General features: G+C 50.4%; 2 protein-coding genes and 1 pseudogene across 2 annotated transcripts; all 3 read left to right on the top strand.

Moving 5' to 3' along the window:
* Positions 1 to 25,375: 25,375 nt before the first annotated feature.
* Positions 25,376 to 26,277, top strand: LOC147096059 (uncharacterized). Its single transcript, XM_085974070.1, has one exon. The coding sequence runs from the start codon at positions 25,490 to 25,492 to the stop codon at positions 26,174 to 26,176; it is 687 nt and encodes a 228-aa protein (XP_085830196.1). The 5' UTR covers positions 25,376 to 25,489; the 3' UTR covers positions 26,177 to 26,277.
* A 16,332-nt stretch (positions 26,278 to 42,609) lies between these two features.
* LOC147096058 (histone H2B type 1-A-like) lies at positions 42,610 to 43,104 on the top strand. Its single transcript, XM_085975008.1, has one exon. It carries the CDS (start codon positions 42,648 to 42,650, stop codon positions 43,041 to 43,043), a length of 396 nt encoding a protein of 131 aa, XP_085831134.1. The 5' UTR covers positions 42,610 to 42,647; the 3' UTR covers positions 43,044 to 43,104.
* Positions 43,105 to 45,985: 2,881 nt separating this feature from the next.
* Positions 45,986 to 46,631, top strand: LOC147096057 (uncharacterized; annotated as a pseudogene).
* The last annotated feature ends 24,915 nt before the right edge of the window (positions 46,632 to 71,546 follow it).

Genomic DNA, 71,546 nt, shown 5'->3' with positions numbered 1-71,546 from the left:
TGATTACTGGGTGTACTGCTGAAACAAAACGGTTACATATCCTTTCATTCAGAAATAAACATTTGAATTTAAATATATAAGAAAACATTTAACATTTCAATAAAATGAAAAATATAACAATGTAACGATTTGGCCACTGGCGTCTTTGAGTTAGGGTTGAGGGAGGCGGAGTGAGCTGAAGGTGACACCCTAACGTTTCCTGCGCCTTTTCAATCCCCGTGACTGGAGCCCTCCGGAGCAACTTGCAAGGCCCCTGTGAGACTTTTCCTGCTCTTCAGCAGCTGCCTCATGAAAGGGTTGTTGCTGATGCAAGTCTACGTTTCCCTGCATCATGACTGGCGCAGCTGCTGGCTCCTGGGACCAAAGTGGCTCTGCACTGTGACCTGGGAACGGCCCTTCTGCTGGAGTCAGCGTAATGGCAGTAGTTACAGATTCATGCGAATGAACTAGTGCAACCATATTCTCATTAAGCGCCGCCAACTGCAATGTCACCTGATTAAGAGAATTCTCATTAAGCACCACCAACTGCGATGATATCTGATTTAGTGTAATGCCAAGATTATCGATTCCCTGCCTGATAGAGTCTCTAGAGTCTACATCCTTCTCAGTAAGAGAGCTCAGCAATTGACTGAAACCTGCAATATGTAGCTCCTCATCTTGTAGGTGCTGTTGTACTGAATGTCTTTCTGCTCCTCCCACCTGCACTGAAGTGTCAATTTGGTGTCTGTCTGTGGAGCTACAGTCAGCAGTGACTGGCACAGAGCCACAGGGGCCAGGAGATGGTGAGATAGTGGCCAGCGACACAGGGTCCATACACTCCTGCTGCACTTGCTGACATAGGACAAGTTGTTCCTGTTCCTCAACCACCTCAGTAACTGCTGCCACTGCATCAGAAACACCTTCCCCAATGCCCTCTGCGGCCGCAGACTCCACGCACTGCTCATCCCGTGTGTGAGAGGCACTCTGTCCAGCTGTGGGAAGGAAGCAGAAAACATTTGCAAAGGTAAAGCACGATCTGCCACATCACAGATATTCAGCACACACCTAACCTTCTTTAACATATAGCTGGCAAGGCCAACTCATGTTGAGGGTCAGCAATGTCTATTTGAGATTCTTCCGCGGGGCGATTGCTAGCAAATCCGTACATCTGCTGCACCCGTTCCTCATGTTCGGTCAAAACCTTCAGCATGGCAACACCACCGCCTGTGTGTGTGCGTTCCCTCGAGTTGTGAGCACTTTTACTCTGAAATTACAGCAGAAAAAAGAGAATCACACAGCTGCATTTCTGACATGGACAGCGAAGACTTTGAAGACTGGGTGGGATGTTTCTTTACATCTTTGATTGAAGTTTTACAGCTCCAACCACTGGAATCACGATAGGAGAACAGTAGGTAACCCTAAGCTGGCCCCAAAGCCATAAAGTTTTATTGCTACCTCAGGTGACTATACCAAGAAGTAACTTGACTGAAGTAAATGCATGGAAAGCCTTTTGAAATCTGGTTAACTTAAATTCTAAGCAATGATACAGTACACTTTAGTAATAACTGTACAAACCCTGACAGATCACAGCAAGTCACTGAATTTCTTGCGACATTGTTCCGCTGTACATGGAATGGTGGAGGTCGCGCTGACAGCTTGTGCAACTTCCGACCACGCTGCCATCTGACCTTTTCGTGGTGCCCTCGACTGCTCATTCCCCATGATGCGCAGGCGCTTTGCCTCCACCTCGTTGAGGAGATTGCTGAGGTAATTCTCAGTGAAGTTCTGAGTTCTTTTAATCACGTGAAATGTGCTCATTCCAGCCATTTCACTTTGCTAATTAACTGAAAAGAATTAAAAGAATGTTTTCAAGGCTTTAAAAACTGCTTAAATAGCTTCAATTCTCTTTAAAACTATCTAAGAGTCATCAAAATCATTTAAACGTTTTTAAAATGTTATAAAAGTTAACAAAACATTCATAAAAATACAGAAAACCTACCTGAACTGCTGCTCTGTGAGTACCAGTCCTCTCCAGCTGCTTGGAAAGATTGGGGGCGTGTCCTATGGAAATTAGACCTTAAGGGGCGTGTCTCAGTTGCACTCCGTGCTCGAGGCTTCGCGCTGGCTGCACTCCCGGGCGGCGTGACGTCAGACGCTGCCCGGGAGCCATCATCTGAGAAGAGGAAATCCACGCATCCCGGGAGCTGGAAGGCAGGCGCGCCGGGTAAGTGCACATTGGAGACTTGCACGCGCGGCAAGCCTCCGATCCTAATATCTGGCCCAAGGTTTTCAGATCGATAGTCAAGTCATCTTTATTACACCGGTGGGGAGACATTCTGCTCTGTCTTAGCCAGGCTTCTCCAAATTGTTACAGAAAGCATTACATTTTTATAGATTCAAATAAGCATGGTGGCCTCATGCACAATTCATTCCCGCAACCTGATTGGATCTTGGCCCACATGCACCTTCACGGATTGGGTTACATATCCTAAGGTAAACATGTGCAAGCTGCATACTCAATCAATCACTCAAACTGCTGAACGCTGATTAAAAAATAACTTGGAAGCATTGTGACCCAGATAACAAAACCATAAGGCCAGCTGAATTGCTAGACATCATGTCTCAACTGAGTTGTTTTTAGTCTCAAAGGTCGGTTTTCTTGACCACACCTTATGGATGTGGTCTTTCATGTCAGCAACTGCCTCTCTTACACCATTCTGAGAGTTGCCAGTGATGTTATTTTAAATCTTTCCCCACTTCACACTCAATCAGGACAACAGCCGTGGTGCTACAATTTGCCCGAGAGCGTCGCAAGGGTCCTACTTGAAATGTATTTTGGGGAGAATCAATCCAATTCCTAATGCCTATAAATTGACACAAAAGCACAAAAGTTTACATTTTCCTAGTTGCTAGTGGTGACGAAACTCAACCATTACATGTACATATTGGAAAATTGCAAGCGATATGCATTGGCGATGGGTGAGTATTCCGCGCTACTAGAATATACTCGGAAGATTACCCTAAATTGGCAGTCTCACTATCTCCGACTCCACTAGCTCAGCAGCTTTATCTAGTGAGTAGTGGAATCATATGGGCAAGAAGAGTCCAAAGGTTTAATCCCAGGTCTATGCTGACTTAATGGATCTCAACTGGTATTGTGGCTACAATTGACCTCACTACTACGGGGTTTGGGGGGCTGGAAATTGCTTCTGATCACTATTCAGCATATCCTACTGGAAAGTGCGTGTGTGTAGATGATGAGTAAACAGGATCAAGCTTAGTCGTGAGATACTCATGAGATGCCTCCACCCTCATCAGACAGCCAACCAACATTCATTATCAGGACGTGGATGATAAGCTGGATGACAACAAGTTTAACAAAAATTGTCACCCTCAAGTCATGAGGTTGGCAGTAGGGGTGGGGGGGGGGCGGTTCTCTTGTGATTCTGGGGTGCCCAGTGTAAAATGGGTTGCCAGGCAAACGCCAGCTAAATCCATTGAATCAAATGGATTTTCATGAATATTTGACAAGGTAAGAAAGAGCGTTAGTGCTGGGAAAATCCAACATTTTCCACTTGTGGTACCCAGCATTGGCATCAAGCATTGGGTGTATAGTATGATTAGATACAGAATAAAGCTCTGCTCCAAGAAGGTGCCTCAGCCTCGGTGCCAGGGGAAAACCCCCTATGGAACCAATGTGGTATTTTCTATTTCCCACATCAACCTCCAGTGGTCTCTCTGAGTGAGATAGCCAATTCAGCACCGAATTATGAGGCCGTTTTGTGCTGGGGTTGGCGGTGGAAGGGTGTCGTGGCGGGGGAGGTGTCGGGGAGGGGGGGGGGGACATGACCACATAGAATTGGGCCCAAACTCATTTCACAAGCAACAGAGGTGACGTCTTGGTTTTGAACTCCAGTCCCAGAGCTGAAAGGCCAACGTCTTCTGGGTGAGGTCCACTGTACCACCTAGTTCTGTTAGTCATTGAAACACTTTACAATACTAATACCACTCACAGAGAATCCTTCAAGCCCTCTCCCTTGCCCAAGCTGTCCTGGATAATAAGTTCCTCAAGGAACCTTCTTTCTAACTTGCCTCCTATTATCTCAAATGGACATTATAGCTATAGATATAAATATATAGATATAAAATATATATATTATATATATATAATATATATATTTCTAGGTATGTATTTTACCAAAGCAGAATAAACAGCTACCTTGTTTGCTTACTAGGAATATGCACAAAGTAAATGTAAATGTAAAATTTAATTTACCATCCTCATTTACTGAGCACCAGTTACAACAAGAGTTCACATTTATCTGAAGTAATTCATTTTTCTTAAAAAACATTTAATTTCCTCCTTTTTCATTGAAATCTAGATGATTTCATAAGAGGAGGCACATGGGAATTGTGTGGAATGACAGCATTGTCACTATGGTTAGCATGATCAGTCCATTGTGATCTTATTAATGGTGAAGTGCAATGTTCGCTCCGTGATCCTTCTCCCACTAATAGCCTTTAATCTCTCTCTCTCTCTCTCTTTGTTGTAACCTCTCTGATCGCTCTCTGCTTTATCGATACTATTGAATATGCGAAAAATGATGGGCAGGAAAAGACCAGCTGGTCCATTTTAGCCTGCCCCACAGACCATGGTGGAGCATCATGACTAAACTCTTCCCCTCGCCCTACCCTGTTCAGGACCGCAAAACCTGAAAACAAGAGTGCCTGTCTTTATTTTATATGATTTTAATTCGGGTACAAAAAGGAGACTGCTCTCTCTTAATTAGGTTTCAAAGTGGAAGACTGGAGACAGTCACTCATGGATCAGGTCAAAATGGCTTTTGTTCAGAAATCGATTAAGATAAAGATACTTTGATGCCTTACGCACGAGGATTTAACGTCTTAATGTATGCAACTTTAACAGAGAAGATGTAGGGTGGATCGTTTTCCTCCTGCAGGTGAGGCACTCAATTGCCTGGGCCCAACGAATACAGAAAAATCGGGTGGGGGACGAGCGTACTGTCATAACGGAACCTGCCCTATTTTCTATTCATCTGTTTCTAAGGAGTTGCCTAGGTGAAGATTGTTAAATAGTCAATCCAGTTTGTATATACGGCAAGATTGGTTATTGTATTGTTGGTATTTGCTTATCTCTGTGCTTCTGCATATTATTATATCTGTAAATAAATCTGATCAAGTAGTTGAGCCTGTATACCCACGGTCAAGTGGTGTGAAATTTTCTGCCTTCTGATGTGATAGATGGTGGGCATCCACAGATCCTCCGATACCCGAGTTACTGAAGTCTGGGTTCATTATTCGACCTGGGCTATGGGTAATTTAACACAGGGGAAAATCTAGATGCAAGTTTTAGTTAATAGATGCTTTGTCTGCTTATGAAAACTGTCTTCCAGCTCTTTTCATGAGTAGAGGTTTTGGGAAAAAATCCAATCTACGACACTCCTTGCCAGCTGTTACAAATTTTTGGGATATTCTCTTGTGCTCAGTAACAGCAGTCTCTCCCATAAGCAGACCCTGCATCACGTGTGATTAGGAGTTTAACTTAACTGCCCAATATCTAGCCATACAATAAAATAGCCTGGGGTGGAGAGGGGTCATAACAATGAAACCCCTCGTTGTATATACTTGATACTGTAACCTATCCTCATGTGCAATTCTCCTATCTTTTGGAAGGCCGATTAATTTCCCCTCCCACACCATCAACATCATGGGGTGGGAGGGTCAGCATTGAGCAGAAGCTCAACTGGACCAGCCATATGAACAATGTGGTTGCAAGAGAAGGACAGAGACTGCACATTCTGTGATGAGTAGCTCACGTCTTGCCTCCTCAAAGCTCCTCCGCCATCTATCTGCAAGTCTCATGTCAGGAGAGTAATGGAATACTTGTCACTAGCCTGGATGGGCACAGCTGCAACAACACGAAGGAACTCAAAACTGTATGGAAGAGGACAATTCTGCTTGATCAGTGCCCCTGTCACTGATTCAGTATCTGCACCAGGGCACTTTGGCTGCGATTTGTACTATCGACAGGATGCAAATCATCAACGCACCAAGCTTATTTCTACAGCACCTCCCATCCCCGTGACCTATCAGAGGATAAAGCAGTAATATGGGAACATCATCACCTCCCTCTTCACTTTGAAGTCACACAACATCCTGACTCAGACATATACCACCGTTACTTCATCATCACTGGTCCAAAGTCATGGAATTCCATAACCAACACCATCAAGGGAACAACATCATCAGAAGGACTGCTGTAGTTCAAGGAGAAGGTTCATCGCCACAACTTCGGGTTAACTAGGGATGGGCAATAAAATATGGCTTTGCTGGCATCACCCTCATTCTGAGAAAATAAAAAATAATGTTGTGGAAGCCAAACCTGGAAGTAACAAGAAAGAAAGAAAGAACTTGCATTTATATAGCCTCTTCCAGAACATTCCACAGCCAATTAATTGAAGTGTAGTCACTGCCATTTCGTAGGCAAGCACGACAGCCAATCTGCACACAGTAGGGTCCTACAAACAATAATAAGATAAACTGTTTTACTAATGTTAGCTGAGGGAGAAATGTTGGCCAGGGCACCAGGAGAACTCCTCTGCTCTTCTTCAAATAGTGCCATGGGATCTTTTGCATTCACCTGAACAATTAATTTTATTCTCAGGATGCGGGCGTCATCGGCAAGGCTGGCATTTATTGCCCATCCCTAATTGCCCTCGAGAAGGTGGTGGTGAGCCGCTGATATACCTATCAATTCATCCAATGAAAAGCGACGAGTTAAGAAAGTAACTATAGGTGTTTATTGGCTAAATAACAGAGCCCACCCTCGTGGGTGATCGGATCCAACAAGGAGGAATACCAGCCAGTCGACCACCTTTATACCTGGGCAGGTAGGTGGAGCCATGGGCGGAGTCAGCAGTGTTCAGCCCAGGTATAACAGCGTGACAAGAGGTGACCTCGTATAGTGATACAACAGTGTGAACAGTGATAACGATATAACAGTGATAACTATAGTGTAACGATAGTGAACGACAAAAGTGGTTTACCACATTCACCCCTTGTTTAGATTTGAGTCCGGCGTGGTGAAGTGTACTACCAGTTCTGGTAAGTCAGTCTGTCCGGAGGCCTCGTAAGCCTTTCTGATCGTCGCAGCGGCGGTGTTGCATTCTCCGGTGTTGATGCTGGTGTCTGCGTGGTCGGCGAAGGCTCGTGGGGTTCCGGCGTGCCGTCTACCTGAGCTGGAATTGGGGGGGGGGGGGTGGGGGGGGGTAAAGGTGGTGTCTCCGGAATGCCCGAGGGTGCGAGGTCCCGTAAGGAGACTGTGTCCTCCCGCCCGTCTGGGTAAGCCACATAGGCGTACTGGGGGTTGGCGTGCAGGAGGTTCACCTTCTCGACCAGGGGGTCCGTTTTATGGGCCCTCACGTGCTTTCGCAGCAGGACGGGCCCCGGGGAGGTCAGCCAGGTTGGTAGTGTGGTTCCCGTAGTCGACTTCCTGGGGAAAACCAACATTCGTTCATGGGGGGTGGCGTTAATGGCAGTGCAAAGCAGTGACCAGATGGAATGCAGCGCTGCCGGGAGGACTTCCTGCCAGCGGGAGGTTGGGAGGCCCTTAGACTTTAAGGCTAAGAGGACGGCCTTCCATACCGTCGTGTTCTCTCTTTCCACCTGGCCATTCCCTCGGGGGATGTAGCTGGTGGTCCTGCTTGCAGCAATACCTCTCGCTAGTAGGAACTGACGGAGTTCCTCGCTCATGAAGGAGGAGCCCCGGTCACTATGTATGTAGTTTGGGAACCCGAACAAGGCGAAGAGGTCGTTCAGGCATTTAATGACCGTGGTACTGGTCATGTCTGGGCAGGGGAAGGCAAAGGGGAAACGGGAGTACTCATCAACGATGTTGAGGAAGTACACATTACGGTCAGAGGACGGGAGGGGCCCCTTAAAGTCGATGCTCAGGCGCTCGAAGGGGCGGGTGGCCTTGATCAGGCTTGCTCTGTCTGGCCTAAAGAAGTGCGGTTGGCACTCGGCACAGGTCTGGCAGTTCCTGGTCATGGTCCTGACCTCCTCGATGGAGTATGGCAGGTTGCGGGCCTTAATGAAGTGGTAAAGTCTGGTGACCCCGGGGTGGCAGAGGTCGTTGTGGAGGGTCTGAAGTCTATCACTTTGCGCGCTGGCGCATGTAATTCGTGACAGAGCATCAGGGGGATCGTTCAGCTTACCTGGCCGGTACAAGATATCATAATCATAGGTGGATAGTTCGATTCTCCACCTCAATATCTTGTCATTCTTGACTTTGCCCCTCAGCTTGTTATTAAACATAAAAGCGACCGAACGCTGGTCGGTGAGGAGGGTAAATCGTTTGCCTGCCAGGTAATGCCTCCAGCGTCGTACCGCCTCCACAATCGCTTGGGCCTCCTTCTCGACCGACGAGTGTCGGATCTCAGGGCCCTGTAGGGTCCTTGAGAAGAAGGCCACTGGTCTCCCCTCCTGGTTAAGGGTAGCGGCTAGGGCGAAGTCGGATGCATCGCTCTCCACTTGGAAGGGGATGGACTCGTCCACTGCGTGCATTGTGGCCTTGGCGATGTCTCCCTTAATGAGGGAGAAGGCTGCGCACGCTTCCTCCATAAGGGGGAAGGATGTGGACTTCATGAGGGGTCTGGCTTTGTCTGCATAATTGGGCACCCATTGGGCATAGTAGGCGAAGAGCCCCAGGGTTCTCTTCAGAGCCTTTGGACAGTGGGGGAGGGGTAGCTCCATGAGGGGATGCATTCTTTCGGGGTCGGGGCCGATGACTCCGTTCTCTACTACACAGCCGAGGATGGCAAGGCGCGAGGTGTTAAACACACATTTATCCTTATTGTAGGTGAGGTTCAGCCGTTGGGCCGTATGGAGGAATCTCTCCAGATTAACGTCATGGTCCTGCCGGTCGCGGCCGCAGATGGTGACGTTATCTAGGTAGGGGAACGTGGCGTGCAGCCCGTTCTGGTCAACCATCCGGTCCATCTCCCTTTGGAAGACCGAAACCCCATTGGTGATGCCGAAGGGAACCCTAAGGAAGTGGTAGAGGCGGCCATTCGCCTCGAAGGCGGTATACTGGCGGTCCTCAGGGCGGATAGGGAGTTGGTGGTAGGCCGACTTAAGGTCGATGGTAGAGAGTACTCGGTATTGTGCGATCTGATTGACCATATCAGATATGCGGGGAAGGGGGTATGCGTCCAGCTGGGTGTACCTGTTTATGGTCTGGCTGTAGTCGATGACCAGGTGGTTCTTATTGCCCGTCTTAACTACCACGACCTGGGCACGCCAGGGGCTGGTGCTCCCTTCGATGATGCCCTCCTTCAGGAGACGCTGCACCTCAGAGCTAATGAAAGCTCTGTCCCCGGCGCTGTACCGCCTGCTCTTGGTCGCGACGGGTTTGCAGTCGGGGGTGAGGTTAGCGAACAGGGAAGGTGGCGGGACTTTGAGGGTGGATAGGCCGCAGGTGTTACGCGGTGGGCGGTTTAAAATCTGTTGGTTGTCGACTGTGAGTGGGGGGAGGGGTCCGCCGTATGCTAGCGTGACGCTTTGGAGGTGGGATTGGAAGTCTAGCCCTAGTAGGATGGCGGCGCATAGCTGGGGGAGGACGAGGAGTTTAAAATTTTTATACTCTGTACCCTTAACCGATAGGGTCACAACACAGTAGCCGCTGATGTCTGTGGTGTGGGATCTCGATGCCATCGAGATCCGGTTGCGCGTTGGCAGTACAGGGAGGGAGTAGTGGCTCACCGTGTCTGGGTGGATGAAACTCTCCGTGCTTCCGCTGTCGAACAGGCAGGTCGTGGCGTGGCCGTTTACTCTGATGTCCATCATTGACTTGGACAGGTGATGCGGGCGGGCTTGGTCCAGTGAGACGGAGGCTAGTGTATAGCTGAGCGAGTTGCTGTAGTCTGCGGGTGAGGCGGTAGTCGGGTCTAGAGGCACGGTGGCGGTCGAGCGTGGTGGGTAAAATGGCATCTCCCACGAGGTTGGACAAAATGGCGGAGAAGATGGCTGCCCCCGTAACTCACATGAGGCACTGCTGGTGTCGGTTGCCTGTATCAAAGATGGCCACCCCCATGACTCACATGTGGGGATGCTGGCCTCTGTTGCCTTGAAGGAAGATGGCCGCCCCCACAGCTCGCATGAGGCACTGCTGGCCTCTGATGATCCACCTCTGCAGGCCTTAGCGAAGTGGCCTTTCTTCATGCAGTTTGAGCAGGTAGAGTTCCTGGCTGGGCAGCACGACCTCGGGTGTTTCGCCTGGCCGCAGAAGAAGCAGCCGGCGGCCCGATCGTGGGGGTCCGATGTCGGAGCCGGTACCGGGGGTGGCGGTCTCGATCGGGTCCGGGACGCCGACGCTGAGGTAGGTCCCAGGGGGGTTGCTGCGGGGGGTATCGCGGTCGGGGTCGGTCCCAAGTCCCAGGGTCGCGAGTTACAGTACCTTGAGTATGCCTCGAGGTCCCGATGGGCCACTTCTAGAGAGAGAGCGAGGGCTGCAGCTTTGTCCAGGTCGAGGTCCCTTGCTTCCAGTAGTCTTTGCCGTGAGTAGTCGGACTGCAGGCCTTTCACGAAGGCATCGCGGACATTGTCTTCAGTATTTTCTGCCGCCGTTACCGCTTTAAAGTTACAGTCTCTGCCGAGTGCTTGTAGCACCCGTAAAAATTCCTCCACGGGCTCTCCTGGCTGTTGCGGGCGGGATCTTAGGAGGTGTCTGGCATACATGGAATTTACCGGGGTTTGGTACTGTCTTTTCAGCCGGTTGATGGCGTCCTCGTATGTTTTAAGGTCCCGGATGAGTGCGAATACTTTGGGGCTCACTTGGGCGTTCAGAACTCTTAGCATGGATTTCTGAGGCATGCTGGATTCTCCCAGGTAGGCTTCGAAGCAGCTCAGCCAGTGTTCGAAGTCGAGGGCTGAGTTTGCTGCCTGTGGGTTTAGGTCCAGGTACGGTGGTCTGAGGGCTCGCAGCCAGGCCGGCTGCTGTGGCTGTTGTAGCTGGGCGTCTGGCTGGTCGCTTGGCTGGTCGTTTGGCTGGTCAAGTGTCGACATTTTAAAATTTAGCCAATAAAATTGATATACCTATCAATTCATCCAATGAAAAGCGACGAGTTAAGAAAGTAACTATAGGTTTTTATTGGCTAAATAACAGAGCCCACCCTCGTGGGTGATCGGATCCAACAAGGAGGAATACCAGCCAGTCGACCACCTTTATACCTGGGCAGGTAGGTGGAGCCATGGGCGGAGTCAGCAGTGTTCAGCCCAGGTATAACAGCGTGACAAGAGGCGACCTCGTATAGTGATACAACAGTGTGAACAGTGATAACGATATAACAGTGATAACTATAGTGTAACGATAGTGAACGACAAAAGTGGTTTACCACAGTCGCCTTCTTGAATACAATGGAGTGGCTTGCTAGGCCATTTCAGAGGCCAGTTAAGAGTCAATCACATTGCTGTGGGTCTGGAGTCACATGTAGGCCACACCAGGTAAGGACGGCAGATTTCCTTCCCTAAAGGACATTAGTGAACCAGATGGGTTTTTACAACAATCTGGTAGTTTCATGGTCACCATTACTGGTACTAGCTTTTTATTCCAGATCTTTATTTAATTTTATTGTATTTAAATTCCCCAGCTGCCGTGGTGGGATTTCAACTCATATCTCCAGATCATTAGTTCTCAGTTAAAAATCTCACCTGTAATACAACACCTCCAACAGTGCAGCGCTCCCTCAGTACTACACAGAAGCCTTGGTCTAGATTGTATGCTTATGTCCCGGGAGTGTAGCTTGAACCTTTTGATTCAGAGGTGAGAGTGCGACCAATGAGCCAAGTTGGCCAAAGTGTGGATGAGAGTTTCAACAGCAGTAGTGGAAAGGAAGAAACTGAAACAGATGATGTTGTGGAGGTGGAATTAGATACTCCGGGTGATGCATATAAAATGGGGTTTGAAGTACAGCTCAGGGTTAAACATGGCATCATATTTAGGCTGAATAAACAACCCAGGGTGGGGATGGTATGGGCGCTAAGGAACAGTTCTTAATGGGAGCCAAACAGAATTGGATTTGGTGTTAAGCTGCAGAAAGTTCTACTTTATTCATGACTAAATGTCGAGTGAGCAGTCAAACAGCACAGTGGTGGTTGAAGAGCTAAAGGTGGTACAGCTTACTGTCACCAATATACACATGGAAGTTGACCCACACGTCGAAGGATGATGCCACTGAGAAGAAGCATGCGGTCACGAACCTTGAGTTAGCCACGCCGGCCAGAAGGTATCTGGCTATGTGCTGGGACAGATTGGACTGCAGTGGAACCAAGTGAGGGTGGACCAGACAGGAGATGGTAGAGGAGGAGGGAGTGATTAATCGTGTGGTGCCTTGCAAGAGGTCAAGGAGTGGTTGTGCGCCACAGTTAGAAAGAACGTCATTGGTAACCTTGTCCAGGGACATCACTGCTGTGAGGACTGAAAGCACTTAAATAAGAAATAACCATGGAGTTGGGCAGTGACAATACATTTGAAGACCTTGGAGATGAAAAGAAAGCTAGGGAAGAATCAGATCTTCAAAGTGTTCACCATTGTAGACAACCTCAGGATATGGAGCAAAAGGGCTAATACTAAATATATGTATTTATACTAAATTGTCATGGGAGAAGACAATCCCTCCTAAAGTCTAATAATATAAAGGTACATTGTTGAAAAATGGTTCTTCAGAAATTACATATTTCATAGGATATACAGCACAGAAACAGGCCGCAATAAACAGGCTTGGAGGAATATTATGAGCATAATTTGAGGCCATTGAGATTAATGAGAACTTTTGACGGTTAAACTCGTTCCCGCGGCCAGTTTTTGAAAATTCAAATCTCCCAACGGCAAACCGTTTGTGATGCAACAGGGAACCTCATTTGCATAAGCGGATTCAAAAAGCGCCAAAAAATTGCCCGGCCACAGCCAATCAGAAATTAGCATAAGGGTGACCGCCTTTTAACCAATGGCGTCAAAGCACGCCTGACTGAGGCATGTGTCGTAGTTTCAACCGGGCAGCGACCCAGCGATTTCACAAACTTGAGTCACATTAAAGATATCAGCGGGGAAATCACTGGGAGATAGGCCAGGATATCACAAAAAACATGCAGGAATAAACAATAGAACGAAACATGTTTTTTCTTTCAATTCTCTTGATCACATTTGAATTTATTGCCAGGCGCCTTTCTTGCCCTTGCACCGTGCGGTCCCGTTAGCGTCGTATTCCTTTTTTTGAAATTTACTAAACTCGATGCCAACATTTCAGTCCACGTTTCCCAAACAGTTTTATTGTGTCACTACTGGATTTATTAAAATATAAACATTCCAGCTGGAGTAGCAGTGCCCGCAGAGCGATTTCACTTTAAAAGGTCTTTATTTTCTGATCACCAATTTCCGAACAGCCTAAAGTGCCCTTCGGGGAATGAATTCCGCGATGTTGCAGAAAAATCTGTTGGATCCTACAGCATTGGTCTGGGAAGCTTAGCTTTGATCATTTCAAAGACCAAAAATGTTGGCAACTCCGAAGAATTCTTATTCCATCCTCAGTAAAGGAAACCTACTCATCCCGTGGCGAGGTTAATCTAATTTCGCCAGACACTGACTAAACTATCCCGAAACTGTTGGGAGAATTTGAGACCATGGTCTCGAATCACAGCAACATCCACTGTTATAATGCTGCCCTGGCGGTCTTTTTCTTTGCAATGAGGAGAAACTGAACATCAACTTTAAGGTCAGGCACTTGGCACTTTCATTCTTAACCAAATAAGCATTGCACTAAAACACTTTGGCTGCATTAAATTAAGTTCAGGTACATGGACTAATATTTCCTCTCCATTCTCAGTCAAATAACAGTTGGTTTAAATGTGTCCGCGTTCTCATTTATTTGTTGGAGGCATCTAGTGACAACAATGTTGTTAATGGCTGTTTCTAACCCAAACCCTAAACCCAACCATTAACCCCTATCCTTAACCCTAATCCTAACACCCTATAACCCCAAGCACTAACACTTACCCTAACACCCAAGCCTTAACACCTTAGCCCCACTTCCGAACCATAAGCACTAACCTCTAACACTTACCCTAACCCCTAATCATTGACCCTAACACTAATTCTTAAATCCCACTGCGTCAATAGTGCAATGCAGGGCCAGCTGTGGTAACACTTACACTTGTATTTTGTCTTTTCTTTCACAGCTATGTATATGTCAAATCGAGCATCTTTATCTTTTAAGCATACAAGTGCGCATATTTAAAACTTTCTTGCCGATTCCTTGATGTTTCTAACTGACCTAAGATCCACGTCCATAGGTCCCTGGGTGTTCGCTTTATGTGTAATCTGGGCAAAGAGCCAAGTCCCAAAACAGCACGGTTGAAGAGATGAGGTGAATCAAGAATAGTGGTTGGGTGACACCATGTTGGAGATTTAAAAATCTGTAGAATATAAGAGGAAAGAAAGGCCGCAGAGTACGAAATTCCACAAAGTCTAGGTCTTGCATAAGAATTAAAGAGACTAGGAGACGGTGCAATGAATCTTGAGTCAATCACTGAGGATGCAGGAAGAGGAAGGTGTCTAAGATGGTCCATTTGGAACTTAGGAGGAACAAGACAGGGAAGATCAGCGGGACAATTACTACAATAGTTTCAGCAAAACAGAGAAAGCTCCAAAAGGTTATATATAGAGAGGGAGTTGAAGATGTAAGAATGAATGCCTAAATAATGTCAAACATTGTTTCCTTATATCCTCTTCAGGATTATGATAATTGAAGACCACTGCGGAGTTGGAAGCTGTATTCAGGTTTTAGATGGAATTGGTCCTGATGGAGTTAAGAGGTTGAACTGTACAAAGACTCAAAAGAGGAGGTCAGGCTTCTTGGAGGCAGCTTTAGCTTTTGAAAGTTTGTGAGATTTTCTTGAAAATGAGGGAGATGGTGTGGCCAAGAATGAAAATGTAATCACTAATAATCAGTTCTCGAGCGGTATAATAAGGCAAGAAAACTGCCAGTAAACCGGCCGTGCTAAAAAAAAACACGTTGGTAATAATAGATTTGTCCAGTTACTTTCACTTTAACCGTTAACTTGAGAGTTAACAGTTTCTTCTTTTAGAAAGTAAGGGCGGGAGGGTGGTTGTTGGAAGGGAGGTGGAAATTGCCGTTCTTCGAGAGAAAGTGAACACCAGGAAAAGGAAAGATAATTTGTGAGATGAACACATTACTGAGCCTTGAAGAATCAGAACCATGATTTGATTTGTTGTTGCACCTCTAAAATTTACAATTGGAGTTGAGTCTCAAGTTTCATTCGTTACTGAATGAGGGTCTCAGATTCGCTTTAAAATGTGCATTTATGTTGTTGTTAATGCGCCAGAATAAATGTAATCCGTTTCGTTCTCACGTTATTGGAGGGTTTTTTTAAAGTCTGCTATAGATCAACAGATTACTGCTTGCTTAACTATGGATATTTGATCAGCAATTTCGAAACATGAAGTTGAGTGACAATTTCTTGACGGCAAGAAAGAAGGCGAGTTGTCGCGGTGTCCGCGGACTCCGCCCCTCTTTGGTTCTTCAACCAGGTCCGCAGCACCAGTACAAAAGGAGGTCGGCTGGTGCCTTCACTTGTTATTAGAGAATTACTGATTCTGCTGGAAGTATGTCTGGAAGAGGCAAAGGTGGGACGGGTTTGGTTAAAGGTGGGGCTAAGCGTCACAGCAAAGTCCTCCCAGATAATATCCAGGGAATCACCAAGCCCACCATCCGCCGCCTGGCTCGCCGAGTGGGTGTGAAACGCATCTCTGGCCTCATCTATGAAGAGACTCGCGGGGTCCTGAAGGTTTTCCTGGAGAACATCATCAGGGACTCTGTCACCTACACCGAACACGCCAAGCGCAAGACGGTCACTGCCATGGATGTGGTTTATGCCCTGAAGCGCCAAGGACGGACTCTATGGGTTCGGTGGTTGAAAACGGGACAAGAAAAATCCTCGGCAGAAAGGCTCTTTTAAGAGCCAGTAATTGTTTCTTGGAAAATATGCATGCCTTGTGGATTGGAGGGATACATTACTATTTTGAGGCTTTCGATACCAATGGGAAAAAATGCTGTTATCCTAACACTAATAACCCTGAACACTCCTAGTTTTAGCATTTTAACCCCAATCAATAACTTCACAATCATTGTGGAGACGGAAGTCCTGTACACACTGAGGACACCCTCCATCGTGTTATGTGGCACTACCACTGCTAAATGGGATAGATTCAGAACAGATCCAGCAGCTCAAAACTGGGCATCCATGAGGTGCTGTGGGCCTTCAGCAGCAGCAGAATTGTATTCAACCACAATCTAACCTCATGGCCCGGCATATCCCTTACTTTACCATTACCATCAAGCCAGGGGACCAACTCTGGTTCAATAAGGAGTGTAGAAGAGCATGCCAGGAGGAGCATCAGGTGTACCTAAAAATGAGGTGCCAACCTGGGGAAGCTGCAACACAGGAGTACATACATGCTAAAAAGCAGAAGACAGGGCTAAGAGATCCTACAATCAACGGATCAGATCAAAGCTCTGCAGTCTTGCCACATCCAGTCGTGAATGGTGGTGGACCATTAAACAACTAACGGGAGGAGGAGGCTCCATCAATATCCCCATTCTCAATGATGGTGAAGCCCAGTACGTGAGTGCAAAAGACAAGGCTGAAGAGTTTGCAACCATCCCATCTTCAGCTAGAAGTGCCGAGTGGATGATCCATATCGGCCTCCTCCTGAGGTCCCACCATCACAGAAGCCAGTCTTGAGCCAAATCGATTCACTCCACGTGATATCAAGAAACGCACTGGATACAGCAAAGGCTATGGGCCCCGACAACATCCCGGCTATCATGCTGCAGACTTGTGCTCCAGAACTAGCTGCGCCTCCAGCCAAGCTGTTCCAGTACAGCCACAACACTGGCATCTGCCCTCCCATGCATGCCAGAGAGCACGCAATCCCAGGCTGGCCAAGCAGCAGTGAAAGAGCTACACAAGTCCTTTGGAGAATTCGGCTGCCAGGCGGTACATCTGCAGATTGCTGTATGTCATAGAATCACAGAAAGGATGGAGTGTGAAGAAGAAGCAGCCTGCGGCGGTTCAGCCACGCCAGGCGCCGCCCCGGCGACGGATTGTACCGCCTGGGGTAGGAGCGGAGCCGGCGCTCGATTTTACCCGCGGCCCGACGTCATCCTCTTTTGGTAAAACCATAAATTTAGACAGATAAAAACTGTAAATAAACCATTAAAACTGTAAATAAACCAATAAAACTGTAATAAACCAATAAAACTTCAAATAAACCTTAATAATCAAATTAAAATTCGGTTCTCCAGCCCAATTATGCACTCCAGTCCCCGCGGCGCCCACCGGTCACGAAAGTGATCTAGCGCGCCGGCGGACACCGCGTGCTCCAGCTCTAGGGCCACCCGGGCGCGAACATGGCCACGGAAGAGAGGGAGGCAATCCGGCCGGACGACCCCCTCGACCGCCCGCTGCCTGGACCAATTAATGGCCTTCTTCGCCAGGCCCAGGAGCAGACCCACGAGGAGGTCCTCCGACCTGCCCGCTCCCCTCCGCACCGGGTGACCGTAGATCAAGAGCGTGGGACTGAAGTGCAACCAAAACTTGAGGAGCAGCCCCTTCAAATAATGAAAGAGGGGCTGCAACCTCTCATACTCGATATAAATATGAAACACGGACTCCTCCAGACCGCAGAACAAACATGCGGTCTGGGAGTCCGTGAACCTACTTAAATACCTATTGCACGGGACTGCCCTGTGCAACACCCTCCAGGCCAAGTCCCCAATAGAACAAGGGAGGACTCCCGCATAGAGAGCCCCCCATTGGGGACCTCCGCCTCCGTCGGAAGGTAAAACGGCACGCCACGGCGTGTCCGGACGGCAGGCGAAGATGGCAAAGTGGAAGGTGTGCAGGAGCAGCCCGTACAGGAAACCCCTCCGTGCGGAATGAAAAGGCACGGAGGGTATTTCCTCGAGACGGCTCAAGTTGTGAGGCGCCGGCTCCCGAGGGGGGGGTCGGGGCTGGGCGCCGACAAGGAATTCCGTCCGAACGGGGGAAAGCTCAGACGGGATCGCCCCACACGCCTGGGCCGCCTCGATACACCTAGTGGTGCCGGGGCGCACTTTCGCCTTTATCGACTCGATGGCATCGGCCGCGAGCCGGACGTTTACCCAAGACATGCGCCTCGCCAACTCCTCCGGCGCCATCCAGCCCACTCCTCCGCCATCGAGCAGGTCCCCGACTCGAGTCACCTTGCCAGCCACAGCTCTGCGCTCCGCCAGCCACCCGAACCTGCGGACGTGGAGGTGCGGATTCCTGAACAGTGGCTCCTGAAGGACAGCCACCATTCCTGTCGGGGGAGAGCTGCGCCTGGAAGCGACCCGGTTCCAAACCCATAGCAGTTCCTGGTAGAAGACAGGCAGCCCCCGCAGGCTGGCACGCGTGCCACCCACTTCCACAAACAGGAGCTGCGTGTCATAATTGAGGCCACGCAGCTGGCGGAAAAAATACGTCGCCAGCGCGCACCATCTTGGAGGAATCTCAACGTACAGGTATCTCTGCAGCGTCTGAAGACGGAAAGTCGCAGCCTGGGTGCGAAGGCACACCAGCGCCTGACCGCCCTCCCTAAGCGGGAGACTCAGAACCGCGGCAGAGACCCAGTGCATCCTGTTGTTCCAGAAGAAGTCGACGAGCTTCTTCTGTATCTTGGCGACAAACGCAGGGGGAGGGATCAGAGTAACCAACCGGTACCACAACATGGCGGCCACCAGTTGGTTTATGACCAACGCCCGACCCCTGTAGGACAACACTCGGAGCAATCCCGTCCAGCGTCCTAAGCGAGTGGCGACTTTGGCCTCCAACTCGTGCCAGTTCGCCGGCCAGGCGTCCTCGGCCGGGCTGAGGTAGACTCCCAAGTAGAGGAGGTGCGTAGTGCTCCAGGCGAAGGGCCTGAATTCCTCCGGCAGGGAGTCCACCTGCCACTGACCCACCAGGAGTCCAGAACATTTCCCCCAGTTGATCCTGGCGGAGGATGCGTCCGAGTAAATCTGCTGGCATTCCCGCATCCACCGCAAGTCAACGGGATCCGTGACCATGAGGAGCACATCATCGGCGTAAGCCGAGAGGACCACCTCCACGCCCGGCCCTTGCAGAGCCAGTCCCGTCAACCTCTTCCGCAAGAGGCGCAGGAAAGGCTCCACGCAAATGGCATATAACTGACCAGACATGGGGCATCCCTGACGCACCCCCCTCCCGAAGCGAAGGGGCGCCGTCAAGGATCCGTTAACTTTAATCAGACACTCCGCGGCAGCGTACAGAAGTCGGATCCGGGTGACAAAATGCGTCCCGAACCCGAATGCGCGCAGAGTCCCGAAAAGATACTCGTGATCCACCCTGTCGAACGCCTTCTCCTGATCTAGGGAAAGGAAGGCGACCGACAGACCAGCCCTCTGGGAATGGTGGAGCAGGTCCCGGACCAGATGGATGTTATCATGAATAGACTGGCCCGGGACCGTGTAGGACTGGTCGGGGTGGATCATGTGGGCCAGCACGGCGCCAAGGCGAGCAGACATGGCCCTGGCAAAAATTTTATAATCCGTGCTGAGGAGGGAGACCGGGCGCCAGTTCTTAAGAAGGCGGAGATCGCCCTTCTTAGGCAGCAGGACAATCACTGCCCTGCGCCACGAGAGGGGCATCTCCCCGGTCACCAAACTTTCCCCCAGGACCCGCGCGTAGTCGCCCCCCAGGACGTCCCAGAACGCCCTGTGGAACTCCACGGTCAGCCCGTCCAGCCCCGGGGACTTCCCCCTAGAGAGCTGGCGGAGGGGCGGCCCGACGTCATCCTCTTTTGGTAAAACCATAAATTTAGACAGATAAAAACTGTAAATAAACCATTAAAACTGTAAATAAACCAATAAAACTGTAATAAACCAATAAAACTTCAAATAAATCTTAATAATCAAATTAAAATGTGGTTCTCCAGCCCAATTATGCACTCCAGTCCCCGCGGCACCCACCGGTCACGAAAGTGATCTAGCGCGCCGGCGGACACCGCGTGCTCCAGCTCTAGGGCCACCCGGGCGCGAACATGGCCACGGAAGAGAGGGAGGCAATCCGGCCGGACGACCCCCTCGACCGCACGCTGCCCGGACCAATTAATGGCCTTCTTCGCCAGGCCCAGGAGCAGACCCACGAGGAGGTCCTCCGACCTGCTCGCTCCCCTCCGCACCGGGTGACCGTAGATCAAGAGCGTGGGACTGAAGTGCAACCAAAACTTGAGGAGCAGCCCCTTCAAATAATGAAAGAGGGGCTGCAACGTCTCACACTCGATATAAATATGAAACACGGACTCCTCCAGACCGCAGAACAAACATGCGGTCTGGGAGTCCGTGAACCTACTTAAATACCTATTGCACGGGACTGCCCTGTGCAACACCCTCCAGGCCAAGTCCCCAATAGAACAAGGGAGGACTCCCGCATAGAGAGCCCCCCATTGGGGACCTCCGCCTCCGTCGGAAGGTAAAACGGCACGCCACGGCGTGTCCGGACGGCAGGCGAAGATGGCAAAGTGGAAGGTGTGCAGGAGCAGCCCGTACAGGAAACCCCTCCGTGCGGAATGAAAAGGCACGGAGGGTATTTCCTCGAGACGGCTCAAGTTGTGAGGCGCCGGCTCCCGAGGGGGGGGTCGGGGCTGGGCGCCGACAAGGAATTCCGTCCGAACGGGGGAAAGCTCAGACGGGATCACCCCACATGCCTGGGCCGCCTCGATACACCTAGTGGTGCCGGGGCGCACTTTCGCCTGTATCGACTCGATGGCATCGGCCGCGAGCCGGACGTTTACCCAAGACATGCGCCTCACCAACTCCTCCGGCGCCATCCAGCCCACTCCTCCGCCATCGAGCAGGTCCCCGACTTGAGTCACCTTGCCAGCCACAGCTCTGCGCTCCGCCAGCCACCCGAACCTGCGGACGTGGAGGTGCGGATTCCTGAACAGTGGCTCCCGAAGGACAGCCACCATTCCTGTCGGGGGAGAGCTGCGCCTGGAAGCGACCCGGTTCCAAACCCATAGCAGTTCCTGGTAGAAGACAGGCAGCCCCCGCAGGCTGGCACGCGTGCCACCCACTTCCACAAACAGGAGCTGCGTGTCATAATTGAGGCCACGCAGCTGGCGGAAAAAAATACGTCGCCAGCGCGCACCATCTTGGAGGAATCTCAACGTACAGGTATCTCTGCAGCGTCTGAAGATGGAAAGTCGCAGCCTGGGTGCGAAGGCACACCAGCGCCTGACCGCCCTCCCTAAGCAGGAGACTCAGAACTGCGGCAGAGGCCCAGTGCATCCTATTGTTCCAGAAGAAGTCGACGAGCTTCTTCTGTATCTTGGCGACAAACGCAGGGGGAGGGATCAGAGTAACCAACCGTTACCACAACATGGCGGCCACCAGTTGGTTTATGACCAACGCCCGACCCCTGTAGGACAACACTCGGAGCAATCCCGTCCAGCGTCCTAAGCGAGTGGCGACTTTGGCCTCCAACTCGTGCCAGTTCGCCGGCCAGGCGTCCTCGGCCGGGCTGAGGTAGACTCCCAAGTAGAGGAGGTGCGTAGTGCTCCAGGCGAAGGGCCTGAACTCCTCCGGCAGGGAGTCCACCTGCCACTGACCCACCAGGAGTCCAGAACATTTCCCCCAGTTGATCCTGGCGGAGGATGCGTCCGAGTAAATCTGCTGGCATTCCCGCATCCTCCGCAAGTCAACGGGATCCGTGACCATGAGGAGCACGTCATCGGCGTAAGCCGAGAGGACCACCTCCACGCCCGGCCCTTGCAGAGCCAGTCCCGTCAACCTCTTCCACAAGAGGCACAGGAAAGGCTCCACGCAAATGGCATATAACTGGCCGGACATGGGGCATCCCTGACGCACCCCCCTCCCGAAGCGAAGGGGCGCCGTCAAGGACACGTTAACTTTAATCAGACACTCCGCGGCAGCATACAGAAGTCGGATCTGGGGGACAAAATGCGTCCTGAACCCGAATGCGCGCAGAGTCCCGAAAAGATACTCGTGATCCACCCTGTCGAACGCCTTCTCCTGATCTAGGGAAAGGAAGGCGACCGACAGACCAGCCCTCTGGGAATGGTGGAGCAGGTCCCGGACCAGATGGATGTTATCATGAATAGACCGGCCCGGGACCGTGTAGGACTGGTCGGGATGGATCATGTGGGCCAGCACGGCGCCAAGGCGAGCAGACATGGCCCTGGCAAAAATTTTATAATCCGTGCTGAGGAGGGAGACCGGGCGCCAGTTCTTAAGAAGGCGGAGATCGCCCTTCTTAGGCAGCAGGACAATCACTGCCCTGCACCCCGAGAGGGGCATCTCCCCGGTCGCCAAACTTTCCCCCAGGACCCGCGCATAGTCGCCCCCCAGGACGTCCCAGAACGCCCTGTGGAACTCCACGGTCAGCCCATCCAGCCCCGGGGACTTCCCCCTAGAGAGCTGGCGGAGGGGCGGCCCGACGTCATCCTCTTTTGGTAAAATCATAAATTTAGACAGATAAAAACTGTAAATAAACCATTAAAACTGTAAATAAACCAATAAAACTGTAATAAACCAATAAAACTTCAAATAAACCTTAATAATCAAATTAAAATGTGGTTCTCCAGCCCAATTATGCACTCCAGTCCCCGCGGCGCCCACCGGTCACGAAAGTGATCTAGCGCGCCGGCGGACACCGCGTGCTCCAGCTCTAGGGCCACCCGGGCGCGAACATGGCCACGGAAGAGAGGGAGGCAATCCGGCCGGACGACCCCCTCGACCGCCCGCTGCCTGGACCAATTAATGGCCTTCTTCGCCAGGCCCAGGAGCAGACCCACGAGGAGGTCCTCCAACCTGCCCGTTCCCCTCCGCACCGGGTGACCGTAGATCAAGAGCGTGGGACTGAAGTGCAACCAAAACTTGAGGAGCAGCCCCTTCAAATAATGAAAGAGGGGCTGCAACCTCTCACACTCGATATAAATATGAAACACGGACTCCTCCAGACCGCAGAACAAACATGCGGTCTGGGAGTCCGTGAACCTACTTAAATACCTATTGCACGGGACTGCCCTGTGCAACACCCTCCAGGCCAAGTCCCCAATAGAACAAGGGAGGACTCCCGCATAGAGAGCCCCCCATTGGGGACCTCCGCCTCCGTCGGAAGGTAAAACGGCACGCCACGGCGTGTCCGGACGGCAGGCGAAGATGGCAAAGTGGAAGGTGTGCAGGAGCAGCCCGTACAGGAAACCCCTCCGTGCGGAATGAAAAGGCACGGAGGGTATTTCCTCGAGACGGCTCAAGTTGTGAGGCGCCGGCTCCCGAGGGGGGGGTCGGGGCTGGGCGCCGACAAGGAATTCCGTCCGAACGGGGGAAAGCTCAGACGGGATCGCCCCACACGCCTGGGCCGCCTCGATACACCTAGTGGTGCCGGGGCGCACTTTCGCCTTTATCGACTCGATGGCATCGGCCGCGAGCCGGACGTTTACCCAAGACATGCGCCTCGCCAACTCCTCCGGCGCCATCCAGCCCACTCCTCCGCCATCGAGCAGGTCCCCGACTCGAGTCACCTTGCCAGCCACAGCTCTGCGCTCCGCCAGCCACCCGAACCTGTGGACGTGGAGGTGCGGATTCCTGAACAGTGGCTCCTGAAGGACAGCCACCATTCCTGTCGGGGGAGAGCTGCGCCTGGAAGCGACCCGGTTCCAAACCCATAGCAGTTCCTGGTAGAAGACAGGCAGCCCCCGCAGGCTGGCACGCGTGCCACCCACTTCCACAAACAGGAGCTGCGTGTCATAATTGAGGCCACGCAGCTGGCGGAAAAAATACGTCGCCAGCACGCACCATCTTGGAGGAATCTCAACGTACAGGTATCTCTGCAGCGTCTGAAGACGGAAAGTCGCAGCCTGGGTGCGAAGGCACACCAGCGCCTGACCGCCCTCCCTAAGCGGGAGACTCAGAACCGCGGCAGAGACCCAGTGCATCCTGTTGTTCCAGAAGAAGTCGACGAGCTTCTTCTGTATCTTGGCGACAAACGCAGGGGGAGGGATCAGAGTAACCAACCGGTACCACAACATGGCGGCCAGCAGTTGGTTTATGACCAACGCCCGACCCCTGTAGGACAACACTCGGAGCAATCCCGTCCAGCGTCCTAAGCGAGTGGCGACTTTGGCCTCCAACTCGTGCCAGTTCGCCGGCCAGGCGTCCTCGGCCGGGCTGAGGTAGACTCCCAAGTAGAGGAGGTGCGTAGTGCTCCAGGCGAAGGGCCTGAATTCCTCCGGCAGGGAGTCCACCTGCCACTGACCCACCAGGAGTCCAGAACATTTCCCCCAGTTTATCCTGGCGGAGGATGCGTCCGAGTAAATCTGCTGGCATTCCCGCATCCTCCGCAAGTCAACGGGATCCGTGACCATGAGGAGCACATCATCAGCGTAAGCCGAGAGGACCACCTCCACGCCCGGCCCTTGCAGAGCCAGTCCCGTCAACCTCTTCCGCAAGAGGCGCAGGAAAGGCTCCACGCAAATGGCATATAACTGGCCAGACATGGGGCATCCCTGACGCACCCCCCTCCCGAAGCGAAGGGGCGCCGTCAAGGACCCGTTAACTTTAATCAGACACTCCGCGGCAGCGTACAGAAGTCGGATCCGGGCGACAAAATGCGTCCCGAACCCGAATGCGCACAGAGTCCCGAAAAGATACTCGTGATCCACCCTGTCGAACGCCTTCTCCTGATCTAGGGAAAGGAAGGCAACCGACAGACCAGCCCTCTGGGAATGGTGGAGCAGGTCCCGGACCAGATGGATGTTATCATGAATAGACCGGCCCGGGACCGTGTAGGACTGGTCGGGGTGGATCATGTGGGCCAGCACGGCGCCAAGGCGAGCAGACATGGCCCTGGCAAAAATTTTATAATCCGTGCTGAGGAGGGAGACCGGGCGCCAGTTCTTAAGAAGGCGGAGATCGCCCTTCTTAGGCAGCAGGACAATCACTGCCCTGCGCCACGAGAGGGGCATCTCCCCGGTCGCCAAACTTTCCCCCAGGACCCGCGCGTAGTCGCCCCCCAGGACGTTCCAGAACGCCCTGTGGAACTCCACGGTCAGCCCGTCCAGCCCCGGGGACTTCCCCCGAGAGAGCTGGCGGAGGGGCGGCCCGACGTCATTTGACGGCGAGAAAAAGCACAAACACGGTGGGCGGGGCCTGGGCGGGACAGGTGGGCGGGGCCTGGGCTGCGGGTTGAGTCTGACGCGTCCGCACCGCGGCTTTAAGAAGCGCCGGTCTGGCGGCCGGAGGCACAGAGCAGCCACCGGCGGGAGAGGAGAAGAGAAGAGAAGAGCAGAACAGAACAGAACAGGCCAGGCAGGCAGGCAGCGAAAAGAGCTATAACTAATCGCGCGGATTAAATGGTGGACAGAGTACTGACCGGGATGGGGATGGACCTACCCGCTCTTGCGGCTTCGCCTGCGCCGGCTCCTCCTCCGCTCCTGCCTCATGCGGACGAGGCGATGGTGCTGGACAGCGCGGTGGCGGCGAAGAAGCGGCGGCCCTACCGCCACAAGAAGTTCAGTTGCACGGTGGCCGAGCACATGAAGGCGGTGCCGGCCACCAAACATCGCCGCGGCCTCCCGGTGGCCGCCATGAAAAAGATGCTGTCGGCCAGCGGCTGCAAGCTGTGCCGCAACGACTCGCGGTTCAACCGGGCCGTCCGGAGGCTGGTGACCAAAGGCTCGCTGGTGCAGACAGCAGGGGCCACCGCCGGCTCGGTTAGGCTCAGTAAGAAACTGGAGATTGCGGTGGGGGAGAAGGAGGCGTCGCCGGGCAAGGAGGTCTCTAGGAGGACGTTGGTAAAGAGACCGGCCAAGAAATCCAAACCGCCGTCGGCGGGCAGGAAGAACCGCATGTCGCTGAAAAAAAAGGACAGGCGCGGCAGAAAGCCCGCCACCGTCTTCCGAAAGGCAGACAGGAGAGCGGCGAGGATGCGGAGGGCGGACAGACGCCCGACTGATGCCACAGCCAGAAAAACCCCACTGGCCAGCGTCAAATCGAAAGACTTGGCAGTTCAAAAGACCGGCTCTTTCCAGAGCCCCTAACTCGGGATAAAGGGGCCGCAACAAGTCTTACGATTGTTAACTTAAAATGTAGCAGGCATATGTGTTGAAAGTTTGATTTAATAAAGACAAATTAAGACGTATGAAGTATGTATTTTTTTGTAAAAACCACCTAATGAGGCAGTGGCTTACCATTTCCCATGTCTTTAATTAATTCTTCCAGCCGTCAATCGGATTTCCAGTTATCGGAAACGTCTTTCTAGTTATAACTTATCGGGAACCACTGCGACACACCTTCGTGGTCATGACAAATGATCCAAATTCATGTTAAATTATCTCCAATCCACAAGCTGTTGAGAAAAGGCTGTGTTGAAAGGGTCTTTTTCTCGATACAGATACCTCTTCGGATTATTCAAACCCATTTTAGTCCATTCACCTAGGAAGAATCTATTGTCCCATCATAGCACGTCACGTTCTTAAATCATTCCCAAGTATTTTCCCCATGCTTGGTTCGCAACAATTTCCTGATCGTTCTAAATTTACCTGTTCCTAGTTTTGACCTGCGTTTGTTTCAGTTCAGTTTGAAGGGATATTCCAGATTTACCCTTTTCTAAAGCTTTTACTATCGTATAGACTCCTTAATGACAGTGATTTCAGACATGCTGATTTTAAACCTTTTCCGGGTAGATATGTAAAATTGTATAGCTTTTTCTTAAATTGTGTAAAAAGTGAGCTAGAGATACAATTAGAATAGGTCTTTATGTCCTATTATAACAACAAGCCAGGAGTAGGAAATGCACACTTATATAAATTAGATCTGCGGATCCTGGATTATATTTATGTAGAAGTAGATCGATGATCTCAATAAAATCAGAAAATATAACGCGAAGATTATACGTAAAAACTGCCACCCCTAAGAATGAGAAAAGCCAACATTTGCCGTAAATTCTATATACACTGAGCCAGGACCGGCTACTGTGCAAACAGGAGAGAGAAATGTAGTGCGAGAACATTTGTCCACGAATAACTTTCAATCTCAGGGCTTTTCTTGTCTCCAATGACTAGGGAACAAGTATCAGTTATAAATGAACGAAGGATGGCGAAACCTCCATCAAAAGGCCGCCCGTGCGAAAGACTGTCTGGACCCAGCCCCCACTTATGATTGTTATGGTAAAAACGTCATCATTGATACAGGGAATGAAAGAAAAGTGGTTGAAATTACAGACTAGTCAAATGGTCCTTTATTTTATCCATGCTCTACATCCGCAGGAGTGACTGCACCGCGGCACAATACAGCAATGGAAAAAACGCAGATGTTTTGTGACGTCGCGGTGCTGCGGGCGACCCGCTGAGCTCACTCCCACATTGTAAAAGCCGAACCCGCCCTGGAGCATCAAATCCCCCCTCTCCCAGCAACAGCATTGTAGCACCATGAGAAACAGAGAGGGATGAACTTCAACTTCAGCTGGGGCGCAAAACGAGCGGGAGCGGATCGGCCGTTTCGCTCCCCCGCCGAAGTCGAATTTCACCCCCACCCCCCGATATTTATCTTCCATTAGTAAATTGTCACAGTTTGTTAGTTGCAATTTGGAGAGGAGCAGTTTTCCATCTCCCTCGTCACAAGAGTATTCATGAATCAAATAGGGAGCATGATCACTTGGCTTTAAGCACTGTTCCAAATCCATTGAAGCGTTTATTGTAAAAAAAAAAGCAAAATATTGCGGCTGCTGGAAATCTGAAATAAAAACAGAAACTGCTGGAAATACTCAACGGGTCAGGCAGCATCTGCAGAGAGAGAAACAGAGTTAACATTTCAGGTCGTCATAACTGGAAAAAGTTTATTGTGATGGATGTCCTTGACCATTATCTTTAAGGTTTATTTTGCAAATGAGATAATGAAGCCTATGATAGTTATCTGGGTCGGTGTTTCTGCCCACACTAAACTAGACCCGAATATGGATAAACACAGCCAGCTTCACTTTTGTCTTCGTTGATATGAGTCAAGTCTATGACCGTACCGTTCAACTGGCATCCCTCTGACATCATTGACATCACCAGCAACTTTGGCCGGCAGTTTTTTAGATGCCAACTGCAGCAGCACCAAACAAACCAAGCTAGAATATTGCCCGCCCTCGCTGTGATTTAAATTACCAGCGAAGTCCTTGGCCAATCAAACATGGCCACAGTGATCAGGGTGACAAGGAAAGCTGCAAATAAGCTCGCAAATCCTGGAAACAGTCACGCCTACTACATGAGAACCCAACTCAGGTCTGATACAGTTTTCTACAGACATGGTCAGCTGAGATCAAGCCCTATGATCGGATCAAGTGCCCAATTTTACAGACCAAGACAAATTAGCTGAGACCTTTCATCTCAGGAAGTAGCACTGGGAGATATCCAGGTATAGGTTGTCATACAGTTTAGGCGCACAATCTCTGTTGTTTCCTAGGGGGAAAATCCTGTATCACACCATTTGGGGCACCATTGTCGGCCGTGCGCAAAGTTTAGTGCCTGGCGCTAATTATCGCCTCCGACAGCAAACTTGGCTTTTATCGCCCCTGGAGGTGATTGGAGCGCTAAATCAGGCGCTTCACACCTCTCTTAAGGCGCAAAGGCTGAGGAGCGAGGCGTTATCTCAGAGCGCTGGCGAAGCAAGGAAGGGCGAATCAAAATAAACCTGCAAAGTGCTGCTCAGTACTCAAAACTCCTTCACAAAAATCGTTGAATCTCTCCAGAAGTCTCTCTCTCTCTCTCTCACAGAATGCATGGTGCAAAAATGTCACCGACAAAAAAGGCAGGAAGCGGTCGCCTTTAAATAGCGCTCCCCTAGTCCCTTTCTGACAGCATAATGCTCCCCTCAACCTGTTGTTGCTAGTTGCAAGCGGTAAGGCAGGGGGTGCCACTCAATATCTGGTCCGGGGCGCTAACAGGGCGTTGCGCACTCGACTGACATCACAATCTGCCGGCGCAGGAGATCGCAGGAAACCGATAAAATTCTGGCAGGTCTGGACAGACTAGATGCAGGAAGGATGTTTCTGATGGCCGGGGAGTCCAGAACCAGGGGTCATAGTCTAACGATAAGGGCTAAGCCATTTAGGACTGAAATGAGGAGGAATTTCTTCACCCAGAGAGTGGTGAATCTGTGGAATTCTCTGCCACAGAGGGCGGTGGAGGCCAGTTCATTAAATATATTCAAGAAAGAGTTGGATATATTTCTTGAGGCTAAAGGGATCAAGGGATATGGGGAGAAGGCAGGGACAGGGTACTGAAATTGGATGATCAGCCATGAGCTCATTGAATGGCGGAGCAGACTCGAAGGGCCGAATGGCCTACTCCTGCTCCTATCTTCTATGAATCTATGAATTTCCCAAATTGGCCTGGGTTTTTATCTGTATTTTTGCCTGGTCCAGGAGATCACATGGCTTCTGGTGGGGTGGGGTGTAAATATTGTGATGCACAAGGTACGACAGTTGTGCGGGCAGGCTGGATGGACTAAAGGGTTTTTTCCTGCCTGTCATTCTTCGTATGCTCATATCAAGGCCCCTCAATCCAGCTACTCCCAAAGACAGAGGAAATAGAGACAGGAGTTCTTGGATTAAAGATTTGGGCCTAGAAATTCAGTTGGGCGCGCCAGCCGTTAGCGCCTTAGGAGGAGTAGATCTCGAGCGCTAGGCGCTTAGCGCCCGGGCGCAGCGCGATCTGCGCCTCGCCCCAACTTCAGTACACATTTAGCGCCGGCGCAAAGTCTTAGCGTGCGCCCTGCTGCGCGCGCAGATCATGACGTCATTTACTAGTGCAACGCCCTTTGTGTGCCCTGAACCGGAACTTCACTCGCGCCGGGCCATTGTGCGCCGGGTGGCCGTAACGACTGTGAAGTGGAACGGTACACAGCCGAGGCGGGCTGCGGGGAGCGCTAATTAAAGGGCACTTACCCTGCACTATAAAGGGCAGCCATTTTGCAGCATTCACTCTTGTGCAACGGTTTTTTGGAGAGAGACCAAGGAGGAGAGCTTACTGGTTTGGACCAACACTAGGACAGGCATTTTTGGCTCAGGCCAGAGCTTAGCAATTATCTTTGCCTTCATTGAGAGCTCAGTGTTTGCCAGCATATAATGGGGGCTGCATTGGGTGCCAACGCTGACTTTCAGCCTTATGCCAGAAGGGCTTACAGACGCCGTGAGAGAGTGGCAGCCCTGGCTAGACGCAGAGGGGGCAACAGGCATCGCCAACTGAGGCCTTACCCACCCAGGGTATACCACCAGCAGTCCTCCTATCTGACCATGTCTGCCGCGATGTGTGTAAGGAGGCTGGGATTCAGAAGGGAGGTTGTTGCAGACATCTGCCAGCTGCTTCAGAGAGATCTGCAGCTACAGCTGATGCGCAGGACGTCTCTGTCGGTGGCAGTGAAGGTGACGGTGGCTCTCAACTTCTATGCCACCGGCTCCTTCCAATCCGCTGCTGGGGACATCGCTGACATCTCCCAGTTCGCCGTGCATTGCTGCATCCGCCAGGTGACCGAAGCCCTTTTCAGAAGGAGACATCAATTCATCTCCTTCCCCATGACCCTGGACAAGCAGCAGCAGCGTGCAGTGGGATTTGCAAGAATAGCGGGCTTCCCCATGGTGCAGGGCGCCATTGACTGCACGCATGTAGCTTTACGGGCACCTCTGGAGCATGCCGAGGATTACCGCAACCGGAAAGGCTACCATTCCCTCAACGTACAGCTGGTGTGTGACCACAGGCAGCGCATCCTAGCTGTCAATACCCGCTTTCCAGGCAGCAGCCACGATGCCTTTATCCTGCGACAGACAACTGTGGCTGACATGTTCCAGGCACAGCCTCCCCCAAGAGAATGGCTTATCGGGGACAAAGGCTATCCTTTGTGTACCTGGCTCATGACACCGCTCCGCGCGCCCACGACCCCTGCTGAAGAGGCATACAACAAGAGCCATCAAACGACTAGGAACATCATAGAACAAACAATCGGCATCCTCAAGCAACAGTTCCGCTGTCTCGATTGCTCCGGGGGAGCCCTCCAGTATTCGCAGGAGCGAGTCTCCCAATTCGTCGTCGTTTGCTGCATGCTACACAACCTGGCTATCCGCAGGACTCAGGCACTGCCACCTCACGTTGGACCCCCACCTCAGGAGGAGGAGCATGAGGAGGAGGAGGACGAGGAGTACCAGCCCAGGAGGGAGGCACAAGGTCCAAGGGCCGCCCGTCGGCGGCTTACTGAACGTCACTTCTAGGCCCCCTGTCAGGGAATGGCTTGTGCCAATGAAAGAACATGATTGCAGCCGCTCCGCAAGCCCTCAGCCGGTTAAGGCAACAAACACTTCAAAGATCAAACATGGACAATGTTAATAAATAAAATGCTTTATTGTACAAACTCAGGGCCCTTCCCACATGAAAACCAAAAACAGACGAAACCCCCAAAAAGCACTCAAACACATTACTCGCTCCCACAACCTGGAGAGGATTAACAAAACAGTGCAACTAAAATGGCCGTCATCCTCGGCCTTCGTAAAAAACAAATATCCAATTCTCGGCCTCAAAAAACAAACATCCAATTCTCGGCCTCAAAAAACAAACATCCAATTCTCGGCCTCAAAAAACAAACATCCATTTCTCGGCCTCAAAAAACAAACACAACTGGCCACACATTCGACTTTTTGGCCCGCTAGGGCGATGCCTTGGCCATCTTTGTGTGGCCCCTGCCCGCCCTGCTGCTCCTCCTCAAAGTAAGGCCATTGGCTGCTGCAAGGCTGGGGGCAGGCTCCAGAGGGGCACATGTCGTGACGGCAGATGCCCTTGGGGGTCGGCCTAGTCGAGGTCTGGCCGTCGAGCGGGCGGCTGTTGAATGCTGCAGCTGTGGCTGGCCAGCATCAGTCACTGCAGCAGCTCCTGGCAGCTCCACTGGGGGAGTGGCAGTGGCGGCTGGAGGAATGGGGGCAAGCTGGTGGATGGCAGGCGCTCGCTGGTCGCCTGAGACACTGGCACTCGCCCGGGCCAGCACTGCAGCATGCGCACCAATCTGCCGAGGGACAGACCGCTGTGCTGCTGCAGCGCGCCGGGTGCCCTGGCGATGCCTGGCTGACACAGCGAGTGTGGCAGCAGTGAGTGCCCGTGTTGACCTGTTCAGTGACCTCATCAGGGCACCCAGTGACTGCACGGCACCACTGATCAGCTGCCCACTCGCTGCCTGAGATGCCCCGAATGCCGCCCGACTCGCTGCCTGATCTGCCCCGAATGCCGCCCGACTCGCTGCCTGCTCTGCCCCGAATTCCGCCAAACTGATGGCCTGTGAGGCCCCGACGTCGGTGACACTCCGAGAGAGGGACTCGATGGCCTCAGGCAACCGTGCCACTACCCCTATGAGCTCCGTGTGCCGGCGCTCCGAGTCCGCGGACAAGTCCTCGAGACGTTCCATCTCCTCGGCGAAGACCATCTCCGGACTGGAGGCCGGACTCTCCCTCTGGGGAGAAGGCCGCCGAGCTGGCCGACCCTTCCTGCATTGCTGGGCACCGCTGGGCCCAGCAATTGGACTCCCCTCCGACCCTTCCCCCCTCTGGGGAGAAGGCCGCCGAGCTGGCACCCCCCTCCCGCGTTTCTGCAGGCCGCAGGTCCCATGAGCTCCCCTCCCCTCTGACACTTCCGCCACGCTCCCCTCACGGGAAGACGTGTCCCCTACATTCGCATGGGTTGCCACGGCTGAGGGTTCCCCTGATGGGCCACCTTCCCCTTGCTCCTCCTCCTCCTCCTCTTCTGAGGGGCTGTCACTGGCAAGTTCAGGGACCTCCTCCTCACCATCTGAAAGCAGGAAGGCACAAGAGTAGCTTTAGAGTGAGGAGAGGGCGTCAGCGAGGGATGCATGAGTGGTGGCATTCAGCGCATTGGTCGGACAGTGGCAAAGGATGTAGATCTGATGCGCAAGTGGGACGAGAGAGGTCCAAACGTTGATGTCCTTACCATTGGTGCCCAGAACAGGGTCGGCATCTCCACATGCAACGGGGCCAATCACCCGGCCACCCATGATGCGCTCCACGCAATGTTGCAGCTTGGTGAGCGGCTGGATTTGGGGTCGGCCTCCCCCGGTTGCAGTCTGGCTCTTCTTGTTATTGGCCAGCTTGGCCTGCAAGAGAAAGGACGGCCTCTAAGTACAGTGTGTAGCCCTGATCTTGTGTGCACTGCCTCCCATGGTGGAATAGCCTGGCCAGTGTGTCGCCCTGATCTTGTGTGCACTGCCTCCCATGGTGGAATAGCCTGGCCACTGTGTCGCCCTGATCTTGTGTGCACTGCCTCCCATGGTGGAACAGCTTGGCCAGTGTGTTAAGTGCAGAATGTGCAATTGATGCTCATGCCTGTCCCATAGCTGCTGGATGAGGGCTGGCCATTAGGGCTTTCAGGTCCCTTTGCCCATAATGTGAGGTGCACATGCAAGGATGATGAGGTCACTGGAAAGGGTACTCACCCTGACAATCCGCGTGAGCTCTTTAGACTTTTTGCGGCATTGGACACCGGTCCTGGGGACCTCGCTGTTGGCTGACACCTTGCTGGCGACATGCCTCCAGGCTCTCCGGTAGGCGCGGACCGGCGCCTTCCTGCCATTGTCCGGGTACAAAATATGGTGCCTCTTCTCCACACCACCAACCAGCACACTCAGATCACGCTCTGAGAAGCGCTGCGCTCATTCACGGGCCTTCTGCATGGCTTCAGGCGCTATTTGGGTCCAGCAGCAGTGTTCAGGCCTAGCTGGAGGGCTCCACTATCCAGGGCGTGGCAGCAGACAAAGTCGACCCTTCCCCCTTAAGAGCTGGCCGGCGCCAGGGTGTCTGCTATCAATCACGAGATGGCCGCACCTGCGCTGCGCCCGGCCTCGGCGCTCTCGCTCAGCACCTCCGGCTTAGCGCCTAAAGAGAGGCGTCCAGCGCCAGTTTTAGCGCTCGAGCAAACTCTTAGGGCGAAGCTAATGAATATCGGAGAAGTGGCCTCGATTTGGCGGCGGGCGCAAACTTTAGCGGCCGCCCGACTTTACCGCCCCAAAAGTGGCTACAATGAATTTCTAGGCCTTGATATCTTCACTTCCACGATCTAGCAGCTTGTTTCCAGCATGGATGTCTCTGGTCTACATTTCAACAACCAAACACACCTAGCCTGCCTTTCCCTTGGCAATCAGCATATTATTCCCTCTCCAGTTGGTGTATGAAAGTTCAGATCTAACTTGAAGGACAGATGAAAAACAAATGGCAAGGCTGGAAGGCATTTATTTTAATGCAAGGAGTCTTGCAAATAAAGTGGATGAACTGAAGTTGTTGTTGAACACATGGGAGTACGATATTGTTGCTGTCACGGAGACATGGTTGAGGGAGGGTCAGGACTGGCAGCTCAATATTCCGGGGTATAGAATCTTCAGGTGAGAGAGAGGGGGGTGTAAAAGGGGAGGGGGTGTTGCAATATTAATTAAGGAATCAATTACTGCTGTAAGGAGGGATGATATATTAGCGGGTTCCTCAAATGAGGCCATATGGGTAGAACTTAAAAACAAAAAGGGGGCAAGCACTTTGCTGGGAGTGTACTATAGGCCCCCAAACAGTCAGGGAGAGATAGAGGAACAGATATGTAGGCAAATCTCAGAGAAGTGCGAAAATAATAGGGTAATAATAGTGGGGGATTTCAACTTCCCCAATATTAATTGGGATAGTCAGAGTGTGAAAGGCTTAGAGGGTGCAGAATTCTTAAAGTGCATCCAGGAGAGCTTTTTGAGCCAACATGTAGAAAGTCCTACAAGAGAGGGGGCGGTACTGGACCTAATTCTAGGGAATGTAGCTGGGCAAGTGGTGGAAGTGTCAGTAGGAGAGCATTTTGGCGACAGTGACCATGATTCGGTGAGATTTAAGGTGGTCATGGAAAAAGACAAAGACGGCCCGGAAATAAGGGTTCTAAATTGGGGGAAGGCCGATTTTAATATGATAAGGCAGGATCTGGCCAAAGTGGACTGGGAGCAGCTACTTATAGGAAAATCCACATCAAAGCAGTGGGAGACTTTCAGAAGGGAAATAGAGAGAGTACAACGCCAACATTTTCCTGTAAAGGTCAAGGGTGGGACCAACAAGCAAAGGGAACCTTGGATGACAAGGGATATACAAAAATGCATTAGGAAAAAAAGGGGGGCTTTTGGCAGTAACAAAAGACTAAAGACGGAGGAAGCCCTAGAGGACTATAAAAAGTGCAGGGGCATACTTAAAAAGAAATTAGGAGGGCGAGGAGGGGCCATGAAATAACACTGGCGAGCAAAATAAAGGAAAATCCTAAGATGTTTTATAAGTATATTAAGGGCAAGAGGATAACCAAGGAAAGGGTAGGGCCCATTAGGGACCAAAGTGGCAATCTGTGTGTAGAGCCAGATGATGTAGGTGGGGTTTTGAATGAATTTTTTGCATCTGTGTTCACTATGGAGAAAGACGATGTAGACATAGAAATCGGGCAAGGGGACTGTGACATACTTGAACATATTAGCATCGAGAGGGAGGAGGTACAAGCAGTTTTAGCAGGCCAAAATGTGGATAAATCCCCAGGCCCAGACGAGATGTATCCCAGGCTGCTGTGGGAGGCAAAGGAGGAGATTGCAGGGGCTCTGACACAAATTTTCAGAACCTCTCTGGCCACAGGGGATGTACCAGAGGACTGGAGAACAGCTAACGTAGTACCATTATTCAAGAAGGGTAGCAGGGATAAACCAGGGAATTACAGGCCAGTGAGCCTAACATCTGTGGTAGGGAAATTATTGGAAAAAATTCTGAGGGACAAAATTAGTCTCCACTTGGAGAGGCAAGGATTAATCGGGGATAGTCAGCATGGTTTTGTCAAGGGTAAATCATGTCTGACCAATCTGATTGAATTTTTCGAGGGGGTGACTAGGTGTGTGGATGAGGGAAATGCTGTGGATGTGGTTTACATGGATTTCAGTAAAGCTTTTGACAAAGTCCCGCATAGGAGACTGGTCAAGAAGGTAAGAGCCCATGTGATCCAGGGTGCCTTGGCGCATTGGACCCTAAATTGGCTGAGTGGCAGGAGGCAGAGGGTGATGGTCGAAGGTTGCTTTTGTGACTGGAAGCCTGTGTCCAGTGGGGTACCTCAGGGATCGGTGCTGGGACCCTTGCTGTTTGTGATCTACATAAATGATTTGGATGAGAATGTAAAAGGTATGATCAGTAAGTTCGCAGACGACACGAAAATTGGTGGGGTGGTAAATTGCGAGGAGGAAAGCCTCAGGCTACAGGACGATATAAACGGGTTGGTCAGATGGGCGGAAAAGTGGCAAGTGGAATTTAACCCTGAAAAGTGCGAGGTGATGCATTTTGGATGGACGAATAAGGCAAGGGAATACACAATGAGTGGTAGGACCCTAGGAAGTACAGAGGGTCAGAGGGACCTTGGTGTTCATGTACATAGATCCCTGAAGGCAGCGGAACAGGTAGATAAGGTGGTTAAAAAGGCATATGGGATACTTGCCTTCATTAGCCGAGGCATCGAATATAAGAGCAGGGAGGTTATGATGGAGCTGTACAAAACGCTGGTGAGGCCACAGCTGGAGTACTGTGTGCAGTTCTGGTCGCCTCACTATAGGAAGGATGTGATTGCTTTGGAGAGGGTGCAGAGAAGATTCACCAGGATGTTACCTGGGATGGAGCGCCTCAGCTATGAAGAAAGACTAAACAGGCTGGGGTTGTTTTCCTTGGAGCAAAGAAGGCTGAGGGGGGACCTGATTGAGGTGTACAAAATGATTAGGGGTATAGATAGGGTAGATAAAGAGGAACTTTTCCCCTTAGTAGGGGGGTCAATAACAAGGGGGCATAGATTCAAGGTAAGGGGCAGAAGGTTTAGAGGGGATTTGAGGAGGAACTTTTTCACCCAGAGGGTGGTTGGAATCTGGAACTCACTGCCTGAAAGGGTGGTAGAGGCAGGAACCCTCATAACATTCAAGAAGCATTTGGATGAGCACTTGAAATGCCATTGCATACAAGGCTATGGACCAAATGCTGGAAAATGGGATTAGACTGGACAGGGATTAATGGTCGGCGCAGACACGATGGGCCGAATGGCCTCTTTCTGTGCTGTATAACTCTATGACTCTATGACTCTAAAGATGACAGCCCTTATTGCCCAAGTTGCAGTAACCAAATTAATGTCATACTTTAGTTTATGTTAGAATATGTATAATGTAGCACTCGTGTGCAGGGTGGAGGTAGCGAATTAATTCATACCCTGTGTTAAATGGTAGATAGGTTTTTATGTATAGTATTTATCCAGCTAAACTCTAAAGACAAGTACTGAGATGATAGGAAATTAAACTGCGAAGCCAACAGCAGAGTCTGGCTTGTGGGAAGATTGGAGAGGACGCCTATTCGGCCAGGCACCATAGCACGCATACAAGATAACATACATAAGAATTGAGTGATGAGTCGGCCTTCGCTTGTTTGTGAAGCTACAACATGGTTGTCTAAAAGGCAAAATGGCTTACCTTACAATATGCTTGCCTTGCAGCAGTAACATGAGCAGGTTACAAGGTCAGAATCTGTGCTTTGCAGAGATAGTTTGGACCAGTCGGCCGATTGAACAAGAACTGTTATCTTATGAAAACATGTTACTGAGCCAGACCTTCTGGCAGAGACAATGGACGACTGTGGCTCCAGGCTACAAGAATATATAAGAAGAAGGCCACGATGATAGAGGAGTTGGAATAAGTCAAACAAGCAAAAAACATGATTAACTGCGGAATATGCGGAGAAGCGTAAAAATGTCACGCGGTACAAGCAATGGATATAATGGAATACTAGAGACTATGATTGATAGATTTGTACTCACCCCTAGGGCAGGATATGACTGATAAGATTATGTATAAGAATGTAACTCACTAAACTTTCAGTGGAGTCTGATCCGAGAGCGGTCTCGGAAGGTTCTCCTCAGGCCTGTGAATAAAGACTGTTTTGAAGCTCCGATCGAAGTCTGTCATCTGTATTACAGCTCAGCATCGACCTTGTATATCACTTGGTCCACTTGTAGCTTACATCACAAGTATTGCAGGACTACCTTATGTACAAATAATTTTATTTCTATAGCTCTAGTCTGAGATTAGTCTGGTTTAGTTTAAGATGTCCTTGTCAGCATTTACTGGAAGTGTGGCTTTTATTTATCTTTGGAGATTTATCCTAATTTTTTCATTGGATTCTGCAACAGGGGGGAAATGGCCATGTTTAAGGTGTATCGCACGTATCTATTCAGCAATCGTCCTTCCAATGTTGACCCATGGGGACAGACTCTGTTTATCCTGACTGTAAGTCCAAACAGCTCGATTCCGAGCATATGTGTAGCTACAGATTTGCATTGCATGCCATCAAACCCATCAAAGGAGAGGTAATGGGACAAGTCACAAGTCCACTCCTCCTCTGATCTCTCTGTCCTCGGCCTCTTACACTGTTCCAACGGAGCTCAACGTAAGCTCGAGGAACAGCACCTCATCATTCCAATTGGCACTTTACAGCCTTCCGGACTCAACATTGAATTCAACAATTTCAGACTATAAATTGGCCCCTGTATTTCTTTATATTTTTTTTAATGTCTCTTGTTTCCTCACATGGTAGCTGTTAATGTTGCTGCCATCATCATTCACACCTCATCTAGACCTATTTTTTGTTTCTTAACTTGCCCCATTACCTCTCCTTTTGCCTTGCACTATCATCTCTTTTGTCAGTCAATCTCTCCTGCCTTTCATCCTATCACAGACCTTCCTTTTGTTCTTCCCTCCCCTCCTCCCTGTCCCTGCTTAAAAATCACTCTTCCCTAACCTTTTCCAGTTCTGACGAAGGGTTCGACCCGCAACATTCACTCTGTTTCTCTCTCCTCGATGCTGCTTGACCTGCCAAGTGTTTCCAACATGTTTTGTTGTTATTTCAAATTTTCAGCATCCGCAGTATTTTGCTATTGAATTATTAGAGGTCTTGGGGCCGAAACGATCTCAACCTATTCTCAAACTTTAATTGGGAATTGAATCCACAGCCTCTGACTCAGAGAGGTGAGTGCTACCCAAGAGTGACAAGAAAGTAAAGGACAAAGAGTGTGAATCCACGTAGATAGTGTTCAAAGAGATTTTTCCTGCAAGACTGACACTTCAAATCTTTACCAAAGACGTTCTCTCCTGCTTCATAAATGTAAATTTAATATGTCTTTCATTAATACCTCAGTGTTCGCCAGTCTCCCTTTGGATCTAAGTTTCTAAGTTGCACATGCCCTTAACTGTATAAATCTGTTGCTTCTTGCATTTTGGGGAGTTTGTTGCAAGTTTAGTTTTTCTGGTTTCACAAGTGTCTCTCCAGAAGTTTTGCTTTGGCCTTAGCAAAAGAGCCCTGCATAATAATGGATAGTTCACATTAGAAGCTTGTTCAATGCCTGCGTTACGGCTCCTCTGTATTTTGTAGCCCTGTGGATGTAGCTTCTTTTTTTCTACTTTATCCTGTAAAGGTTGTCACTAAATATGTAACAGAATAGTGAAAAGGATATCAGAATTGTAACAAACCCTGGGTCCTCTTTAGCAACGTGTCAGAAAAACGAATTCTGGATCTCTACATTGAGAGAAAGCTCCAAGGGAAGATGTTATTACCAAATGCAAGCTTAGCAAAGCATCCACCAAAATAATGGCTATGACCTACTTCAATGGGGGCTGAGGCTATTAGTTGCATACTTAATGGTAAACAGATTGACCATCTGGAAGTTTGTAGGAGCTAACTCATTTCTGTGGGTCTTGTTCACAATAACACTTGTCATGCCATAATGAATCAGTGCGCGTGACTAGAGACCTATAAAGATCTTGAACTTTCACTAATAATTTTAGAGTCAGGATCGAAAGGAAAGATGAAGATTACGTCTCTATCCTTAGGAAAACGGGTTGTTCTGTTTATTTCTCTGTATGTCTAATGCTTAAAGATATTGTGTGTGTCTGGACTTGGTCAAACACAATAAAAGGATTACATTGTGAGCATATTTGGTTTGTCAGTTTCGAATTGTCTTACAGCACCATCTTGAGGGCATTAACCTATTCAACAGAAGAGGAAGAAGGACCAGTAACAATTTGCCGTGACTGTCAGAGCATGACCCGTTAACTTTTACTGGGAAAGACTGCTCATTGGCAGTGTAACTGAAGGTGGAAAAGACTTTCAGCAGGATTTGCCAAATGCCTGTGAAATGCCATCTCCCAGTTTAGCATCCCCAGTGACCTGATCCAAAGAATACGAAATGGCCTTGAAAAATAGCACAATTGGTGTCCGAGTGAACACAGCAACTTCCATCAGGTTTTGCCCAATGTTATGAATTCCTCAGGGCTCAGAGCTTCCAAATTTATGTCAATTCCAACATCTCACCAAATAATTGGGGCGTCCTCACAGTATGCCAATTACATTGAAGTTTCAATATCCTCCCAAGGACTCCAAAAAGTCCCAGTGATGCCTGAGTGATCTGCAGGAATGGGCGTGTACATGTACAAGAAGTGGACTAATCAAGCAAACTGTATCGCTGCTGAATGTAACCAAAAGGGATGTATCCGCCTCCGCAGGGTGGGAGGGGTTGAAGGTTTGAAGAATGCAACCAAAAGGGAAGCATCCGCCTAGGGAGAGGGAGGGGTTGAAGGTTTGAAGAATGCAACCAAATGGGATGCATCCGCCTAGGGAGAGGGAGGGGTTGAAGGTTTGAAGAATGCAACCACATCTTTTCACGCTCACACTCACACAGAAAGAGTCGCAGCCGCTGGGAGCAAGCGGCACTCGGCCACACACCGGGACCCGGTGGAGGAGTTGCCTCTGGACCGTCCGCCTTGAGTTTACAAAAGGCGTCGCTTCCTCCGGCCCCCGGGGCCAGCACCAGAGGGCGGCCGCCAAGCGGGGCAGGAAGAGGAGCCCGGCCGGCAAGAAGAAGCCCAGGGGGCGGAGGAGGAAGGAGGCTGGGGGCGGTAATCCTGCTGCTCCCGCCCGCCGGAGAAGGACCGAGAGGAGGGCGGGCGGGGTCCGCAAGGGGGCGAGGCCCGTCGGGCGGCCCAGGAAAGCGACCCGGGAGCCGCCGCCGGCCCCAGGTCCGCTCCAGGGGCAGGAAGCCCGGGAGCTGCCGAGTCCAGAAGGCGGCAGCAGCCCCGCGGGCGGCGGCCAAGGCTGAAAACCCAAAACAAAAATATTACCCGTGTGAACCAAAAAAAAGGCTCTTTTCAGAGCCACCACGCCCTTCAGATGAAAGAGGTTGTTCCAGAATTATACAATAAATATCTTTATTTTTACATCATTGCTGCAGCCGTTGTTTCTGTTCAACTGTCCCGATTGACATTTTGAAGATAAACCCGAGAATCTTCGAATGATCCTGGCGGTTGTCCTCCAGCTCTCGGGAGCCTTTGCAACCAGCTGCAGTCGTGAAGCATCTTGCAGACTAGAATGAGTTGGAGAAAAAATAGTAACAGAAATTATTGGTATTCATTGGATTAAGAGTTGGAAATGTGTTAGTGTTTATGCTCCATACGATCATCCTTCCAGCTTATTCTGCAGTGAGTCACTTCCTGACTCAAAGCCTTTCCACCATCTACAAGGCACAAGTCAGGAGTGTGATGGAATACTCTGCAGTGTGTACCATCTACAAGATGCACTGCGGCAACTTGCCGAGGCTTCTTCGGCAGCACCTCCCAAACCCGCGACCTCTTCCACCTAGAAGGACAAGGGCAGCAGACGCATGGGAACACCACCACCTCCATGTTCCCCTCCAAGTCACACACCATCCTGACTTGGAATAATATCGCCGAGCCTTCATCGTTGCTGGGGCAAAATCCAGGATCTTCCTCCCTAACAGCACTGTGGGAGTACCTTCACCACTCGGACTGCAGCGGTTCGCAAGAGCAATTAGGGATGGGCAATAAATGCCAGTGACGCCTACATCCTGAGAATTTTTTTAAAATACCAAATAAATTGCCTCAAGTTCAGCATTTGTGTACTATGCCGTAAGGGTTTTAGTAAATAGCTAATATTGCAGTGGCCTTAAGCAGAAGCGATTAAGCGCATATTTTTTCTCTTAGACAATTCTCTTTTGTAGCTTCTGGGACCCGTCTAATTTCTATATTATGGGGAGTTCCAGAATTGTGGCTCGAATGAATTTGTTTTGCATAAGACATTTGCTTATGGCCTGTGGACGTGTCAGATGAGAGTATGAAATTTTATATATGTACAGCTTCGGGATTTTTCTCCAGCAAATTAAGGTTCCCCCATTCCTTGAGTGGCAGCGGAGTCTGGCAAAAAAAACTTGATACGTGACTGTGATTTGTGTAGACTGAACATGTGGTGTGTCAAGGATTAGCCAATTGGAATGGAAAATTTATCATCCTTCATTAGCATAAAGCTGTGTATATAAAGGAGGAGTTGCGGGCTCCATTTCTATGTTGGTTTGTGTTTTTATTAGCTAGAGAGGTGGAGAAGGAATTGATGGACTTGCCATGCCGACTGTTGCTGCTGTTTCCAACAGCTCCACCACAGCCGGTGCCAAGAAGGGCTCGAAGAAAACCGCCATGAAAATGACCAGGAAAGGGGACCGGAAGCACAGGAGGAGCAGGAAGGAGAGTTACAGCATCTACATCTACAAGGTGCTGAAGCAGGTCCACCCCGACACCGGCATCTCCTCCAAGGCCATGAGTGTCATCAACTCGTTTGTCACCGACATCTTCGAGCGCATCGCCTGCGAGGCCTCCCGCCTGACCCATTACACTAAACGCCAGACCATCTCCTCCCGGGAGATCCAGACCGCCGTACGCCTCCTGCTGCCCGGGGAACTGGCCAAGCACGCCGTCTCGGAGGGGACGAAGGCGGTCACCAAATACACCAGCTCCAAGTAGAGTCCCCCTCCCAAAATAAAACCTGCAATTAAATCACCAAACGGCTCTTTTAAAAGCCACTTCACAAAGTCTTAAGACGGAGCTATAAAACAAAACCGAGACCCCTGAACAAATACTTTTGTTAGGCTGTATGTTAATGCAATGAATTGCAAAAATTTATTTATTTATTTTTTTATTCATTGATGGGATGTGGGCGTCGCTGGCTAGGCCTGCATTTAGTGCCCATCCCTAATTGCCCTTGAGAAGATGGTGGTGCGCCGCCTTCTTGAACCGCTGCAGTACATATGGTGTAGGTACACCCACAATGCTGTTAGGAAGGGAGTTCCAGGATTTTGGCCCAGCGACAGTGAAGGAACAGCGATACAGGTCCAAGTCAGGATGGTGTGTGGCTTGGAGGGGAACTTGTAGGTGGTGATGTTCCCATGCGTCTGCTGCCCTTGTCCTTCTAAGTGGTAGAGGTCGCGGGTTTGGAAGGTGCTGTTGAAGGAACTTTGGCGAGTTGCTGCAGTGCATCTTGTAGATGGTACACACTGCAGCCACAGTGCACCGGTGGTGGAGGGAGTGAATGTTGAAGGTGGTGGATGGAGTGCCAATCAAGCGGGCTGATTTATCCTGAATGGTGTCGAGCTTCTTGAGTGTTGTTGGAGCTGCACTCATCCAGGCAAGTGGAGAGTATTCCATCACACTCCTGACTTGTGCTTTGTAGATGGTGGAAAGGCTTTGGGGAGTCAGGAGGTGAGACACTCGCCGCAGAATTCCTAGCCTCTGTCCTGCTCTTGTAGCCACAGTATTTATATGGCTGGTCCAGTTCAGTTTCTGATCAATGGTAACCCCCAGGATGTTGATAGTGGGGGATTCAGCGATGGTATTGCCATTGAATGTCAAGGGGAGATGGTTAGAGTCTCGCTTGTTGGAGATGGTCATTGACTGGCACTTGTGTGGTGCAAATGTTACTTGCCACTTGTCAGCCCAAGTCTGAATGTTGTCCAGGTCTTGCTGCATATGGACACGGACTGCGTCAGTATCGGACGAGTCTCGAATGGTGCTGAACAGTGTGCAATCATCAGCGAACATCCCCACTTCTGACCTTATGACTGAGGGAAGGTCATTGATGAAACAGCTGAAGATGGTTGGGCCTAGGACACTGCCCTGAGGAACTCCTGCAGTGATGTCATGTGATTGAGATGAATGACCTCCAACAACCACAGCCAACTTCCTTTGTGCTAGGTATGATTCCAACCAATGGAGAGTTTTCCCCTTGATTCCCATTGACTTCAGTTTTGCTAGGGCTCCTTGATGCCACACTCGATCAAATGCTGCCTTGATGTCAAGGGCAGTCACTCTCACCTCACCTCTTGAGTTCAGCTCTTTTGTCCATGTTTGGACCAAGGCTGTAATGAGGTCAGGAGCTGAGTGGCCCTGGTGGAACCCAAACTGGGTGTCAGTTAGCAGGTTATTGCTGAGTAAGTGCCGCTTGATAGCACTGTCGACGACACCTTCCATCACTTTGCTGATGATTGAGAGTAGACTGATGGGACGGTAATTGGCCGGGTCGGATTTGTCCTGCTTTTTATAGACAGGACATACTTGGGCAATTTTCCACATTGTCGGGTAGATGCCAGTGTTTTAACTGTACTGGAACAGCTTGGCGAGGGGTGCAGCTAGTTCTGGAGCACAAGTCTTCAGTACTATTGCCGGAATGTTGTCAGGGCCCATAGCCTTTGCAGTATCCAGTGTCTTCAGCCGTTTCTTGACATCACGTGGAGTGAATTGAATGGGCTGAAGACTGGCATCTGTGATGCTGGGGACCTCAGGAGGAGGCCGAGATGAACCATCCACGCGGCACTTCTGGCTGAAGATAGTTCCAAATGCTTCAGCCTTGTCTTTTGCACTCACGTGCTGGGCTCCACCATCATTGAAGATGGGGATATTTTTGGAGCCTCCTCCTCCTGCTAACTGTTTAATTATCCACCACCACTCACGACTGCATGTGGCAGGACTGCATAGCTTTGATTTGATCCGATGGTTGTGAGATCGCTCAGCTCTGTCTATCGCATGTTGCTTCCGCTGTTTGGCATGCAAGTAGTCCTGTGTTGTAGCCTCACCAGGTTAATTAATCGTCCGGTTAATGCAGCTACATGTGTCTTCAATTTATGAAAGCTGTTTTAATTCGCATTTCTTACTTTTGCTCATAAGAGTCCCTGAAGGGATTGGGGAATTCACGGGGAAGGGGGCAATCGGCGCTCAATAAACAACTCCGAGAACAAGGATTTCGGTTGAAACCAAGGCTCTTCCCTGCCAGTAGAAGAATTTACTCTTGATATTGTAACCCAGGTGTACAGTGAAGATCAATGTTGCCGGACCGCCAATATTGTGGAAAAAAGTGGGGTAAAATAGGAAGTAGCTCAAGCATCAATGTTAAGTGACACCATGTTTCGGTCTAGGAAGACCTTTGTTTTGTAGAGGGAAGGGGAGAAGTTGGAGACAAGAAGTCATCGAGACCGCGACTTGGAGTAGGAGATAAGACGGACACATCTTCCCAGATCAAGAAATCTGCACAACTTGCATTTACAAATAACATTTAAGGTCGAAACACGTCCCAAGACGCTTCACGGAGGAAAGAGATGAAAAGACGCTCAAGTCTTTACAGAGAATTGAGCAGAAGTTTAATGAAAAAAAACAAAAGGTCCAGAAGAACTTCGAAGGGAAAGAGAGAGAGAGAATGTCTCTGGAGATATATAATCGCTCTGAGGTGATACACGCTTTGGAAAGAAGGCGACTTTGTTTTGTGTTTTGTTAGCGGGCATTTTTCAGGAGGTGAGACCTTTGGCTCTTCAGCGTCCGGTTCGCCTGGTTAAATAGCGCCGGCTGCTGGAAACTCTTCATTCCCCAACACACACTCAGATAGAGAGAGAGAGAGAGAAAAGGTCCCAGCCCAAGCCATGGCCGACACTCTGCCCGCCAGGAGCACCAGGAGGAAGACCAGGGCTGCGCCCCCGGCCAGGGGACCCGGCGCCACCGTGACCCAGCAGATCCTGGACGCGGTGGCGGCCACCAAGGAGCGCCGGGGGCTCTCGCTGTCGGCTCTCAAGAAGGTCCTCTCGGGCCGCGGTTACGACGTGGCCAGAAACAACTGGCGGGTCAACCAGGCGGTCCGGAGCCTGGTGACCAAAGGCTCGCTGCTGCAGCCCACCGGCACCGGCGCCTCGGGCTCCTTCAGGCTCAGCAAGACGTGGGGCGACCGGGAGGCAGGAGAAGCCCAAGAGGGAGCCCGCCGCCGCCTCCAGGGAGAGGAGGAGGAGGAGGATGAAGCAACGTGCGGTCAGGAAGGCGGCGCCCAGGAGCAGAGGCTCGCCCAGAAAGACCAAGAAACGCGGTGCCGCCAGGAAGGGGGCGAGGAGGGCCACCGCCCGCAAACCCAAGGGGAGGAAGGCGGCCAAGGCCGAAGGGAAAGGGAAACGCCAGCGTGCAAAGCCGAGAAAGCTGGCCAAACAACCGGAGCAGGAAGCGGACCAAACCCCCGCTCAGGAGACCTCCCTCTCGGAGAAAGAAAGCCAAGTTTGCTCGGAGCAACAGGACAGCTCCTAAAAGGGAGACCAATCAGATTATGAATACCTTAAATATCAAACGGCTCTTTTCAGAGCCACAACAAACATTCACAAAGAGCCGGACCGGAGGGTTGGATGCGTAAAAAAAGGAAAATTGCAATTGACCCGATGATAAATTATCCTTATTGAAAATTAGAAAACGAATTATTTCCCCATTACGATACTGGAAATTATTAAAAAATAGATTGAGTTTTCCTGAAGTATACTTTCCAAGAATAATATAATATACGAACCAATATTGGTTTTTAACTCATATTTTAAAGGTGGTTAAATTGACAGCAGAGCTGTGATAAATTGTGCGGCGGGAGAATCGGAAGACCGGGAGTCCTCAACCTGGGCGCCACTTTCAACAGTCCTCAGCCAGGTCCGCAACTGCAGCTTTTGCGTCAAATTGTTAATTTTGTTATATTTCTCGTTTCAGCAATGAGACTATCTATCTGTAAATTATAAATGGTTGAAATCAAATCCTGTCGTGCAGCTCATGATTGTTCCTGCAAGTATTTATTGCAATGTGCATATCGTGAAACTACAAACGTATTTATGAACTCCTGCGGTTGCGGCGATGCCTTGTAGATAGCATTTAAATTCTGTTAGTTATTGACACGATTTCGGTAGGTAAGTCGTCTTCGCCACTTGAATGTGTAAGAATCAACGTTGAAACAAAAATAATGAGCTATTTTCGCTCCATTGTGTGCTTCCGATACACTTTTAATAGCCTAGCTGAGATTGTCATTGTCAAGATCATCAATTTACAATTTTTAACGTAAAAAAATGGATGGTATCACAGAATACAACCTCCAAAACGCTGGCGAAATTCCTACAAAACCCTGCAGTCTCGTGGTACTAAAATTCAGTCACCATAAACCAGGTGACCCTACTTATAAAGAAATGGAATTTTAGAATGTGGTCTCCAACGTACTGGTGAAATGTTTGGGAATCCCCAACATCCCAGGTAATAGGATTTGGTCACCAAGAACCATTGTGTGATTGTGCGGACCCAGATCTATGAGTAGCCCCACAACCTATCAGCAAAATTCAACAGAACGCTTCAGAATGGAAGTTGCAGGCGATCCTTTCAAATGTTTATTTTCAAAAGTACAGCTCAGCGACCATGGCCGAAATTAATTAAGAATTACGCAACCTCTGGGGTAAAGGCCACAAAGTAGCATCGACATCTAAACGACATGACCTGCTGCATCAACGCATTGAAATGAAGATGCTGCTTATTGCCTGTTGGATCTTCTTGTGAACGGTGGCCGCAATTCTAATGTGCATGATCTCTGTCCAAACTTGCGGTAGGCAGCCCTCTGATTATCGCCATTAATAGGACGTGGCCTACTCAAACACCCGCTCTCCTGTGAATTCAAAAACCCTCGGGTGTTTACAAGTTCTCCCTTGCCTCGACTTGAATTTATATAGTGCCTTTCAAATCCTCTGGATATCCCAAAACACCTAACAGCCTAAGAAAGGGAAGATAGATTATGAAAGTAAATTAGCAAAAAATATAAAAACAGATAGTAAGAGTTTTTATAGTTATATAAAAAGAAAAAGGGTGGCTAAAGTAAATGTTGGTCCCTTAGAGGATGAGACCGGGAAATTAATGGTGGGAAATATGGAGATGGCAAAAACACTGAATGAATATTTTATATCAGTCTTTACAGTAGTAGACACTAAGAATATCCCAACACTGGACAAACAGGGGGCTAAAGGGGGGGAGGAGCTAAACACGATCAAAATCACTAAGGAAGTGGTACTCGGTAAAATAATGGGACTCAAGGCGGATAAATCACCTGGACCTGATGGCTTACATCCTAGGGTCTTGAGGGAAGTGGCGGTAGGGATTGTGGATGCATTGGTAATAATTTTCCAAAACTCCCTGGACTCGGCAAAGGTCCCGGCAGACTGGAAAACTGCTAATGTAACACCCTTATTTAAAAAGGGCAGTAGACAGAAGGCTGGAAACTATAGGCCGGTTAGCCTAACATCTGTGGTAGGTAAAATTTTGGAGTCCATTATGAAGGAGACAGTAACAGGACATTTGCATAATCATAATTTAATAGGACAAAGTCAGCATGGTTTTATGAAGGGGAAGTCATGTTTGACAAATTTGCTGGAGTTCTTTGAGGAAGTAACATATAGGGTGGATAAAGGGGAACCAGTGGACGTAATGTATTTAGACTTCCAAAAGGCATTTGACAAGGTGCCACACAAAAGATTATTGCTTAAGATAAAACATCACGGGATTGGGGGTAATATTCTGGCATGGATAGAGGATTGGCTATCTAACAGAAGGCAGAGAGTTGGGATAAATGGTTCATTCTCAGACTGGCAATCAGTAACTAGTGGTGTTCCGCAGGGGTCAGTGCTGGGTCCCCAACTCTTTACAATCTATAGTAACGATTTGGAGGAGGGGACCGAGTGTAACATCTCAAAGTTTGCAGATGATACTAAGATGGGAGGGAAAGTAGTGAGTGAGGAGGACATAAAAAACCTACAAGGGGACATAGACAGGCTAAGTAAGTGAGCAGAGATTTGGCAGATGGAATACAATACTGGAAAGTGTGAGGTTATGCACTTTGGCAGGAAAAATCGTAGAGCAAGTTTTTATCTTAATGGCAAGAAACTGGAAAGTACTGAAGTACAAAGGGATCTGGGGGTCCTGGTGCATGAAACTCAAAAGGTTAGTATGCAGGTGCAGCAAGTGATTAAGAAGGCCAATGGAATGTTGGCTTTCATTGCTAGGGGGATAGAATATAAAAATAGGGAGGTGTTGCTTCAGTTCTACAAGGTATTGGTGAGACCGCACCTGGAATACTGCGTACAGTTTTGGTGTCCATACTTAAGAAAGGACATACTTGCTCTCGAGTCAGTGCAAAGAAGGTTCACTCGGTTAATCCCGGGGATGAGGGGATGGACATATGAGCAGAGGTTGAGTAGATTGGGACTCTACTCATTGGAGTTCAGAAGAATGAGAGGCGATCTTATTGAAACATATAAGATTGTGAAGGGGTTGGATCGGGTGGATGCAGGGAGGATGTTCCCAATGATGGGTGAAACTAGAACTAGGGGGCATAGTCTTAGAATAAGGGGCTGCTCTTTCAATACTGAGATGAGGAGGAACTACTTCACTCAGAGGTTGGTAGGCCCATGGAATATGCTGCCCCACAAAGCTGTGGAAGCTACATCATTACATAAATTTAAAACAGAAATAGACAGTTTCCTAGAAGTAAAGGGAATTAAGGGTTACGGGGAGCGGGCAGGAATTTGGACATGAGTCTAGGTTTGGATCGGTCATGGCCCTGTGGGTAGCGGAGTGGGCCCAGGGGCCGTGTAGCCTGATCCTGCTCCTATTTCGTGTGTCTAATTCTGTTAGATTCAGGAGATGGTTCTGTGATAGTGGATTGGCGGTTAGGATCAGATCAGCCATGATCTTATTGAATGGCGGAGCAGGCTCGAGGGACCGATTGGCCTACTCCTGTTCCTATTTCTTATGTTCTTATGTTCAATGAACGAAGAGCCAGACAATCTGTTTTAGGTGCTGTTGGCTGAGTAGTGAAATGTTGGTGACATAGGAACAGGAGTCGGCCATTCAGCCCTTCCAGTCTGCTCTGCCATTTAATTAGATCATGACGGATCTGTACCTCAACTCCATGTACCCACCTTAGTTCCGTATCCCTTGATATCCTTATGAAGGTGGTTGGGACACGGAGACACCTTTTTCTTCTTCAATTACTGCTACGGGACTTCTTATATCCACCCGAACTGAAGATTTCACCTGAATGACTGTGTAAGGGTAAACCGGGAGAGCTTCTTCTCCCCTCTGATATAAAGGGTCGGCGTCCGCCTTATTCCCAATCAATCACTCAGAATCCGGAGGTTCATTCAGTAAATCAACTTTATTTACAAGTTGACAGGGGAGTCACTCATCTGGGACGAATGCTCTCCAATCGCTAAGATCCCCTGCCTTATATACAGTTTTTTTGTTCTAAGTCATGGCTTATTCTTGTGACCCATGTGCACATTTTGACCGTTTACATATCCTGTGACCCCATACGTCATCTTTACCACATTCCTCAATTAGTAACTAACGGTTTGTGCACTTTATTCAATTAGCAACTGACGGTTTGACCATTTGACCACATTTCACCATGTTTCCCTATGGGACATGTACACAACAACTCCTTATATGGTTGGATGTATGCTCGGTTCCTCAATTCCCTTATTTTAGCCCTTTTAACTCTTTCAGACAGTGTATCATTCAGCATTATTCTGAGATGATGTGCTCCAGTCAGCAGTGCAGCTTCTGTCTACAACATTTTGGCTGAGAAACGAAAAGTGCAACAAAATCAAAGCAATGATTACATAGAAACAGGCCCATAGGCCCATGTCGGTGTTTATATAGAGCCTCCTCTCATCTCACCCTATCACCATATCCTTCTATTCCTTTCTCCATCATGTGCTTATCTAGCTTCTCCTTAAATGCATCTATGCTATTCTTTTCAACCACTCCCTGTGGTAGCGAACTCCACATTCTCCGAGTAAAGAAGTTTCTTCTGAATTCATTATTGGATTTATTAGTGACTATCTTATATTTATGGCCCCTGATTTTCGACTCCCCAACACCACAAGTGGAAACATCTTCTCTTCTTCTACCCTATCGAACCCCTTCGTAATTTTAAAGACCTCTATCAGGACACATTTCAAAAGAAAGAAACCCAGCCTGTTCAGCCTTACCCGATAGTTATCCCTTCTCAGTTCTGGTATCATCCTCATAAATCTTTTATTGTTATTGGCTTTCTCCAGCGGCTTCTTTGATTTGTGAGGTGATGCGGAGATATATATATATATATATTTATTTTCCGCCAGGCGCAAATATTGAGTGTTTTTTTTGTGTTCAAATGCTACACAAGAATTGTACTAATAGAATCATTAGTACTATTACTACAGGAAGTGTCGAACCTCCCCCCAAAAAATCAAATGTGTGAGGACGGGCCAGGAAGCTGGATTTTGGAAATGATGAGTCGCTTTTAGCATTCAGTGGAGGCATATATATATATATATATATAATATATATTTGCAACAATACAATAGCAAAATACTGCAGATGCTGGAAATCTGAAATAACAACAGAAAATGCTGGAATACTCAGCAGGCCAGTTAGCATCGGTGGAGAGAGAAACGGAGTTAACGTTTCAGATCTGGGACCCGTCATCTGAAACTTTAACTCTGTTTCTCTCTGCAGGGATGTTGCCTGGCCTGTTGAGTATTTCCAGTATTTTTTGCAACATGTGGAGCCCGCGTTGTTTCTATTCCGTCTGTCTAGAGTCTGTAAATAGCAAAGCGGTGGCGGCGGCTCTACTCGCTTCCTGTGATGAAATAACTCTGTGTTCTGGATTGTCTGTTGTTGTACTTGTTAATGTCTGGAATGTTTTACAGGTGTAACCACTAATGTTCCTCCCTAGCTCCGCCTTTATGGATCCTCCTGATTGGTTTGAGTCTTATTTATAAGAGCTGGGTTTTACTCATAAAGGCCGGGTCGGTGATGAATGATAGTTGCCCTGTGTTAACTTGATGCCAAGGTTCTTACTTAATAAAAGCCCTGAGTTTGAAGCCTTGACCTGGACAGAGAGTCAAGGCAGGGACTGGACCTGCTCAGCTCATTCTCAGCCTTGATGTCTAAGGAGAAACAGAGTGGAAAGTGGTGGTCTCCTTCTACCATCAACTTCAACTACTGAAGTGCCTGGAGAGAGAGGACAGAGGAGGAGAGGAGGAAGGGGAAGGCCAACTTCATCATCAACCAGGGGAGAGGCCCTTCCCATCACTGCCTCCCCAAATTGGCCTCCTTTTCAGGAGACGGAGAGAGGGGAGAAACAACCACCGACCAACCTTTTGGAAGGAGGGAAGAATAAGAACATCTACAGTTGGGTGTTATTAGGTGCACTCTCCTAAAGACTTTGTTTTGTAGGTGGGGGGAGGAAAGAAGACAGAAGACAGAAGGCCGGAACACCAAGGGGTGTCTGTGTGTGTGTGTGTGGCTCTTGTAAAACACTAGGCCACACACACCACTATTAAAACACCCCTTCCACTGCCTGACCTTGGACAGCTGGAGCTGCCTAGGCGAAGTCAATCAACCCATTTAAGACCTGGTGTAAAGGACTGAGCCTGGGCATTCTCCAGCTTTCCCGGGTGAAGACATCTTCTCCCCCCACCGGAAGACCAACAACAGACTTTATTTTTCCATCGGCGAGTGCACCCCTGCCGACACCCACCCACCATCCTGAGTGGCGACCCTGCCCTTGCGGCCTCCCTCCTTCCCAACCACCCCCTCTCTCTCTCTTCATCTCTCTTGGCCTCTCTCTCTCTGAGGCACCTCTATTTCATATACATTAATTGCCACTTGAGCAGAGGGGAGAAGGCCCCTCTCCCAATTTTAGTTAATAAGGGGAGAGGTGTGCCTTCAATTTAACAGCTCCCTCTGCTCAAGAGAAGACACTAATTAACCTGAGGCCATTAACACTTTCAGGCCTGTGACTTGGGGTGAGTGTGGCTCTTTTAAAAAAAAACACCCATAATGGCGACTACTTCATCGCCGGTGACGGGGTCAGCAAGGTCACATGCAGCGGTGGCAGCCACAGCCACGGCTGCTCCCGCTACTTCTGCTGCCCCGTCACCTTTCACTTTAATAACTAAAAAGCTTGGGGTGAAGAGCTACACTCACCCCCACATGACTATTGAGGCCTGCGTAAAAGCCATGGCTGGGGTTGTCGGCCCCTCAGCCATCGTCGCGGCCTGAAAAATGTACGGGAAGGCTGTGTTCTTCCTGTGGTCGGAGCGGGCGGTGTCCCTGGCCGTTGCCAAGGGGCTCACCGTGGGTGGGACCTTCCTGCTGGTGGATCCTCTCGAGGCCACCGCGCGGAGGATCTTTATTTCCAATGTCCCGCCCGAAATTCCTGGTGAGCTCCTCCTCCCCCTCTTACGCCATCTTGGGGAGGTGAGGTCGGGGACCACGCCTATCCCGCTCGGCTGCCGGGAAGCCAGCCTTCGGCATGTCTTCTCCTTCTGGCGCCAGCTCTTTATTCAGCTGGCGCGGGAGGAGGACACTGATGGGGCTTTTGTCGTCCTCCACGAGGGGACCGCCTATCGCGCCTTTTGGATGGCGGACGGTGTGCGGTGCCATGCCTGCAAGGAGGTGGGGCACATCAACAAAAACTGCCCCGCCTCCAAGGCCGCCGGATCGTCTGGTGCGGCCAAGGCGGGCGCCGCCGCTGCTCCTCTCCCCGGGTCTGGCCGCGCCCCCCAAACAACCGATGCGCAGTCGTTGTCGGAGGCCGATGCCATCAAGGCCTCCGGCGGGGGCAGGGAGTGCGTCCGGGCAGAAGGAAGGCGCGGACAAAAGCCAAACACCTTAGGGTGGGTCCCCCCGGGGGGGGCGAGCCCTTGAACCTGGAGCCCCTGACAACCGCGCTCCTCGCGGAGTAGGTCGGGGCAGACGAGGGTGGGAGGGTCCTCGTGCCCGAGCATGTGGTCGTGACCGCCGCGGCAGAAACGTCAATACCTGCGGCCGGGCTCGGGCCCGAGGAACCCGACAAACCTGCTCCACCGGAGGGAGCTGAGGAGGAGGCCTCTGGAGACATGGAGGTCTCCCTCGCTCCCTCCGTGCTGAAAAGAAGGCGCGACCCCCTAGAAGAGGAGGAGGACTGTGAGGAGGAAGGTCCCTCCGACCTGGGGGAGTCGTCGCCCGCAGCGGGTACTGCGCTCCCCCCCCCCGCTGTCATCATCACCGGCGATCGGCAGGGGTCGCCTGTCCCTTGGGAGGCTGAGGCAGATGTGTCTGTCCAGCACGTGCCTCCCGGGGATGGGGATGAGACCCTGCTCGTGGGGGGGGGTCGCGGAACAACCCGCGGCAGAAATTCGTATGCTTTTGGTGCTGTTACCCCTCAGCGGGTCGGGCGGCCTGGGGTCTGGGTCAGGCGAGCTCGAGGAAAATGAGCTCGCCCAATATGACCTGGACATTCCCCAGGGGCTGCTCGACCTGGTCGAGGGTTTAGTTGAAGGCACCCCTTCCGCTGGGTCGGTGGCTGGTGGCGTGGAGGGGGAGGGCCCCCTGACTGTGTCTCCGGCGCCGGACGTCCTAGAGGAATTTCCATTTGTTTGCTCCCCGATTTCTCCAGACGTTCTGGTGTCTGAGGCGGAGGGGGACTCCGAACCGCCGCCGTCTTCTGGCCCAGCGCCCCCGGAGGAACCCAGGGAGGAATCCGCTGCCACCGATCCTGGGGGTGGGATCCGGGCAGAGGTGGAGCCAGCCGATGCGGCCGAGCCGTTCACTGCGCACTGCGTGACAGACGGGTTGGCCGCTGGTGGCGAACCCCCGGAGGAGGACGGGGACTCGGTGATGGGCGCGGAGGACGAGTTGGATGACCTCGTGCCCCTCGCCGAGTCTCCCCTCATTCCCGTCAGGGAACTCTGGGATTTTGTGGCTGTGTGCCAGGGTCGTCAAAACAAGACCCGGCTGGCGCTCGCCAGGTGGTCGGAGCTGGCGCTGCTCATCGGGTCGGTCCGCGCCACCGTCAAGATCATGGGCGCGGACGCGGACATGAGCCCGCTCGAGCTGCGTCGGCTCAGGTCGTTCCTCACCGGGCTGCTGAGGGAGTGGCGGTTGACTAGCGGCTGCACTCCCTCCTCCCGTTAGGTGTCGGTAGAGGTTGCACTATGCTTCTGATATGAAGATAACCACAGCCAGCCTCAACATCAATGGCAGCAGGGAGGCTCGCCGCAGATTTAATAACCTTTCGGTCCTTCGGGGCGGGAAGTATGCGGTGTGCTTCCTGCAAGAAACCCACACCATTCCGGGAGATGAGGCCACGTGGCTCCTGGAGTGGCAAGGAGGGGTCAGCATGAGTCACCTCTCCAACGTTTCCAGCGGGGTGGCTATCTTGCTGGCCCCACATTTTCAGCCGGAGATCTTGGGGGTCAAGGAGCACGTGCCGGGCCGCTTGCTCCAGGTCACTGTTCAGCTGGGGGGTGTGCTGCTCCATCTAGTGAACGTGTATGCCCCTCAGGCCGGTGCGCAGCAAGTGCGCTTCTTTGAAGAAGTGTCCGCTCTTCTGGGCTCCATCGATGTGGGCGAGTGCGTCATCCTCGGGGGGGATTATAACTGCACCCTCGAGGTGAGGGACCGTCCGGGTCCCCTGCGATGCCCGGCGGCGATGGAGAAGTTGAGGGACCTGGTCGGGTCCTTCGACTTGGTGGACGTCTGGCGAAATCTCCATCCCGACTCCAGCGCCTTCACTTACGTGGGGTCTGGAGGAGGAAGGTCCAGAATCGACCTCCTTTACATTTCCCGGGCGTACGTCTCCTGCGTTCTGGTGGCATCCATGCGGCCAGTGCTGTGCACGGACCACCGCCTGGTGTGGGCGGAGCTCGTTCCGCTGCGCGCGCGGGGGGGGTCCGCGTACTGGCATTTTAACAACCTGCTGCTGGAGGACGTGCGGTTCCGGGATTCGTTTCGTCGGTTCTGGGCCGACTGGAGAAGGAAGCAGGGGGGCTTCCCCTCCTTGAGGCTATGGTGGGACGTGGGCAAGGCTCACATCTGTCTCTTCTGTCAGGAGTACGTGAAGGGGTCGACCAAGAGGCGGGAGGCCCGGGTCGGGCGGTTGGAGAAGGAGGTGTTCGACCTGGAGTCCCGTCTCGGTCAAGTCGTCAAGGACCCGGCCCTGCAGAAGGTGTACGAAGAGAAGAAGGGCGCGCTGAAGGACCTGCAGCTCGTCGGGTCCTGAGGCGCGTATGTGAGGTCGCGGATCCAGTTCCTGTGGGACCTGGACCGCGGCTCCCCCTTCTTCTACTCGCTGGAAAAAAGACGGGGGGTCCGTAAGCAGCTCTTGGGGCTGCTGGCCGACGACGGATCTCTGGTCTTGGATCCGGAGGGAATCAGCGCGGAGGCCCGCGCCTATTACAGGGCTCTGTTCTCTCCGGATCCGTCCAGCGAGGATGCGCGCAGAGTTCTGTGGGAGGACCTGCCGAAGGTCGGCCTGGAGGGCGCCGAAGAATTGGACGCTCCTCTGAGTCTGGAGGAGCTGACCGGCGCCCTCTGCCAGCTCTCCAGGGGCAAGTCCCCGGGGCTGGACGGGCTGACCGTGGAGTTCCACAGGGCATTCTGGGACGTCTTGGGGGCTGACTATGTGCGGGTCCTGGGGAAAAGTTTGGCGACCGGGGAGATGCCACTCTCTTGGCACAGGGCAGTTATTGTCCTGCTGCCTAAGAAGGGTGATCTCCGCCTCCTTAAGAACTGGTGCCCGGTCTCCCTCCTCAGCACGGACTATAAATTTTTTGCCAGGGCCATGTCTGCTCGCCTTGGCGCCGTGCTGGCCCACATGATCCACCCCGACCAGTCCTACACGGTCCCGGGCCGGACTATCCATGATAACATCCATCTGGTCCGGGACCTGATCCACCACTCCCAGAGGGCTGGTCTGTCGGTCGCCTTCCTTTCCCTGGATCAGGAGAAGGCGTTCGACAGGGTGGATCACGAGTATCTCTTCGGGACTCTGCGCGCATTCGGGTTCGGGACGCATTTTGTCGCCCGGATCCGACTTCTGTACGCTGCCGCAGAGTGTCTGATTAAAGTTAACGGGTCCTTGACGGCGCCCCTTCGCTTTGGGAGGGGGGTGCGTCAGGGATGTCCCATGTCCGGTCAGTTATACCCCCTTTGCGTAGAGCCTTTCCTGCGCCTCTTGCGGAAGAGGTTGACGGGACTGGCTCTGCAAGGGCCGGGCATGGAGGTGGTCCTTTCAGCTTATGCCGATGACGTGCTCCTCATGGTCACGGATCCCGCTGACTTGCGGAGGATGCGGGAATGCCAGCAGATTTACTCGGACGCACCCTCCACCAAGATCAACTGGGAGGAATGTTCCGGACTCCTGGTGGGTCAGTGGCGGGTGGACTCCCTGCTGGAGGAGTTCAGGTCCTTCGCCTGGAGCACCACGCACCTCCTCTACTTGGGAGTCTACCTTAGCCCTGCCGAGGATGCCTGGCCGGCGAACTGGCAAGAGTTGGAGGCCAAAGTCACCACTCGCTTAGGACGCTGGACAGGACTGCTCCGAGTGTTGTCCTACAGGGGTCGAGCGCTGGTCATAAACCGGCTGGTGGCCGCCATGTTGTGGTACCGGTTGGTCACTTTGATCCCTCCCCCTGCGTTTGTCGCCAAGATGCAGAAGAAGCTCATCGACTTCTTCTGGGGCAAAAGGAAGCACTGGGTCTCTGCTGCGGTTCTGAGTCTCCCGCTTAGGGAGGGCGGTCAGGCGCTGGTGTGCCTTCGCACCCAGGCTGCGACTTTCTGTCTTCAGACGCTGCAGAGATACCTGTACATCAAGAATCCTCTGAGATGGTGTGCGCTGGTGACCTATTTTTTCCGCCAGCTGCACGGCCTCAATTACGACATGCAGCTCCTGTTTGTGAAAGTGGGTGGCACACGTGCCAGCCTGCGGGAGCTGCCTGTCTTCTACCAGGAACTGCTATGGGTTTGGAACTACATCGCTTCCAGGCGCAGCTCTCCCCCGTCAGGAATGGCGGCTATCCTTCGGGAGCCGCTGCTCAGGAATCCGCACCTCCACGTCCGCGGGTTCGGGTGGCTGGCGGAGTGCAGGGCTGTGCCTGGCAAGGTGACGAGAGTCGGGGACCTGCTTGATGGCGGAGGAGCGGGCTGGATGGCCCCGGAGGAGTTGGCGCGGTGCATGTCTTGGGCCAACGTCCAGTTCGCGGTCAATGCCATCAAGTCGATGAAAGCGACACTGCGCCCCGGCGCCACAAGGTGTATCGAAGCGGCTCAAGCGCATGGGGTGATCCCTCCTGAGCTTTCCCCCGTTCGGACGGAATTCCTCATCGGTGCCCGGCCCCGAAACTCCCCTCGGGATCCGATGCCTCACAACTTGAGCCGTCTCAAGGAAATACCCTCCGTGCCTTTTCATTCCGCATGGAGGTATTTCCTGTACGGGCTGATCCTGCACACTCTTCACTTTGCCATCTTCGCCTGCCGTCCGGACACGCCTTGGCGTGCCGTCTTGCCTTCCGGCGGAGGCGGAGGTCCCCAATGGAGGGCTCTCTATGCGGGAGTCTTCCCTTGTTCTATTGGGGACTTGGCCTGAAGGGTGTTGCATGGAGCAGTCCCGTGCAATATATTTTTAAGTAGGTTCACGGACTCCCAGGCCGCCTGTCTTTTCTGCGGCCTGGAGGAGTCCGTGTTTCATATATACACGGAGTGTGAGAGGTTGCAGCCCCTCTTCCATTATTTGAAGGGGCTGCTCCTCGATTTTTGGTTGCACTTCAGTCCCACGCTCTTGATCTATGGTTACCCGGTGCGGAGGGGAGTGGGCAGGTTGGGGGACCTCCTTGTGGGTCTGCTCCTGGGCCTGGCTAAAAAAGCCATCAATTGGTCCAGGCAGCGGGCGGTTGAGGGGGTCGTCCAGCCAGATTGCCTCCCTCTCTTCCGCGGCCATGTTCACGCCCGGGTGGCCCTGGAGATGGAGCACGCGGTGTCCGCCGGCTCGCTCGAGTACTTCCGCGACCGGTGGGCGCCAGGGGGACTGTAGTGCATAATTGATTTGGACAACCAAATTTTAATTTGATTTGTTAAGGTTTATTTAAAGTTTAATTAGTTACAGTCTATTTGTTTATGTTTGGTTCAACCAAAAGAGCGCCTTTATGGATCCTCCTGATTAGTTTGAGTCTTATTTATAAGAGCTGGGTTTTACTCACAAGGGCCAGGTCGGTGATGAATGATGGATGCCCTGTGTTAACTTGATGCCATGATTCTTACTTAATAAAAGCATTTAGTTTTAAGTTTTAACCTCATGGATTCAGGCAGTTATTTGGCACATCAACTTTATTAAGTAACAACTTTGGAAGATGGATCGATTTTTGAAACCAGAGTGTCTGGATATCGATCCCCATTTGGCAGAGGCATCGAAGAAATTTACACATTGGCTTCGATGTTTTGAACATGTCATTGCATCGATCGATCCGACGGTTTACAAGTTGGGTCTTTTAACCAACTTGGTAAGTCAGCAAACTTACTCTATATTTGAAGATATTACTACGTATGAAGAGGCCCTTGCAGCTCTTAAGGCCCAGTACCTTAAGTCGGTTAATGAAGTATACGCCAGGTATCTTTTGTCTGCTCGCAGGCAATTACCCGAGGAATCCCTGGATAACTTCCTGCAGGATCTTAAGGCTTTGGCTAAGGATTGCAACTACAAGGCTATCTCTGCCATATTGTATCAGGAAGAAGCCATCCGTGATTCTTTCATATCTGGCCTTCGATCTAATTATATTAGACAGAGACTTCTCGAGAATGACTCGTTAGTTTTAAAAACAGTCGTTGTTACGGCTCGATCGGTAGATGTAGCCCAGAAGAATTTAGAAGTGTATGCATCAGCCCATGCGTCTCTCTCAACCTCATGTGTTCCGAGTATGGAGGCATCCATAACGGCAATGGAGCCTCCACTTAATCCTACTGTTGCGGCTGTACCCCATGGGTCTAAGTGTTATTTTTGCGGCCAATCTAAACACTCCAGGCAAAGATGCCCAGCCAGAGAGGCTACTTGTTTTAAATGTAAGAAACGGGGACATTTTAGTAAAGTGTGTAAGGGTAATCCTGTACCCGATGTCTTCTCTGCTGCCGCCTATCGTTTTACTCTAGCCTCGGTTACGGTTGACCAGACCATACCGTGTTCCTTGTCGAAATCTATGATGGACATTAAGATTAATGGTCATCCTACTGGGTGTTTGATAGACTGTGGCAGCACTGAAAGTTTTATACATCCCAACCTTGTTAACTCCTATTCATTGAAGGTGTATCCTACTCGAAGTGAAATTGTGATGGCGTCCAAGTCCCTTACTTCGGAGGTAACTGGATATTGTAAAGTCACATTGACCATTAAGGATACGGAGTATAAGGACTTTAAACTCCTTATATTACCTCAGTTGTGTGTGAACTTAATTTTAGGCTTGGACTTCCAGTGTCAGCATGAGAGCGTTACACTTAAGTATGGTGGGTCTCAGCCTCCACTCCCAGTCTGCGGCCTTTCTACTTTAAAAGTAAGTCCACCTTCTTTGTTCGTGAACCTTGCCCCTAATTGTAGACCTATAGCGACTAAGAGTCGACGGTATAGTTCAGAAGATAAAACATTTATAAAAGAGGAAGTGGAAAGGCTTCAACGGGAGGGAATCATCGAACACAGTAATAGCCCGTGGCGTGCCCAGGTGGTGGTAGTTAAAACTAATGAAATGAAAAGACTTGTGGTCGATTATAGCCAGACAATAAACTTGTATACCCAATTGGACGCCTATCCTTTGCCTCGTATTTCTGAGATGGTGAACCAGATAGCTCAGTATCGCATGTTCTCCACCATTGATTTAAAGTCTGCCTATCATCAACTCCCTATCAAAATAGAAGACCGACCTTATACGGCCTTCGAAGCTAATGGGCACCTGTACCAATTCCTTAGGGTGCCCTTTGGAGCGACGAATGGGGTATCCGTCTTCCAAAGGGAGATGGATCGTATGGTGGATGAATACGCGTTGGAAGCAACATTCCCGTATCTGGACAATGTTACTATCTGTGGGCGCGACCAATGGGAGCATGATCAAAATCTCACGAAGTTCCTAGAGACGGCAAAGAGGTTAAACCTGACCTACAACGAAAACAAGTGTACCTTCAATACTACACATTTGTGTATTCTTGGTTGCGTTGTGGAGAATGGGGTAATTGGGCCGGATCCTGAAAGATTATGCCCACTTAAGGAATTACCTTTACCTCACACTGTAAAGGCTTTAAGAAGGTGTCTGGGGTTCTTTTCGTACTATGCCCAGTGGGTGGCTAGCTACTCAGATAAAGTCCGACCTCTTATTAAGTCGACGTCTTTTCCGCTATCGGCAGAAGCTCAGGAGGCTTTCTGTAATATCAAGCGGGACATTGAGAAGGCAGTGGTATGTGCCGTGGATGAGAAGATCCCTTTTCAAGTGGATAGTGATGCATCTGATTTTGCGTTGGCAGCAACTCTTAACCAAGCTGGTAGACCAGTAACTTTCTTCTCTCGTACATTGCAAGGACCAGAAGTTCGACATTCTTCAGTGGAAAAGGAGGCGCAGGCGGTTATCGAAGCAATCAGGTATTGGAGACATTATCTCGCTGACCGACGTTTTACGCTTATTACTGACCAGCGATCTGTGGCCTTTATGTTCAATACTAAGCAGAGAGGCAAGATCAAAAATGATAAGATTTTAAGATGGCGAATAGAACTGTCAACATATGACTATGATATTCAGTACAGGCCTGGAGTATTTAATGAGCCATTGGATGATTTGTCACGAGGAGTATGTGCTAGTCTAGGTATAGATAAGCTTCAAAGTCTCCACGATGCACTCTGCCACCCTGGGGTTACCAGAATGAACCACTTCATTAAGTCCCACAATCTACCCTACTCTATTAAGGAGGTCCAGACAATGACCAGAACCTGTCGTGTTTGTGCTGAATGCAAACCCTGCTTCTATAAGCCATCCGAGCCAGCTCATCTTATTAAAGCAACTCGACCATTAGAGCGTTTGAGTCTCGATTTTAAAGGTCCCCTTCCATCAAGCGACCGTAATGTCTATTTTCTTAATATTATAGACGAGTACTCTCGGTTCCCTTTTGTTATCCCCTGTCTGGATGTGACCAGTGCTGTTGTAATTAAATGCCTCTGCCAACTGTTTTCTTTGTTTGGCATGCCTAACTATATACATAGTGATAGGGGTTCTTCCTTTATGAGCGAAGAATTGCGACAGTTTTTGCTATCGAAAGGGATTGCAATGAGTAGAACTACCAGCTATAACCCTTGTGGTAATGGGCAGGTCGAGAAAGAAAATGCGACAGTGTGGAAGGCTATCGTATTGTCTCTGAAGTCGCGAGGCCTGCCGACCTCTCACTGGCAGGATGTCCTGCCAGACATGCTGCATTCCATAAGGTCTCTTTTGTGTACAGCGACGAATGCCACCCCTCATGAAAGGATGTTTAGCTTTCCAAGAAAAGCTACTAATGGAGTATCGTTACCCACATGGTTGACGACCACGGGCCCTGTGCTGTTGCATAGACATGTGAGAGGCCACAAGACTGATCCACTGGTGGAGGAAGTACAACTCCTTCATGCTAATCCCCAGTATGCGTACATTCAATATCCGGATGGGCGAGAGGATACGGTCTCGATTAAAGATCTTGCACCTGCTGGAGCTCGAAAAGAGTTCGACTCTGAGAGTAGAGCTTTCAATTGTGGTATTGGAACTTCAGAGACACAAACCCTCAGTGTGGAAAACACTGATGATTCTGGGAATTTGGATGAACCGGAGTTGGTACTCCGGGAGGAGCCTCGGCAAGAGTTACATCGTACCGAGGACTATCAGACCTCCTGACAGACTGAATTTATAGCAGGGGGTGAATGTTATTATGTCCATGTATAATTGAGACACGGACTGCAGGAGTTGATTATAACAAGTCTTTACTGAATGGAGACAACCTGGAAACTGAAACTACAGAAGCCTGCTAGAGCCTTTTATACAGGGGTGGTCACTGCCGGTACTCCAGTCTGAGACCAGTTATTCCCTTAAAGGTACATACACAACAATTCCTCCCCTTTTAGATAAACTGTACATAACATTCATTTAACAACTAAATAATAACTAATTACAATTACAATTACGGTTGCTAGATACATTGGTTGAAGTTAAGCAATTATAAGTTCAGTCTTTGAGGAGGCTTCCTGATTCTGTCTGGATACCGCCTCTTTGGGATATCAGGTTCTTCTGGCAAGGTTGAGTCGGGATCAATGTCGTTGTTTGGTTCGTCTGCTTCCAATATCACCGATTCTGCGGTAGATGCAATTGGTACTTCGGTTTCATCGTCAGGTGTATCAGATCGTGGTGTGGAGTTGATGTTTTCCAGTGACTCTAGAATCTGGTCAGCATGGTGTCTTACAATGCTCTCCCCAACGTCCACGGTATACATTAGAGGTCCTTGCCGTGTACAGATCATTCCTGGCTGCCATTTCTCTGTGCGGTAGTCCCGGGCCAAAACTGGTTGATCCATCTTAAAACTCCTGGTCGGCCTTTCATTCATATTCTGAAACTGCCTGTTCTCCACATCTCTTCTGACGTTCGGCTTAACCAAATCCAAGCGGCATCGTAGTCTTCGATTGAAGAACATCATGGCTGGAGTTTGGTTGGTAACCGCATGTGTCGCATTCCGGTAGGCAAACAAGAAGTTATCCACCTTGTGTTGTAGGGGTATCTCTTCATTACACATTGCCTTGATAGTCTTCTTGAATGTTTGAACAAACCTCTCGGCCAATCCATTAGTGGCTGGATGATATGGGGCGGATGTGTAATGCTTAACACCATTGTTCTTTAAGAACCTCCGGAACTGTTCAGACACAAACTGTGGTCCATTGTCAGAGCAAATCTGTTCAGGAAGCCCATTCCTGGCGAATATGGTTCGTAAGACAGCGATAGTTTTTTCTGTGGTGGTTGAGGACATTTTTATTACCTCTGGCCACTTTGAATGTGCATCCACCGCAATTAAAAACATCGAGTCCATGAAGGGACCAGCAAAATCAATGTGCACCCTTTGCCATGGAGATGAGGGCCACTCCCATGGATGTAGAGGGGCTTGTGGTGGGGCATTTTGGACCTTCTGGCATCCTGTACAGCTGACCCTCATGAAGCTCATTGAGCACTCTATCCTTGAATTTGGGTGGAATTACTACTCTGGATCCACACATCAAGGTTCCTCTGCACACTGACAGCTGTTCTCTTCTCGGCGAGAATGCTGGCAGCAGTGGTTCGCCATGTGCTGGCCATCCCTTCACCGTTAAATTATAGACCCAGGAGAGTGTCGGGTCATTTCATGTTTCCTTTTCTATGTTTGCATTCGTCACAGGGAGACATTCGACTATAGTCGAGTGGAATAACTCCACTGGATCCACTGCCAGCTCTTCTTCCACCATCGGCAACGGTAGGCGCAACAATCCATCAGCATTCCCATGCTGTTTAGTTCCTTTGTACTCGATGTCATATTGGTGAGCCCCTAGGAAAAGGGACCACCTCTGTAGCCGTTGTGCCATCATTATCGGTACGCCCTTCTGAGGGTTGAAAATGGAGATGAGAGGTTGATGATCAGTTAGTAGTGTAAATTTCTGACCGTGCAGGTAGTGATTGAACTTCTTCACCCCCCACACCAGGCTGAGGGCCTCTCTGTCAATCTGGGAATAGTTACGCTCGGCTGAAATTAACGAGCGTGACGCAAAAGCTATCGGCCTCTCTGAACCATCAAGGAATTTATGTGACAGTACCGCCCCAATGCCATAGGGAGATGCATCACACGCCAGCCTTATCGGTAGTGATGGGTTGTAGTGAGCCAATATTTCTCTTGAAGTGATTAGGTCCTTACCCTTCTGAAAGGCCCACTTGCATTCATCGCTCCATTTCCATGCTACTCCCGTTCGTAGTAGGGCGTTCAGTGGATGCAGAATTGTGGACAAATTCGGCATAAACTTATGGTTGTAATTCACCAATCCGAGGAATGACCTCAGTTGCAACACATTTTCAGGTGCTGGAGCCTTAACTACCGCTTCAATTTTGTCAGGGGACTTATGCAACCCCTCTTCATCAATCACGTGGCCACAATACGATATCTGTTTCTTAAAAAACTCGCACTTGGGGCGACTGGCTCATAGCCCATGTTCACGTAGTCTAGTGAGCACCTGCTCTAGGTTGGCAAGGTGTTCACTGTCATCTTCACCTGTCACTAGGATGTCGTCCAAGTAACACTGAGTCCCCGGAATCCCTTGCAGGACTTGTTCCATCGCTCTTTGCCATATCGCCGGAGCTGATGCTACTCCGAATACCAGTCGATTATACTGGTAAAGAGCTTTGTGAGTGTTTATCGTGAGATACTTCCTAGAGGATTCTTCAACCACCATCTGCAAATATGCTTGTGCTAGGTCAATTTTTGTAAAACGCGTCCCTCCAGATAGTGAGGCGAAGATATCTTCTATCCTTGGAAGGGGATATTGTACTGTGTGAAGGACTGGGTTCACCGTCACCTTGAAGTCCCCACAGATGCGAACCTTCCTTGGCTCCTCAGACTTATTGTCTAACATTTTTTTCATGACAGGAACGATGGGTGTCGCCCACTCGCTCCAGTCTACCTTAGATAACATGCCTGCATTCTCCAGATTCTCCAGCTCTGCCTCGACGGCTGGGCGAATTGCATATGGTACCGGTCTTGCTTTGAAAAACTTGGGAATTGCAGTTACGCCTTTAAGAGTGCCCAGTTCTTGTTGAAATACCTCTTTGGCGTCAGCTAAGATTGTTGACAATCGTCCAGGAGTGACGTCATCATCCTTTTTACCAGCCACCGTCAGTGCCTGAATGGAGTGCCAGTCTAAACTTATCTTTTTGATCCATTCACGTCCCAATAACGGTGGTCCACCATCTTGCAGAATGCAGAGATACAATTTCCGTATTTTCTTGCCGTTGTATTCAACAGGTACCCTTATTTTTCCTCTGGGGTATACTTTTTGCCCCGTATACGTCCTCAAGACAATGGATGTCTCTCTCAAGGGTATGTGTGAGAATAGCCGCTCGTAGTCTCATCGATTCATGACGGTTAGAGCTGATCCTGTATCCAATTCCATCTTGACTTGGGACCCTGCTATCATGAGGGTGACCCAAATGGTTCGGTGATCCTCTTTTGCGATTACGTTGTGAAGTTTGAGACAGCTTAGTCTCTTGTTCCCGGATTCACTATTGCTCATCTGGTCTTCGGAACTACTGTCCGTCATCTTTTGTACTTTCCTGTACGGTTCCTTAGTAGCCTTTTTGTTGTCATTGGTCTTCTTCCCAGACCTGCAAACTCGTGCAATGTGTCCCATCTTTCCGCATTGCTTACATATTTTGTCCTTGGACCAGCAGTCCTTCTGGTCATGGTTTGTTCTGCCGCAGCGATAACATTTTGCAAATCCCCGTGTCATTTCATGGGTGCCGTATTCCTGTGGCTTTTGTTGTATTTCTGCAGCTCCCCTTGCTGCTGCTTTGTACGATACTGCCACGCTGAAAGCCTTATCTAGCGTCAGCTCTTTCTCTGAGAGTAACCTCTTCTGGGTTCCTTCACTCAGGAGTCCACAGACAAATTTGTCCCGTAAGGTATCTGCCAGTCCTGCTCCGAACTGGCAGTGCTTTGATAGCTTGTGTAGTTCTGTAAGGTAATCAGCATTGCTCTCATTTTTATGCTGATTTCTCCTGTGGAATTTAAATCTTTCTGCTATCAGCAGCGGTGTAGGCTTTAGGTTTTCCTGTAGGATAGCAACAATTTCGTTAAAACTCTTCGCCTTCAGTTTGGCTGGAGTAATCAGGTCCCGCAATAGGCCATACATTCTTGCGCCCATTAAATTTAGCAATACCGATGCCTTTTTCTCATCGGCTATTTCATTTGCCTCACAATATACCTTGACTCTTTCCACATACGTGGTCCAGTCTTCTATTGCATTATCGAAGGCAGTGATATCGCCAGTCTTTGGCATCTTGAAAATCTAAGATGGCGCCTCCCGCGATTTCCCGCTGCTGCCGCTGCTGTCAACGCTGTTGCTGGCGATTATATTTATTTTACTATCCTGTAATGGCGACGCCCTATGGTCTTCGTGCCTCCCTGATCGCTGCTGCCAACGCCGCTCTCCGCGGTATTTTATTTTTCTATCGCGCTTCAATATTTGCTCCGTTAATTGAAGAACCGTTCCCGTCGTGGAGCGGACCCTCTGGAACAATTCCCTCCCTCTTCTTAGGTCCGAACGCTGCCCGGCTTTGAAGCACCGGACGCGCCGAGTGCTCCACCCTCTCTCTCTCTCTTTGCTTCCCGACTCGCTGCCTGGCCCCGTTGCAGAGCCACCCGATTGAGCTCTAGCCCGCCGCAGCCCAGGAAGGATCAGTGCACTACCTGCCACCAGCCTGATTAGCTGGGAAACCACAGACTGGAGAACCAAGCCTGGCTCTCGACAGTCTCTCCTGCAATTTTTTCAATTCGATGATTTGGAGGGCGGTTGCCCACGGTCGACGCCCGTTTCTCGAGTTTCCTTGGATTATTTTTTTTTTCTTTCTTCTGGCTCCGACCTTCAATAACATCGTCTGAGGTGCTGTCGAGTTGCAGGTAAGTTCGTTTCTTACTCGTCGCCAGCATTATGTCCGTGTATAATTGAGACACGGACTGCAGGAGTTGATTATAACAAGTCTTTACTGAATGGAGACAACCTGGAAACTGAAACTACAGAAGCCTGCTAGGGCCTTTTATACAGGGGTGGTCACTGCTGGTACTGCAGTCTGAGACCAGTTATTCCCTTAAAGGTACATACACAACAAATGTGATGAAATAACTCTGTGTTCTGGATTGTCTGTTGTTGTACTTGTTAATGTCTGGAATGTTTTACAGGTGTAACCACTAATGTTCCTCCCTAGCTCCGCCTTTTTGGATCCTCCTGATTGGTGTGAGCCTTATTTATAAGAGCTGGGTTTTACTCATAAGGGCTGGGTCGGTGATGAATGATGGTTGCCCTGTGTTAAATTGATGCCATGATTCTTACTTAATAAAAGCCTTTAGTTTTATGTTTTAACCTCATGGATTCAGGCAGTTATTTGGCACATCACTTCCAGTGGAAGGAATCAGCTTGGCCGCAGCCGCAGCCATGCCCAAGGTGCCCCGAGCGTCCGCCTGCCACGGCCACGCCCCGCCGAAGAAGGCGGCCCACCAGCTCCGGCGCCCACGCAACATGCAAGAGCTGCGGGTCTCACAGTTGATCCTGCAGGCGCTGTCGGCCCGCAAGCAGCGCGGCGGCCTCTCGCTGGCCTCGCTCCGCAAGGCGCTGCTGGCCAACGGCTATGACGTGAAGAAGAACCAGGCCTCCATCCAGCTGGCCATCAAGAGCCTGGTGAGCAACGGCTCGCTGGTGCAGGCCAAGGCAACCGGCTCCTTCAAGCTGGGCGAGCAGCAGCAGCCCCAGCTCCAACAGTCGAAAGGTGCCGGGGCCGAGCTCCAGCCCGCGGAGGAAGCCGCCGGCAGCACCGGCGAGGACAAGAGCGCCGCGAAGAAGCCCAGGAAAAGACGGACTGAGAAGAAAGCCAAATCGAGAAGACCTAGGAAGTAAATTGAGAGGGACGATGGATTTATAACTCTAAACGCAAAAGGCTCTTTTGAGAGACACAAATGTCTCCACAAAGCGCCGAACCCATTCTAATTGAAGATGAACCGGGAAGTTGAGGTTTAACTAGTTAATACAGAGAGGGCGATAAATATATCGACATCTTCAAAGCGTGCGGCACCAGACAATCAAGATCATATGGTCTAGAAGGAAACAGAACTGTTCTGATAAGAGTACATAAGGAGAAACCGTTTCCACCGACAGGAGGTTCGGTAACAGAGGACACAGGTTTAAGTTAATTGGCAAAAGAACCGGAGGGAAGATTAGATTTTTTTTGACGCAGCGAGTTGTTATCTGGAATGTGCTGCCTGAAAGGGCGATAGAAACAGATCCAATAGTAAAGTTTCAAAAGGGAATTGGATAAATGTTTGAAAGGAAAATTTAGCAGGGCTATGGGGAAAGAGCAGTGGGATTGGGATTAATTGTTTTGCTCTTTCAAAGAGCCGGCACAGGCACGATGGGCCGAATGACCACCTTCTGTGCTGTATCATTCTTTGATTCTGACTCTACCAAAGCTATGTTCATAGCTATCTGACAAAGGGTCACAGACCCGAAGCATTAACTCTGTTTCTCTCTCCACAGATGCTGCCTGACCTGCTGAGTGTTTCCAGCATTTTCTGTTATTTCCGATTTCCAGCATGCGCAGTATTTGGTTATTGTTCATAGCTATCTAGTTTCTTCTCAAATCATCATCTGCTGTATGTGAGCATTCATCTTCTGACTGCCACACACTTAGTTGCCCGGGACACTAGCAATCTCCTTCACTTATAGTCATAAACATATTCATCCCTTTTCACTTTATGTTCAGCAACATTTCTTCACACTTTCCCCATTTCCCCTGTGATGTAATGTCAGGAATCGCGCGACATTTGTATCTCTTGCTACACCCTCTGATGTGGAAATGAGAATCGACCTTTCAGTTCAGAGAACACTTTCTTCACGTCTCTCATAAGTTTAATTGATCTCGATCATCTTCTTTTACACGGTGCCCCGAGGGCTGGGGGGGGGGGGGGGGGGGGGGCGGGGGGGCGGTCACTCTGCTTTTGAAGATGTCCGAGGCAGACATGGAAAGCATCTCGTTTCATATTGCCTGCCATGGCTAAATGCTGTGCCGGGAGGGTTAGCCTATCGTTTAGGCATTAATGCAGAATCAAGAGTTCCGAGGCACAGAAAGTGAATCCCTCCCTGTTTGTCAATAACTGTTGTATAATTTGTCCAGAAATACAAGGCTTTACACTGCATCGATTTGAAAATGCTGCCCAGACGCACTGTTCACACAATTCAACATAATCCTTCAACTATTGACATTCTTGGCCTGACAATCTGCTCTGATCTCAAATACCCAACATCTGAATTGTTAAAGCCACCTACCTCTCAGATGCTTGGTCAGTCATCACAGCCCCAGACGTTATTGCAGGAAGAAAGCTCGCCCTCCGCCCACCCCCGCCCCCAAGCATCTTCAGCAGCCTGTATCAATGCCCTTCCCTCCATTATAAAGTCAGGGCATTTCAGGGTTCCAGTCCATGAGCAAGTCAAGTCCTACGATGATGAAGCAACCCGTGCAAACCTACAGCGGGATTCGGATAACACCCAGACAGTTTCACCTTCAGGAAATGGATATCCCCGCATAACAAGAGCAAAATACAGCGGACGCTGGATATAAAAAAAAGGAAAATGCTGGAAACACTCAGCAGGTCAGGCAGCATCTGTGGAGAGAGAGAAACAAGAGTTAACGTTTCAGGTCGACGAGCTTACATGAAAATCCCGTGTGTAAGTAAAATATCTCCAATTCAGTTTCAATGCTAGGTCCACTGGATTAAAAATTCCGAAATCATAATCAGTTGGTCATTATGAAACATAGAAGATAGGAGCAGGAGTAGGCCATTCGGCCCTTCGAGCCTGCTCCGCCATTCAACGAGATCATGGCTGATCATCCAAACCCTAGCACCCGGTCCCTACACCGACAGCCATCCCACCCAAGCCCTATCCCCACGTATTTAATCCCTTCTAACACTAAGGGTCAATTTTTTTATCATGGCCAATCAACCTAACCCGCACATCTTTGGACTGTGGGAGGAAACCGGAGCACCCGGAAGAAACCCACGCAAACACGGGGAGAATGTGCAATCTCCACACACACAGCCACCCGAGGCTGGATTTGAACCCGGGACCCTGGCGCTGTGAGGCAACAGTGCTAACCACTATGCCACCGTGCTGGCGATTAATCACTATGTCAACCAGTGGCTCAGTTGGCAGGACTCTGGCCATCAACCTCCAGGAAGTTGTAGGTTCAAGTTCCACTCCAGACGAGCAAATATTTTAGGCGTTAACAGTTGAATAGCGATTAAGCTCAGTTCCGCTCAGGTTTGGTGGCTCTGAAAAGAGCCGTTGTAGAATCAGTTTCTGCAAGATGATTTCTGCCCTCTCTCGGGCGGCGGCGACAGCAGGTTGCGCCTACGACCGCTTCAGGCTGACTTTCCGCTGGCGCCCCACCGGCCTCTTGGGCTTGGCGGCCGCCGCCTTCCTGCCGCGGGCGGGCTTGCACTTGCGGCGGACCCGCGCCGTCCCGGTGCCCGCCGCCGCCCGGCCCCTGACCGCCTTGGTCCTGAAGCGGGTGCGGACGG

Source organism: Somniosus microcephalus, unplaced genomic scaffold (genome assembly GCF_052327205.1).
Source record: "Somniosus microcephalus isolate GS21.2 unplaced genomic scaffold, FLI_Smic_1.0 unresolved_chr1, whole genome shotgun sequence".
NCBI classification, from domain to species: Eukaryota; Metazoa; Chordata; class Chondrichthyes; order Squaliformes; family Somniosidae; genus Somniosus; species Somniosus microcephalus.
Note: the sequence above shows the minus strand (reverse complement) of the source record. Positions and strands in the feature narration are given on the sequence as shown.

What these genes read in the sequence shown, in the direction of transcription:
- LOC147096059 (XM_085974070.1), top strand. Translation starts at nt 25,490, where the DNA reads ATGGTGGACAGAGTACTGACCGGGATGGGGATGGACCTACCCGCTCTT.
- LOC147096058 (XM_085975008.1), top strand. Translation starts at nt 42,648, where the DNA reads ATGCCGACTGTTGCTGCTGTTTCCAACAGCTCCACCACAGCCGGTGCC.